We start from the raw sequence: 72,089 nt of genomic DNA, 5'->3' as shown, positions 1-72,089 counted from the left end.
GGGAGGGGGGTGTAAAATTCTTGAACATTATGTTAAAGCGGAGCGAAAGTAGTATGTTTAGCTGCCAATAATCAAATATGAACATTGAAGGACAGGAATGGGCGTGAAGCGGCGCACAAATTTGTCATTTTAAAGTGGCATTTTGCTCCCAGATTAAGTTTCTCTTAACAACTTCCACGCTTGAAGTTAAAAAATGCCAATTTTAAGCTAAAATGATCTACTGAGCGTAAGTATGAACCGTTGAATGGACAAATGGATGTGAAGCGCAAATTTACAATTCAATTGTCGACTTTTGCCCCCAGATTGGACTAATGGACAAGAAAAGAGACCTTGCTTGGCCTTTGTTGGTCCATAAAGCAATATCTGATATGCCTTATTATAGAAGGTATCTTTGCTTTACCTTTAACCCCCCCCCCTTTGGCTAATTTTCTATTGTTTCGATTGTTTTTACAAGTAATAGGAACTCAAGATAAAAAAAACACCCAAAAACACATGACACATTGATTGGTAAAGCGGTGATTTGCTCAACTCCAAAGGACATTGTTAGAGGGCGCAAACATGTTTCAACATCGACAGATTCGAATAGAGAACCTTTTTCATAATTGAATAGAGATCACGGTGACTCATTTCGAATACTGAACCGTTTTTAGTTTTGGAATGGAGAACCTTTTTTCATATTCGAATAGAGAACCTTTTCTTATATTCGGAGTAGAGAACACGGTGACTTGTTTCGGATTAAAGAACCTTTATTCGCTTTTGAATAGAGAACCCATATTTGAATATTCGAATAGAGAACCTTCTTTTATATTCGAATAGAGAACCTTTCTATTTTCGGAATAGAGAACCTGTTTGTGTTTTGGGGATTTTCGAATAGCGAACCTTCGTAGTAGAGAACCCTTATTTCGAATAGCGAACCTTTCATTACATTGAATAGCGAATGGTAAAATTACACGTTCGAAAAGCGGACCTTGAATAGCGAACCTTCGAATGGCGGACCTTGAGTAGCGAGAGGACCCCATATATTTTCCATGTGTCATGTTTATTTATATTACCATGTGCAATACTTGTGCGGTATTTATTTAAAATGTTTTAAATTTGTGTGTTATTCTAAGTATTTAATTATAATTGTAATATTTCTCTGTAATTTGGCCCATGGCCACGATTGTGAAATAAATATATATGAAATGAAATGAAATCAATACTATCACCTGGACATTTCATTTTGAGGGAACCAATTTCTTTTGAATCAAATATTTCAGCCACTTCAATATAAAGTTCAGCCCTACTGTTGGTTGACAAATGTATGTATAATAATAAGTACATTAAGTACATATCATTAGATTTATGAAGTTTAATTCGAGGATGGTTAAATATCAAAAAATAAATTTTTTTTAAATAATTTGCCATAAAATGTGTGTTATATCCCGAATTTCAAAAAAATATAAGAAAAAATTGATAGCAGAAGGACATTCCTCGTATTCAGAATGCAATTCGATATGTCTGATGTGTTCTAAGGTCCCTCAAAAGAAATACTGTGCAAACGGTGCTACCCGAGTCCTTAACCCAAAGAGAAACGTGTGAAAAACATTCTTTTGGGAGACTGATTGATTGATTTTGAACTCCTACTCAGCAACACTTGGTGTTTCCTTGTATTTCTTTTACAATAAACTACATATTATTGTTAATGTGTATTACCCCATTAAATTGGAATGGTCCAAAAATGTGTCTATTTGTACAAACTTAGTTATCTCAGTGACGCGTGAACGGATTTGGATCATTTTTACACCATTCTTTAGCAGACACTTCATGGTTTTTGAATATTGAAGAAAAGTTTTATTTTACTGCCGATATTTTAAGTTATGCACCACTTTCCATAGGGCCTATTTTTATTGAGACACCCTGTACATTTGCAGACTTGCTCACAGCATGGGATATGTTTGATCAGGGAATATATCCATTGTCCATAGGGGAAGTCTTATAGATAATATTATATCCTGAATTTAAATGCTTATGGCTTATGAATGATATAATTAAGATCTTAGACATCAATATTGTCTTTTCAACAGAAACAAGAACTACATTTAAAAAAGACAACACCATGGATGAAGATCATGTTACATAATTTTGTAATGACAAGTTCTTTGAATGCAATTTTGTGTGTGGCACAACTACCGGTGGGAAATATCGGTATTATTGGTTAATACCACCAATACTAGAAACAAGAATTTGTCTTTAAAAAAGACAAGTTCACGGATCAGGTGTATAGTACATGTACTTTGAGCTACTTTGATCTAACATTTAATATTAATATCTAACCTACCCTGCACTTATTTGACAATAAATAAGTGATATGAGGCTTAATAATGATACCTGCGTCTTGACTCTGGAAAACAATATTTTTTAAAAACCTCATTTTGCATTTAGTTTTTTAAGCCACCTCGGAAGCCACCTACAGGATCTCATTTTGCATTTAGGTTTTTATTGCGTTGCAAAGTAGCAAAACTTTCTTTATATATGGCCCAATTCGTGCCTGGAAAAGGCTATCCCCTCTTACAACCAATCGACAGGTCATAAATCTATAATGAGGTGTCACCGGGTTTGCAAGAGATAGCAAATCTAAACACCATGAAATTCACCACATCACAACCAAACTCACATTGGGCGCCCCATTCCTTTTGTAAAGGAATTTTTATTGTGTTAAAACTGTTTCAATAAGCCTACTCCTATTAACATATATGCTACACTCAAGTGGCAGGTCCATGCAGGGTTACACCTCACCAATGCCCTCCCCCATCTTTTTGTGTTAAAATTGTTTCAATAAAGACAAATTGTTTTATTAAAGGCATTTGCTGGGTGAACGATTGAGGACCCTACTCCTTAAATAATGTAAAAAAACATATGATTACCCCCAAATATGACAGAGTGTTCCTTTTAATTCTATATGTGCTGGAGTCTACAATGGAATTTCATTATTGTTACAGCAGCCTTGCTTATTCAATCTCTGCCAGAGTCTACCATGGCCAGAAAAAGTACATGTAAATAAATTGCAAAATATTATTGAATAAAATAAATAAAACAAAGATACAGAAAGTGAAATTGCAAAAATCACAACATTTTAAAGTTATTCAGCCAGGATTTCAGGAAAAAACAGGTGCGTCATAGATTTCAAAAGTGAAATAAATAGAGCTAGAGCCCACCTCTCAAACTAAAAAACAATCCCGCTCGATACTCAATTTCTGCTAGCTACAACCCTGAAATACAGCATATAAAATTGTTTTTGATTTTTCTACAATTTAAAGTATTCAGTCATAATTTCAGTAAAAAACCCGGGGGGGAGGAGGGGCACTTCCATGACGGATATGTATCATGTGCCTCGGGATAGACCCCCTTTTCAAACCGGCTTGTACCCAATGACCCCCAGTTTTTGTGTTATTGCCCTACCTATTACCCAATGACCCCCTTTAAAAAAAAATCAGGCACTCAATGACCCCGTTTTTTTTTTTTCCTGCTACCCAATGACTAGCCTTTTTAATTCCCAAAGTTAGGTGGTATTTGTGTTCCCCTCGAGAAATAATGGGATTTTTCTTCAAATCCCAGCTGAATTCAATCATCCAGTTGCTTCCAAATTGTTAATTGATTCAAATCACAGTTTGACACTTATTTATGTTTAGGCTACTCAATGACACTCATTTGGTAATCCTGTACCCAGTGACCCCCATTTTACAGTTTATTACCCCAATGGTCCCTTGTTTTCATACCGAATGACTCCATTTTTATTCAGGTTGTGTACTGAATGACCCCATATTTTTGTAACTGTACATTTGACCTGAATGTCCCCTACTTTTAACATGGCCGAGGCACATCCCTGCCATTTCAAATAGGGAGGGGGGGGGACACACAGTAAGTTAGATCTAAAGTTTTGAAAGCAAAATTTGATTGTTTTCAATTGTTAAAAACCAATATGACTTATTGCTTCCTTCATAATCCCACAATATAACACTAAATATTCAATTTCTATTTTGACAATACTGTTTATTGCTGCATTATTATTTCCATTGATCCATTTAACCATTTCTGACAAGTTTTGCCATTTTCGTGTGGAGCCAGGCCATGTGTGTCCTTCCGTAGATCAATATTCTATTTTTTATCAGAAATCGGAACATATTTGTAAAAAGTTATATATACAATGTATACAACGTATATTATACGAGGGGGTATCCAAAAGTTTTGACATCACCCAGAAGGAAAAGAGCTATATTGATGAAATTTTGTCAGTGTTATCACTGGTCCTTATGTACATTATGGTCCAAAAATGGTCTCCTAAGTATGTTTACTTTCTTTACAGGTGGCGCTAGATGGGCAGTAGGTGCATAACCTGCAAGATGGTGAAAATTGAGGCACGCAGATTGATTAAGTTCCTGCATTTGGAGGGTTAGGCCTACAATGCTCAGAAAATCTATGATGAAATGAAAGCTATCTGCGGTGATGATTGCCCATCATATGGCACTGTTGCTTTTTGAAAAAGAAATTTCCAAACTGGCCGCATGTCCCTCACAGATGAGCCAAGAAGTGGACGCCAATCATTTACGGATGATGCGCCACAGTGAAGAAACTCAAAAAAGTGGAGGATCTTATCATGAAAAGGTTATGCGCCTATTGCCCATCATAGCGCCACCTGTAAAAAATTAAACATACTTATGAGACCATTTTTGGACCATAATGTACATAAGGACCAGTGATTACACTGACAAAATTTCATTAATATAGCTCTTTTCCTTCTGGGTGATGTCAAAAACTTTTGGATACCCCCTCGTACATTTTGTAGGAAATTTTCGGAGAATTTCAATGATGACATTAAAATCTTGATAGGTCTGTTAGCTTTGAAGTTTTTCAAGTTGGCCAACATATAGAGAACTTGCACTTTTTCTCATTTTACCGATAACTGAAGGACTTTAACACCTACTAGATTTTTAATGTTATTTTTGACATTTTCAGAAAGTTTCTGAAAAGAAATATGTGTCACTTTGTGCAAACAGATTTGGATTTTAGAGAAAAACAGGAGAAATTGAGCAACAAACTGACAAAGGTATTGTCTCCATTGGGTAAGCATTGTGTGTGTTCAATCACCAGAATATAACCATTGTCAGATTGGAAATTCTATGAAGAAATGATTTCAATCTATCATCATCAACCATATCATAACAGAATTTTATGGGGTTTTCATCAAAATTTCACTAGTAATGAATGTGAAGAGCAAAGTTTAAAATTCAATTTCACAATTCTCAACAAGAAACGCACATTTTTTGTTACCAGTATTAACATGTCGCATTTGAGGTGTATTTTTTATTGTTCTTGTATGAATGAAAATGTATCAAGTTTGGTATCCAAATAATTGCACAAATTTATTCTTTCTTCATATGTATTTTGATTTCCCCTTGGCAAATTCTATTGAAAAATATGATGGTTTAATGGTAACAAGACCTTTGGGACACCCTGTATAACAACAACAAATAAATCGATCTCCCTTCACATAATATGAGCCTAAGTTGCATAATTTTACCTAAAAATTTGCTGGAAAATGTGTATGTGTAATAAAGAAGCTTCAAAATGACATCAAAATGATTGAGATACATTGATTCTAGAGATATTGGCAAAAGAACTTTTAAAAATACCAAATGGTGTGACAGAATTTTTCATAGTCCCAGCTTTATATGGAGCATGACTATTTTTAGGGCTTTAATTTTGGCTTAGATTCACCCTACAAGACAAGTTTTGTTTTTCATTTAAAACATCTAAATTGTTAATTTTTTATTCCTCCCTTTATATAACGGAATAAACCCGGTACAATTTATTAACTGACATCATAGCATACAAGTACATAGTATTAAGACACAAATATATTGTCCAGAGGCCACAGAGTCAATCATGTGCTTTGGTAGATCTACAATATGAAAAGTATCTGTACACTTTAAATAAAACAAAAGCAATATCTTGAAGACACTAAACCTAAATTATCAAATAAAGTAATCAATAGATGGGTCATTTTGATTTGCATATTTTGACACCTCATTCTGTACGATGCCACTTTATTCCCTCAAGTTATTCCAATTTGAATGGAAAAAGAAAGAGAGAGCATTTCAAAAGTGACACATTTGGGATATTTCTTCCTTGAGGGCGATTCCCACGGCTTTTGTAATGGGCTCATTACAATGTCACAGATCAACACCCACTAGCTGTGCTCAATTAGCATGCTTTGAGAGAAAAGCTTCAAGTATGTAAACCTTTTGTCACTTTTGAAATGCTCTTGTTTTTCATTAAAATTGGTGTAAGTTGGCAACATAAAGTCGCATCATGTTGAATGAGGTATCAAAATATTCAGAACAAATTTCTCCATCTTACTACTATCAGCTAACTATCCTTCTGCCTTTTGAAGCCCAGGAAAGTGCTGTCATGCAGTGGTGTTGCCACCCAACAGGGCACGGTGGCGCAGCGGTACGGGCTCTATCTCGTAATCAGAGGGTTGTGAGTTCGAGCCCCAGCAGTGCCATCGTGTTGTGCACAAGGCCCTTTACCTCACTTGCCTCTCTCCACCCAGGGGTGAAATGCGGAGCTGTTAGGAATATTGTCCATTGAGCGCCGCCCAAAGGTATGAGCATGCCCTGGGTATTGTATGGCAGCTGACATATTCTAACGACACCAAAATAAATGTATAGCGCTTTGATACATGTGAAAGGCGCTGTATAAATGCTGACATTTGTTTATTATCCATCATTAGCATTATGGCCAATCCATTTCTGTCTCCTTGTTTTTACTTCTTCACTTATCCTGTTCATTTTGGTTTTCTTTAGTAGGTCATTGTATGATATGACATATGGCCATATGATCTTCAAGCATTTCCTGTTAAATTTGAATTGGATAGTGACCAACTTCCAGTTATCACCATCATTGATTGTCCAAGTTCCACAGCTGTATAGCAATACTGACATTCAGTGCGGCAATGATGCATTTCGGGTGTATACCCCAAATTAGAGTACACCCGCTTTGGGATGTACAGTGCTTTTTGCACATGCACGATGTGTGTTAACTTCAAAAGTTATGGTAAAATTACACCTTAAATCCAACTTCATTGCTCCATAACTTTTTTCTTTTTTTTTAAATCCCTTTTTTGCAATGGATGTCCTAAAATTTTGTAAGGCATCCAATGAACAAGGTTTCAATTTTCCGCATAAGTAATATTTTTCCAGTAGCAGTTCTGTCATACCCTATCCTAGACCCCAAATGGAACTTTCAATTGAAAAAGGTAAGCTGCCAAAGAGCATTAGAAACATTAAAAGCTGATTCAGTGATCCCAGCGAAAGTGTAAAAAGATAACAATTGTGTAAAAATGGTTTAAAAGTGAAGGATAAGTAATTAAAATTGTCTCTGGGTATTTTTTTTTGAAAAATACATCTAGGAAAACAGCAGTATTGACAAAGTTGTATAGCCCCATTCAAATACAGGTATAGCTACAATTTCTCTGCTGCAGAGAAATTACAGATTCATGTAAAATGTCTATTTTGTCTAATGACACCACTTTGGTGTAGATTTCTTTTGACAGTTTTTGCCATATTGAAGCTATAAATAGTGAGATATGTTAGAACAAATTGGAGCGAAGCGCGCAAACATTGGCACTTGTTAGGCTAAACTGCCCAATTATGAAGTTAATTTGGTCAGAAACCCACTTACAGCTAGGCGTCAACATGGGGGGAGGGTGATTATGAAAATATATATGGGGGTGTGTGATTTATCCCTATGATCCTATCAGGATTAGCAAATCTACGCCATATAGGCCTAAAAGTTACACAAAATTTCTAGACTTGCATATAGGCAAAACATTGATTTCGCCTGAAAATTGTACAAAATGTAATTTTCACCTTACTTTTGGCTAAATTGGAAAGAAAAGTAGGCCGAAGCATGGTAAGCAGGGGTGTAGCTACGTTGCGGTAAGGGAGAGATATGCCTCATCATTTCCCTCCACCCTCCCCCTTCCAAGAGAAATAAAAGGAAACTAGAGCAACTGTGCCCTTTGCAAGGGCACGAGGTAAGTTAGGCGGATGATTGTGATGATCTGATCAAGCAATACTGTGCTGGGTGCTGGATAGTTTTACTTTTAATAAAACTGTTTCATAAATTGCCGCTTTAATATACCTTGATCGTGGAAAGCTGACATTTTGAAAACTTGACCTTTGACCTCTGTATAACCCCTAATGACCTGAAATGAATTTTGAAATATTTAAAACATGTAAAGAATGTCATAAGGATCATTGCATTTAAATTTCAGCTCAATTGAAGCATTTTGAAAATTTGACCTTTGACCCCTTTGTTGCCCTTAATGACCTTAAATGAATTTTTAAATATTTTAACATGTTTAGAAAGTCACAAGGATAATTGCATTTAAATTTCAGCTCAATTGAAGCATTTTGAAAACTTGACCTTTGACCTCTTTAACGCCCCTTAATGACCTCAAAATAATGAATTTTAAAATATTTTAAACATGTAAAGAATGTCATAAGGATCATTGCATTTAAATTTCAGCTCAATTGAAGGATTTTGAAAATTTGACCTTTGACCCCTTTATTGCCCCTTAATGACCTCAAATTAATTTTAAAATATTTTAAACATGTTTAGGATGTCATCAGGATCATTGCATTTAAATTTCAGCTCAATTGGAGCATTTTGAAAAAAAAACTTGACCTTTGACCCCTTTATGACCCCTTAATGACCTTAAATAAATTTTAAAATAGTTTAAACATGTTTAGAATGTCCTAAGGATCATTGCATTTAAATTTCAGCTCAATCGAGCATTTTCGGTTAACATGACCTTTTTTTACCCCTGTGACCCCTTGGATGACCTCTGACGTTAAACAACCCATGATTTTTGTAGCCAGCCACCTAGTACTGCTTGTGACTGAGTTTGGTCGAAATCCGATCAAGGATGTGGAAGTAGTAGCAAATTGTGAGAAGAAGAAAGAAAGAAAGAAAGAAAGAAGAAAGAAATGGCAAGAAAGAAATAAGTTAGGCTGCCCGCCTAACTTAAAGAAAGGGAGAGAAAAGAGGGGGAAAGGAGAGAATAGAGAAAAGAAAAGGGAACAAAAAGCGAAGAGATGAAGAGAAAAAGTTAAATTGAAAGATATTTGAGCAGACCCATAGAGCTTTATAGGCCAATAATTCTTTACGACTGATGGGTGGTATGGATTTTTTTTAAAGTGGTCATTTTGGCTTCTGTTTTGGACACCCATACACTTTTTGTTTAAAGCAATAATAATAGTGTCAAAATGGTGTACCAAATGGCTTCAATTGGGCTTTGACAAATTTACAAACATTTCAAAGGGGAAACCTTCATCATCAGCCACCCCCTCAGACAATATCCTGTCCCTAAAAGTGTAATCCTAATCATGACCTAACACATTCATAAATATTACCCTTACACTCAGGGCCTGACTCTAATTCTAACTCTGTCCCTAAACCTATAACCTAGCCCTAACACTATAATGCTGACCATAACCTTAAACTTTACCACTAATCCTAACCTAAAATGTCCTAAACCCTAACTTTATCCCTTTTTGGACTAATGACCCTTCATGTTCGGACAAACAGGCTGTTCATTCTGAGACATTTATAACCTCAAAACATTATACGAGTCATGAACTCATGCATGCATACTCAAAGAACTCAATGACTCATTCAGATCGTCTAGTTTGTCAGCACTTCAGTAGGCCTATAATAATACCCTACAGGGTGTATTAAAATGATTATGATGTTTATTGAAAAGCCTGCCTCTTCCAAATACAACAGTGGATACTCTTCAAAGGTCCAGAATGTATTATAGTTTATGACTTGTTTGATAATTAATCTACAAATTATTTGGATCTTATGTTGAATTTTGATGAGTCAGTCAGGCTCATCCATTATCAATAAAAACTGACGGGTACCAATCATTTTGATACAGCTTGTATATAGGAGAAAAAGGGGGAAAATGAATTTACCAGGGGACAAATAGCAAATGCGCACAAAGCGCTGGGAAATTGGCAATTTTAATGGTAAAATTGGCCAAAATAATTGTGTCCCAACAACGGGCCAAAAAATGATGCACATTACAACATACAGTCAATTTTGTCCCGGTACTTCGAGTTGGGAGGACTTGCCCTATGCACCTACAGATCACCTGCCCTGGTCAAGTACGCCTCTGAGCAAAAAACCTGGAGTCGAGTCGGATAATATTGAGAGATTCACAAAATTAAGATAGATATTAAGGGCTGTGCAATGAATTATTATTGATACCACTGTACCTGGACCAATGTGGCATAAAAATCGTTAACCCCCTCAAGCATGCCAAGTTGAAGTGCTCCCCCTACACATCATGCCAAATTTTAAACCTTAAATTGTTTAAGGGATCTAAAATGAGCGTTTATTGCGTTTCGACAGTATTTTTTGTGGGACATGAGAGCACCTCAGACCTATTGAATTGCATTCTGAATACTGAAGCATGTCTTTCTGATATCAAATAATTTTCATTTTTGAAAATCACAATATAATACAAATTTTATGACAAATTATAAAAATTTGATATTTTTCAAATTTTTGATATATAACTGTCCTCGAAGTAAATTATATAAATCTAATGATATATTCTTAAAGTGTATGTAGCAGGGAGGAAAAGCCGACGGTCAATTGAAAATTTTGACCTTTCATATTGAAGATATTGATTTTTTCCCAAAAAGACCTAATTTTTGTTGGTGTTTTGGGAAAAAAAATCCATATCTTCAATACGAAAGGTCAAAATTTTCAATTGATCGTCGGCTTTTCATCCCACCTACATACACTTTAAGTATAAATCATCAGATTTATAAAGTTTGCTTCAAGTACTGTTAAATATCAAAAATATCAATTTTTAATGATTTGCCATAAAATGTGTAATTTGCGAATTTCAAAAATCAAAATTATTTGATATCAGAATGACATTCTTCATATTCAGAATGCAATTCGATATGTCTGATGTGCTCTAATGTCCCAAAATAAATACTGTCCAAACGTTCATACCCCAGCCCTTAATCATGTGATGCGAGCAGGAAATTTAATTAATTGCCTATATGTGTACATATCAAAAGGATGCACTTGTCGGCTGCTACATGTGTCTCATTTCACATAATAACTGGGAATAAATACCAGACTCATTTCAAGTGGGGGTCACTAATCACTATATATCATCCCCAAGTCACATGGCTTATTATTAATACAGAGAACATTCCATAACCATGTCACTTGGGGATGATTTGAAGTGACCTCCACTTGAAATGAGTCTGGTATTTACTCCTAGCTATTATGTGAAATGAGGCACATGTAGCAGCCGACAAGTGCATCGTTTTGATATGGATGTACACATATTTGAACGTTTTCATGTTTTTCCAAACACCTTTTTATAAGACGTATCAAAAAGATGCTTCATGCCAAATATCGCTTACTCATCACCCTTTCAACCTGCCAAAATAATAAAGTTGAAACCCCTACTTTGAATCTTGAGGGAGACATTGAGAGCAGAGAGAGGTAGAAAAGAAATTTTGAATATTCATTGTAAATTTTATCCACAATCTGACAATTATTTACGCATGATCCGGGGAGGTCTCAAGGACCCATGCTAGATTCCTGGGGCAACTCATGTATATATAAAGTTGTGGCGTCCTTTGCTCGGTGCTAGATCCAGGGTTTCTGGAGGTAACCCCTACCAAGACTATAGTTTTAAGTACTAGATTTCTATACAAATATAATCGGGACCAGATTTCAATATAAACATACCCCAAATGGGACTAGTTTTTGCCGGGAGTTTCACTAAAAGTCCTCCCTAAATAAGACCAAGTGCACAAAAGTCAAAAAGCCACATTTTGTTTCCGCATTTTTTATCAAAAATTCCAAAAAGTAAGATACGTAGGCATGGAATCTGAAAATTTGATACCCCCTTTGGATACTAGAGGAGGTGAATTTGATATCCCTAGCGGCGGGACTAGAGGAATTTGATACCCCTTATAGTTTCTATTTTTTCGGATTGAGCGGTCAGAATTCAAGTCCCCCCCCCCCTCCCCGGCATGTGATATGGGGCCTGGTCAAAATCTGTTCAAGCATTTGGCCCATGAAGCTTAGTTTCACAAATAATCTGGGGTAGGGGTTTTTGATTTAGGATTGGGTAGGGATGTGTGGCCATTATAAGACCCAAAAATATACTATACTTTGATCAGCTCGTAATTGGCGGACCTTTTAACATCGCGGATTAATTTCAAAATATTTTATTTTGAGAATTGAATATATGAATACAAAAGCCACCTAAGTCCATACTTTGGCCAAACTGAGTTAAGCATGGGAAATTGTTGCTATACATAGGCCTGTCATATGTATGAAAGAACAACTCAAATTCATTCTCTGTGTCTATTAAGCATGTGAAAAATAGCATGTATGAAAGAATCACCCAATTCCATGAGTTGAGTCTTGTAACACATTGATTGAAATCCATTATGTATAAAAGTCCACTTGTAACACATTCATTGCTAGAGAGTGAGTTTTGAACAAAAAATGGGTTTAATAAAGGAAAGTGTGTGGTTTATATTACATGGCAGAATGCTTATCAACATTATACATACCTGTGTGCTATATTTTGTATTATCTTACTAGTGGTAATCTCATTCTAACATTGTTGTCTTTGTATATGATTCAAAAACCACCTAAGTCCAAAATTTAAAATGAACCCCACGAAGTCCCTGAAATGCTAATCGTCATACCTAATACAGGTTAATCCACTCATTTGCACATAAAACTTACCATATTGACCAGGTAAATCTAACTGAAGGAATTAAAATGATACACAGGTTTTTCTCTCAAAATCACTTCCTATGGACTTAGGTGGCTTTTGTATTCATGTATTCAATTGTCTTGTGGCATCTCACCAGAAGCATCACAAATTATTAATTCAAGTCCTATACTTTGTCTACTTTCTTTAACACACAAAATAAAGACCAGACAAGGGTGAGACAGGTCAACTAATAGCACTCTTAACGTGGGTCTACTTTTCGGCGTAGTGATAAAAGCCTAACATTTCCTGCCTATTAGGAGCTGATCAAACTATAATCTTCTGGAGTTTTGAAATAATTTCTGTTCATAAGGCAACTTTACTCAATTCTGGGAACTTTTGACAATTTTGCTAAAAACAATGAAATATTAGCACTTTTTAAAGGTTTTTGAAGACAATTTTGTAAATTTCCCCTTCAAATGTAACCCTACTCTAAAACTGATTTTTGAATTTGCCACTCAAGCCAAAAATTGCACCATAAATCTGCGGCACATCCCATACTCAACTATTTCAACCAAGAACCCGTGAGCTCGAAAATTATAGCTGCACTGTGTCCCGGGAGTCGTGTTCCCCCGACCCGCCTGAAAGGCTTTTCAAAATAGTTTATGCCCGTATCAAGCATAGTGCATATTCACCCCTTTCGGGTGTACACCCCGCTTTTGGCATACATACCCTTGGAGATTTGCTGCACTGACATTATCAGAGATTGAAACAGTTTCAGTTTGGTTCCTATAAAGTGAGCTTGCTTACATTCCAGATTTATTTGAGCTTCATGAATGATCCCATTGCTTCGCAAATTCTGTTCTACATGTCTTCACCCCCTCCTCCTTGGTTGCTGACATTGGCACCAAGGTATGTTTATTTTATCCTGCATGCATTGACTGTTTCTCCATCTATTGATTACTTTATTTGGTAATTTAGGTTACTTTTGTTTTAGTGTACAGAAACTTTTTGTATGCAGTTTAATTAAATATATCCCCAGAATCACCATGTTATATTGTCATTTATGATATGAATGGGCATTTTTTTATCAAGCTTTGTATGAGAATTTACTAAATTTAATACACATGTAGCAAGTTCAGGTTTGAAAGAATCTACAGTGTTATCAAAATTCTAAATATGTATGAAGCGTGCACACAAATATATTTCATTACACAGTCTACATGTAATTTCTCAGAATATGAACTTTGTACAGTTAAACCATGGAAATTTCCATGGTTAAACTCTACTTTCAATTTCTATTCACAAATCCTGGTATTTTCAGGTGACATTAAATTCAAAAATTCTTTGACCTAGGTGCAAACAAAACATCAGGAATTCTGTGGGTGGGTGTCCTTGGTATAAAGTAGACAACACACATTACATTGAAAAAAAAAGTTCAATCAAACATTTTATCTTTTAAATATTTTATCAAATGTAGCAGTTTTTGAGCAGTTGAAATTTGCCTGATGGAGCACTATAAAGACTATAGCAATAAAGAGACAAGCAATATGCAGACATTAAAACTCAAAACTTATCAATATTTTGATAGAATAGGCCTATAAGTTATGATTTAAAATAAAGCTGACCCTAGTACTGAATTCATCTCAAAACTGTTTTCTTCATTGTATTTCTAATTCAAATAGAGCACCCTGAAATAAATGGCACATATATAGCCGTTCATTTTGCCATGTCTAGTAGGCCTGCAAGTATCATACAATGGTTGTGTTTTGGGGATTTTTTCCCCCTTTTTTTCTCCTCAGTTGGATAAGTCATTCAAATCGTCATTTAGTATTTTTTAAATGAAAAATTTGGCCAAAAAAATGAAGAAAAACAGCACTATTAACAAAGTTGAAGCCCCGCTCAAATACATGTAGCTAATTTATATACTGTCAGTATATAAATTACAGATTCATGTAAATGCCTTATTCTGTCTTAAATACACAGCTTTTGGCTGAACCACTAGCAGGCTAGCACATGTTAGCACATCTATGACAATGACCAAGGTACCAAAATCTGAATTTTTATGACTTTTACGATCGTCCAGATGAGCAAATTGCTGCTAAATAGGAAAAACATTACAAAAATAGATGACTGTTCCGCGTATTACAGATTGCGTGCATGTTACGTGTCTCGGTTTACGCTGAATTGCCTTTATACTGCGTACCTCGCCAGACACGCCAGATCGGGCTTATGTAAATACAATCTCACTGACTAGATATAAAGCGTAAAATACGCACTCACTGACTAGATACTGAAAATATATCAGGTTAGCGGTGTTCTTTGATGTTTCTCTTAGTGGTATGATAAAACAACGTACATGAACTTCTCTCTCATTGACAAAGAATTATGAAATTAACACAACAATTGCATTATTTATTTTTGAATGATTTTTTCACCAATACCCTAAAAAAAGATGTTCCTCAAGAATATACAACACAAATTTGAAACGCTCTTTCCATGATATGTGATGCAAATTGTTGTATAGAGAATTTACTATGGAGTTTTGCAGCTGTTCGTCAACTCCGTCCTTTCAACATATTCAACACACTACTGTAGGGACTTTTCCTTCTGTACACATTTAGGTTTGTGCAGGACTCACACATTATGGAAGCAAATTTGAAATTCACGCTGCAATTCCAAAAATCTCCCGGTTCTTAAGGGATCTAAAATGAGCGTTTATTATTTCGACAGTATTTTTTGTGGGACATGAGAGCACCTCAGACCTATCGAATTGCATTCTGAATCTGAAGCATGTCTTTCTGATATCAAATAATTTTCATTTTTGAAAATCACAATATAATACAAATTTTATGACAAATTATAAAAATCTGATATTTTTCAAATTTTTGATATATAACAGTCCTCGAAGTAAATTATATAAATTTAATGATATATTCTTAAAGTGTGTGTAGCAGGAAGGAAAAGTTTACGGTCAATTGAAAATTTTGACCTTTTATATTGAAGATATGGATTTTTTTCCCAAAAGACCTAATTTTTTTGGTGTTTTGGGAACAAAAATCCATATCTTCAATACTGAAAGGTCAAAATTTTCAATTGATCGTCGGCTTTTCATCCCACCTACATACACTTTAAGTATAAATCATCAGATTTATAAAGTTTACTTCAAGTACTGTTAAATATCAAAAATATCAATTTTAATGATTTGCCATAGAATGTGTATTAAATTGTGAATTTCAAAAATCAAAATTATTTGATATCAGAATGACATTCTTCGTATTCAGAGTGCAATTCGATATGTCTGATGTGCTCTGATGTCCCAAAATAAATACTGTCCAAACGCTCATACCCCAGCCCTTAATCTTAACTATACCTTTGCAAAAACGTCCTCCTTGTGCTATAAATTGCCTCATCTTCAAACCTTGCAAATCTGTTTAGAAATCCAGAAATAAGCCATGTAGTCACAAAATGCACCTAGCCCTATTTCAAATTCACAAATCCAATTAAAAAAACCCCAATGTAATTGTGTATTTGTTATGTTAATTTCATAATTCTTATGTTAATTTTGTGTACATTATTATATCTAGCATGACTAGCAAGGATTGAAATTTTGGATTTTAATTCAATCATGCACGTAAAGGATCTATCTCTTCTGAATGACAAGCCAAGGGTGGTTACTTACCAATTATGCCTAACGCAATACTGTAATAATCATACACATCCGTTAGATAAAAAGATCTTGGACCCTCTGACTTAAAATTACCACCATTTTGTTAATTTAGCATTTTTTTCTTTCATTTTTTCACCAGATATTTTAAGAAAGATATATATACATTGCGAATATGTATACCAATATTGTGAATAGCCATTCTAAACCCCATTAAAATTAATTTTTCAAATAACATTTTTTTTTGGACCACCCTGTATTTTAAATTTCAAAATTCAGGGCATGCATTTTCTGATTTGAAATTATTTCTCTGGCCCGAATGTAAAGTAGCCCCATCCCAATCTTACCCAACCAGACCAAATGTTCCCCGGACCAGACCGTACCGGTAAATATGTCCGGGGCCGGGAAAATTCTGCGTTTCGGGTGCCCCACAGGGCACTAATATGTATCCCCATATCCTTTTAGTAGAAGTGCCCCAAATATCAATTTTTCTTTTAATATGGTGAGTACATGTAAGTAAGCCACAAACAGAGCACACAACCAACACATCTACATATTCCTGCTATCAAACATGGATGTTGAAAAAAACACCCTTACACCTACATGAAGGATGTAACTTTCACTATTAAACTGTCAAACTGCTGCAAACCATGGCCCTTTCATATAGCAGTCTGAGGGTACATAGCGTCAATTGCATTTTACACTATTAGTAATCCATTGCAGGTATAAACATTTGTGAGGACAGTATCGGTACTCCATTTGCTGGAGTGCCCTCATAGGCCTTGTTTGATAGTTTAACAAAGACACACAACTGATTGTAGATACCATGGCATATTATTGGATGGCCTATAGCATGTCCATAATTTGCAAAACTATCCATGCCTTCAAGATGAAATAAACCTACGCCTACTGTCTGCAGTTTTCCTGGGAAACAATGATTTTCAATGTGAGGGTTTAAAAGAATCAGGTGTGTGAAAAAAATATCAGATCCAATAATTTTCACAAAACTTTGTTAACAAAAATAAACATATTGTTGGAACTTTAATTTGGTCTTTGATATTAACTTGCTCCAAGTCCTCAGGCTTTCTGTAGATGGTACATAAAAGGCAGAAGTCTTGCATCAAGTCTAACCATATAATAAAGTCAAAATAAGGCCATTTTACAATTTCAGCCAACCACCCTCACAAAATCTATGAATAGGTTATTCCATTTGATATCCAAACTCCCCCTGTGGAATGGGTTTCAAATACATGTAATAGACAATTGGATAACTCAAATACTCACTCCAGTTGTGGAAGATATAGGTAGCCATATACAGGGGGAGTATGGCTTTTAAAATGATTTGCATGACTGCAATACTAGCAAAGGTCTCAATGCAATAGTATTTAAGTCAAACTGAATTAGTTCCTAGCAGGGCTCAAATTTAGCACTAGACTGTTGGCAAAATCCAACCTGTTAATGCCTCGGTCAAGCTGTAAATGCTGACGGGCAAGTTGTAATTACAGCCAACTTAGTCACCACTGGTCCGAGCTGAAACAGTGGACCAGTTGTATAGCACAAGCCATGACTCCTATGCGCTAGCGACTTTGCATATGTTCTAATTGAACAGTCTTCAGTGGATTACTCCTTTTACAGTCTGCTAGATTAATTAGTTAAACTAGTAGTGGTTAAAGCCATAATGTACGATCTTATAATATGAGATTGGTTAATTTTTTTCAAACCTGATTTTTTTGCATATTTGTAATGTTTACACATGTCCCAACTTGCACCTAAATGGAATCAGCCAAATTTGTTGTGTTTGTAGGTCAACAGAGCAAAGTTCGACATAATGTCATAATTCAAGAATTATGACATTATGTCCTCCTGTAGAACTGTTTTGGTAAATGTCCAACATAACCAGCAGGGTTTCTTTCACTTTATTTTGTTATTTCAGCTCAAAATTGACAGAAACCCTTCCCAATAATTATCACTAGCATTTTTTTTTTTTTTGAGTATATAATAACAAATTAAAAATTTGAAGGAAATCGTACATTAAGGCTTTAAGTTGCATGTCCTTTTGTTGACACTTGATGTCCTTTTTAGATCTATTGATGGGTTCAAGGCAATACAAATGAAAGCATGCAGTTCCAGCTTTTGATCACAGTTAAGTGCTGGAATGTGTTTTCAGATTTCAATGGCCCTCCCACATCTGAGGGGTAAAACTCTTCCAGTTGTCTGCCAGTAAATCTCAATATATTTGTGTTGAATGATTGTTTAAACTTAGTTTACCTTCTTATACTCTAGACACACTAAGTTATGTGAATTTCATTTTTTATTTTTTTCCACATAAACTCTCTCAAGATTCTCTTTTCTGTAAAAGAATTAACAAGCCAGGACTAAAATCTTTTAAGATTTTAAAACAATCCAGGTCTTAAATCTTAAGTTATTTATTTCCATGGTTAAATGTTAAGCATACTCTCACTCACACCTGTTGGGATTAGCATTGAAATTTTGACATTCCATCTACATGTAAACTAGTCTATGATGGAACTATGTATAATACATGTAGGTAAGATCTGTAATTGGCAAAAAATATGTATTACCAGACTAGTATAGCCAGGATTTTGCACTGGGAAGGGAATGTCCAAAATGGTTTGTTTTTCCAAATTAAATTTGCTTACATGCAAAAAATGCATACGCTTGATGTTAAACATCAAGCGTGTGGATCGGATTCCAAATGAAACCATCTGCAATCTGACCAACACCACTCCACTGGTTGCCAGAGTCAAGATTCATCAACTCAAATTTTTCGCCATATACTGCGCCTTGAAGACGCATTTAGCCTGTGAAAGAATATGCCCTTTATATTCCACCACATGGGAAGAGGAAACCGGGACAGCCACAAGCACACTGTACTTACAGTATGTCCAGCACCTCCTGGGAGATACTGAAGGGATGTTGCAGCCAAACAAAATTGTTTCGCTTGCCCAAGATCGCAATAGTTGGAGAAAGCCGACTGATGATGATGATGATGCAAAAATAAGACTTACCCCCTCCTGAAAAATTGATTTTGGGATATTTTGAACAGTTGGTTTCTTTGTTTTAAATTTAATTTTTAATTTCTTGGGTACATTTTAACATTTCCCCTGAAAATTGGAACTTTTGTCAACTTTTATTGCACCCCTGCACAGGCTAAAGTGTTACAAAGATGAAAACATAATACTGCTACAAATTAGATTAGAGTCTGTCAGTCTGTGCTATATAATGTACTCATATTCACGACAACATTTGAAACTTCACAAAATTCAGCTTTCAAGCTCTCATGGAATGATATTGCCTGCAGTGGATGCACTCATATTGTCTATGTGTACCTACCATACAATTTACATATACATGTTGGTAGAGTTGAGTGCCCATTATCAATATTGTCATCATGGCATGAAACTTATTTTTGCTACCAAAAAATTCAGCAAATTTATCAAATTCTTTAATAAATGAATACGCCTATTTTGTATGCATCCACAATAACGTGCTCAAACTTACGTAATTAAGGAGACATTTAGTTTTGCTGCAAAATGTTTAGTACATTCTTTTCTTGTTAAAAACAAAATAACCAGATGTTACTGTGAACAATTTTGGAATTTATTGTTTAAACAAGGAAAAAATTGGTCAACAACCTGGCTAAGCCAAACAAAAAATCTTACTGATAATGCAAAAATGGCTGAGTTTAATTACAAAATTGTGCCCCAAATTCTACCTTCTGGGAAGCTACTAAAAAGATGGCATTTGGTTGACTCAGAATGCTGTATACTATGTCAATCAGTAAACGACTATGAACATATATGTTTATTTCATGCATGCATGTTAAAAACCTGTGGCCAAAAATAAGCAACCTTGTTGAAAAGATTTTCAACCTGACTTTTGACATCAACTTTGAAGCCATAATAATTGGAAATCAATCAATTACTAAGAATGGCAAATTACTCACGCTTATAAACATGGTTATGACCATAGCGAAATATACAATATTCAAATCATGGTGTAAACATAGATTAGATAAAAATCTTTTCAAAAACGTTAACATGTTTATGTACTTTCAGATCTAAAACGTGCAGCAAATGCTGCAGATCTAAAACGTCATCTTGAAGTGGAGAAACTGCATATAATACAAAATTCTGTTTCAAAATTTGTTGAGCTATTTTCACATAGAAAATAAATATGAAATGAAAACTGTTAATTATTCACAAAAACTATTATAGTAAAATTATAAGCATATGTATGAAGGAGTCCGGGTCATTTGGAATGTTTTTCTCCTCCCACTGGACTCAAGTACAGGGAATTAAGTTGTGAAAAAATACCCCTTCCCTACATTTTGATGCACCAAAACTCTTTGCCCATCCCTTACACATGCCAGATTTGTGGTGCATGCATTTTGTACCCTGCTACTAGTGGATATTACATTATGTAAATGCTCCTATCTACTGACGATAGCTTATAATTGTAAACACTGTGTGAATCCTGCTATCTACTGAAGACAACATTATGTTACATTGTGTGGTTGCTATCTACTGAAAATAGCATTACATTGTATGAATGCTGCTATCTACTGAAGACAGTATGTGTGACACGATCTGGTCCGTGGAGGCCAAAGGCAGCAAATTTGAAATTGAGATCAAGACAAAATATGGAGTAAAAAACAATAAAATACATCAGATAATAGACATCACAAAACTTCATAAACGATTATGCTCGACCTTTGGTTTTTCAGTATATGATAGCCTTATGATATTTCACATTGTGTGAATGATGTTATCTACTGAAGATAGTATAAGTTACATTGTGTGAATGATATCTACTGAAGATAGCATATTTTGCATGCTGCTATCTACTGGAGATAGCATATTTTATATTGTGTGAATCCCAGTTTTTTTTTGTTTTTAGTTTATAATTTTAATGTTTTTTATTACTTTTTCTGTGTCTAAAATTCATTTCAAAGCTAAATTTGGCCAAGAATATTTTTCTTAAGAAGAAAATCATTACTGTAAACTCATTATAACATTTATAACTGTCCATTCCTGCATCTAATTGAATCCATTTCTATGGTGTATCTTGTGTATTGAAGGTCTGAAGTGAAGTATTGATGTATCTTTCCACATGACCAATGTTCATTGCCTACAGGCCTATAGAGTAGTGAGTCATTAAAAATATATATATATTTCCGACCGACCGACCAACCCCAAAAATCCCACTGAACATGCTGAAGGGCAAGAAAACAATTTTTTTGGGCCTAATGTTATTTAAGTGTTTACAAAATATTTGGCAAAAAATGTTTGCAAAAAATATTTTACAATAACATTTTGAAAACATATCAAAAATATTGTTGTAGTCTGTTTTCATACAAAACGTTTTAAAACAATTTCTTAACCTTTATATAACCCGACAGTTAATGTTATTAAAACATTTTTATCTAAACCAAATACCAACATATAACCTGCTTAAAACGTTTTAAAAACATTCATGTGTTTGCTGGGATTCTATCTTCTGAAGATAGCATATTTTACATTGTGAAATGCTGCTAGTTACTGAAGATAGCATATTTTACATTGTGTAAATGCTGCTATCTACTGAAGATAGCATATATTACATTATGTAAATGCTACTATCTACAGAAGATAGCATATTTTACATTGTGTAAATGCTGCTATCTACTGAAGATAGCATATATTACATTGTGTAAATGCTGCTACTACTGAAGATAGCATATTTTACATTGTGTAAATGCTGCTATCTACTGAAGATAGCATATATTACATTGTGTAAATGCTACTATCTACAGAAGATAGCATATTTTACATTGTGTAAATGCTGCTATCTACTGAAGATAGCATATATTACATTGTGTAAATGCTGCTATCTACTGAAGATAGCATATTTTACATTGTGTAAATGCTGCTATCTACTGAAGATAGCATATTTTACATTGTGTAAATGCTGCTATCTACTGAAGATAGCATATTTTACATTGTGTAAATGCTGCTATCTACTGAAGATAGCAAATTTTACATTATATAATGAAGAAGGAGGCGGCCTATATGCTTCACCCTGGCAGGGCGTAAGACAATGCGAAACACAAATTAATATATGCGAGGATCGGAAAATAAACGATGCAAGCCCGAGAAATTAAATTTAAATGACGTGATTGGGGCTCGAGCAAACTGGCATATGAAAATATTGAGAGAGAAAAATCAGGACTCAGCGGGATTGAACCCTGGTCGCTGGATTACCGGTCCAGAGCTTTACCACTGTACTACCTGAGTTCACAGTCGGTACTGGGCAATCTCAACTAAAGTCCCCATGATAACTCTCTCATTGTGTCTCAGCGCCAATTATATATTAAATAATGAAGAAGGAGGCGGCCTATATGCTTCACCCTGGCAGGGCGTAAGACAATGCGAAACACAAATTAATATATGCGAGGATCGGAAAATAAACGATGCAAGCCCGAGAAATTAAATTTAAATGACGTGATTGGGGCTCGAGCAAACTGGCATATGAAAATATTGAGAGAGAAAAAATCAGGACCACGCCCTTCCTATCTGTTCGGTCGCTGGATTACCGGTCCAGAGCTTTACCACTGTACTACCTGAGTTCACAGTCGGTACTCGGGCAATCTCAACTAAAGTCCCCATGATAACTCTCTCATTGTGTCTCAGCGGCCAATTATATATTAAATAATGAAGAAGGAGGCGGCCTATATGCTTCACCCTGGCAGGGCGTAAGACAATGCGAAACACAAATTAATATATGCGAGGATCGGAAAATATTACATTGTGTAAATGCTGCTATCTACTGAAGATAGCATATTTTACATTGTGAAATGCTGCTATCTACTGAAGATAGCATATTTTACCATGTGTAAATGCTGCTATCTACTGAAGATAGCATATTTTTACATTATGTAAATGCTGCTATCTACTGAAGATAGCATATTTTACATTATGTAAATGCTGCTATCTACTGAAGATAGCATATATTACATTGTGTAAATGCTACTATCTACTGAAGATAGCATATTTTACATTGTGTAAATGCTGCTATCTACTGAAGATAGCATATATTACATTGTGTAAATGCTGCTATCTACTGAAGATAGCATATTTTACATTATGTAAATGCTGCTATCTACTGAAGATAGCATATTTTACATTGTGTAAATGCTGGTATCTACTGAAGATAGCAAATTTTACATTGTGTAAATGCTGCTATCTACTGAAGATAGCATATTTTACATTGTGTAATGCTGCTATCTACTGAATATAGCATATTTTACATTGTGTAAATGCTGCTATCTACTGAAGATAGCATATTTTACATTGTGTAAATGCTGCTATCCACTGAAGATAGCATATATTACATTGTGTAAATGCTGCTATCTACTGAAGATAGCATATTTTACATTGTGTAAATGCTGCTATCTACTGAAGATAGCATATATTACATTGTGTAAATGCTGCTATCTACTGAAGATAGCATATTTTAAATTGTGTCAATGTTGCTATCTACTGAAGATAGCATATTTTACATTGTGTAAATGCTGGTATCTACTGAAGATAGCAAATTTTACATTGTGTAAATGCTGCTATCTACTGAAGATAGCATATTTTACATTGTGAAATGCTGCTATCTACTGAATATAGCATATTTTACCATGTGTAAATGCTGCTATCTACTGAAGATAGCATATTTTACATTGTGTAAATGCTGCTATCTACTGAAGATAGCATATTTTACATTGTGTAAATGCTGCTATCTACTGAAGATAGCATATATTACATTGTGTAAATGCTGCTATCTACTGAAGATAGCATATATTACATTGTGTAAATGCTGCTATCTACTGAAGATAGCATATTTTACATTGTGTAAATGCTGCTATCTACTGAAGATAGCATATTTTACATTGTGTAAATGCTGCAATCTATTAAAGATAGCATATTTTGCATTGCATGAATGCTGCTATCTACTGAAGACAGCATATTTTGTTTGCATTGTGTAAATGCTGCTGTCTACTGAAGATAACATACTTTACATTGTGTAAATGCTGCTGTCTACTGAATATAGCATATTTTACATTGCATGAATGCTGCTATCTACTGAAGATACCATATTTTACATTGTGTAAATGCTGCTATCTACTGAAGATAGCATATTTTACATCGTGTAAATGCTGCTGTCTACTGAAGATAGCATATTTTACATTGTGTGAATGCTGCTATCTACTGAAGATAGCATATTTTACATTGTGTAAATGCTGCAATCTATTAAAGATAGCATATTTTGCATTGCATGAATGCTGCTATCTACTGAAGATACCATATTTTACATTGTGTAAATGCTGCTATCTATTGAAGACAGCATATTTTGTTTGCATTGTGTAAATGCTGCTGTCTACTGAAGATAGCACACTTTACATTGTGTAAATGCTGCTATCTACTGAAGATACCATATTTTACATTGTGTAAATGCTGCTATCTGCTGAAGATAGCATATATTACATTTTGTAAATGCTGCTATCTACTGAAGATACCATATTTTACATTGTGTAAATGCTGCTATCTATTGAAGACAGCATATTTTGTTTGCATTGTGTGCATGCTGCTATCTACTGAAGATAGCATATATTACATTTTGTAAATGCTGCTATCTACTGAAGATACCATATTTTACATTGTGTAAATGCTGCTATCTACTGAAGATACCATATTTTACATCATGTAAATGCTGCTGTCTACTGAAGATAGCATATTTTACATTGTGTGAATGCTGCTATCTACTGAAGATAGCATATTTTACATTGTGTAAATGCTGCAATCTATTGAAGATAGCATATTTTACATTGCATGAATGCTGCTATCTACTGAAGACAGCATATTTTGTTTGCATTGTGTAAATGCTGCTGTCTACTGAAGATAACATACTTTACATTGTGTAAATGCTGCTGTCTACTGAATATAGCATATTTTACATTGCATGAAAGCTGCTATCTACTGAAGATACCATATTTTACATTGTGTAAATGCTGCTATCTATTGAAGACAGCATATTTTGTTTGCATTGTGTAAATGCTGCTGTCTACTGAAGATAGCATATTTTACATTGTGTAAATGCTGCTGTCTACTGAAGATAGCATATTTTACATTGCATGAATGCTGCTATCTACTGAAGATAGCATATATTACATTTTGTAAATGCTGCTATCTACTGAAGATACCATATTTTACATTGTGTAAATGCTGCTATCTATTGACGACAGCATATTTTGTTTGCATTGTGTGAATGCTGCTATCTACAGAAGATAGCATATATTACATTGTGTAAATGCTGCTATCTACTGAAGATAGCATAAATACCATACTGCAGTTACTGTCCGTTTTCCTATACACAATACACAATGCTCTCACCATTGACACATGACCTCTACAAATGATGTATGTTGGAAGAATGGGCACTTGCCTAGTTAACATCACTGTGTGAAAAATAGCCAGCCAATATTTAACTTATTCTCCAAACTTCTAGCAAATATATTTCTCTAACATGACCTAAAATTACAGCTAGGTTAGATGTTCAGAAATAGTCGCACTTTTGTAAAATATGAGTGAGGGCAAGGCATAGCTAGCCAACTCCCGTGTTAATTGAATGGAGATTTGACCGAAATTATTGGTATCGGACCGCTCACTTCTGAAGGATGCCACAAAAAAACGGTACAAGCTACATTTAAACTATTCTCTGGCAATCATCATGATGAGTTTCTTATATAGTATGCAGAAATTGGGTACTGTAGGTGATTGACAAAGGGTCGCACTTTTGTGTTTTACGAAGGATATGTAAACGACAGATAACACCAAAAATATGAAGAAATTATTTCCAAACCGTGTTAAGTCAACAATCATTATGTTGCTCATTTTCAAGATGCTGGTTAACAAAAAGCAGGCCATTGTCTCATTTCGTGAACAAAGGTCTACATACCATTGTTTCCTTGCGTTTCCTTTATAATCGGTGACCCAACTGAAGCTGTATTATAGCAGCTCATTGCGATACCGCACATATAAAACAGACACATGTGCACAGCCAGAGAAGATCCGGTTTAATCAGTTGAGCTGTTTCAATGAGTGTTATCTTGGTTTAATAGCTTTTAATGGGGTTTAAGTCCTGCAAAGGTCGAGGTGAATTCTACTGTAGACATGACTGCATCATGCACTTCCCAGCCCTCACCTTGAATTAAAGGGCTATCCATCAGCATCATTCTTCAAACTACCTAAGCCATATTATAGCTTATTGCATGTTGCAGGACAAAATATCAAGGTGTGCATCTTTCCTTGCATCACAAACCCAGTGAGGGGTTTTTTTATTTAGTTTTGGGTGGGGATATGTGACTAGGTCTCAGGAAATGTACCCATAATTTTCAGGAATTTCATGTTGAAAATTAAGGTAAGACACTGTAGAGTGCCATGAAAGTGTTGTAATAATAATAATGTAGTTTTATTAAATTATCATTATATTATGTACACTTGCCAGTCAACATTAATGGGTAAATTTTCGCAGGTAAATTTTCTGGACATGTGACCAATGTGTATCAATGTGAGTGTAACCTTAAGCCTGATCGCTGACCCCCGGCGGTGACCTCGCTATTCAAGTCCTAGTCATTTTGAATGAGAATAGTATTCTTGGCTGCAATTTTGATAGAAATTTGTGCATTGCAATTAATTTCTCCACAATATCATCGAAACATAATTTCAAAAATATCTACCTATGGTAAAAAATATTATCTACAGAAATTCTTACCATAACATTATTAACTTGCGTCAAGTAACTTATTTTGCATCAAAGCAGGAATTCTTTCTAGAATTCAAATACATTGGTAGACCACTACAGCTGTGCTCAGGATCACATTCCATAAGGCTAATATGTGTGCGCCCATGGGTGTCATATGTCCAGAAAATTTTCAAGAGGAAATTTACCCATTAATGTCGACTGCTTGACTTTTTACCCTCCCACTCTTGCACATGCTTTGTGCATAACTTAAAATGGTGAAAATTATGGATGGCCCCTTAGGGTGCATTTTCAAAAATGTGTGCATATTTGGACACTAAATGGGAAAATATCTAGTATATGAGATATAGTATATTGGCCAAAAGTCACTTAACAAAACTGATTCAGATGGAAAACCTTAATAAACTAGTTCTATGGTGTCCAGTTGAGGTTGTAGTGGCAAAATGACTACATTTAGTGATGAAGAAAAGGTGAAAAAAAGATGAATTAGCAGGAGCCAAAACAGAGGCATGCATCAACATAACATGGCAGGCAAAAAAAATATGAGTTGTGATTTTTGACCACCTTTTGCCAAATATCCCATAAAACCCCTTGTGCACTTGTCATTCAATTTCAATTGGCACATGTGTGTGTGTATATCTACACCTATTCAATGGACACTCAATCAGGATTTCTTGCTGCCAAATTGTATGGTATGAAATGTAAGATAGATAGCTTGCAAATAGAACTGGCTCAGTTCCCTGGCAGAGTGATTTTAACAATTACTATTCTGTTGGTCGGCATGATGCAACAGATTGGAATTCTGGCTCCTGATTGGCCAGATATGACTGTTCCAAGTTACTCCCTGGAGTGAAAGATTACCTTTCGAGCGAATGACCAAGTCAACAAAATTTCTCTTTACAGTCAAATTACTTATTGTTTTGAGTTGTTTCTCATATATATTGTCAACAATAATATGCTACAATGTACTTGAAGAAAATTTAACACTATCAAGTCCAAAACATTTTAAAATTGGAAAATTCAGGACCACTCCATAGATACCCCATGAAAAGATTCACTCCAGTCATGGGGAGTGAGCATGTCAAATTCAACAACCCCGACTGACAGAATAGCATTAAGCACAAGTGGGCGGTAATTTCCCAGGTACATCACAGTCCAGTGAGCAGCAAGCATGTTAAGGCTACACGATCTATTGTTGGTCGAAGCAGCCAAAAAATTGATTTTAATTATCAAAATCAATATGTTATTGAAATATAACACTATCATGTTTTGCAAAAGTGCATTCATCAAATCATACACTTTGAAAAATTGCTTGATTTATTGTTGCGAATAAGTTATGTACGTTTTACAGCCCTCTTTACAACATAACTCAAGAACCACAGGACCTGCAAGAGTATATCTGTGATATTTGAATACTTCTACATGTACACACTCGCTATGAAATGATCAATGCAATTTTTGCCAAAGCTCACTACCATTCGCAAGATGATGTGAACTACCAAATCACAACAGTTCAAAATAGTTGCTAACCTTAAGTAAACACAAGACACAAAAGGCACCCTAGCTAATTGTGGATAGGGTCATGATTGCACTACTTGCAGCAATGGATCAGTATCCAGGGTCCAAACGTCTGAAACCGCATTCAATCAACAAACCATGGATGTTTTTGCCATTTTGTGTGTGTATGTGTATGAGATGCAATTTTACCTAGCAACTGCAGACGGCATATTTAATGCACAATAGAGGGCATATCTCGCAAGTCGCAAGTGCATTATACATGCAATTGTGGTCGTTTGCAGATCTCTAAAACCGAGGATGGCCCCCCTTTGCAGAGTGGTCCACAGTTTAATGTGAAATGTCATGTGTGTGTCCTCGCTTGTCGGTACATACATACACACTCTCTTCACCCTCTTGTACCATGTGTCAATTAGGGACATTTACCTAAAACCACCAAAAGAGGACACACAATATTAGCCTAAAACCGACCAGTTGGGGACATTTGTGTGTCAATTGGAGACATTTGTGTGTGTCAATTGGGGACACTTGTCTAAAACCTACAATCGCGTACATGTCCTATACCCCTTCATAGCCGGGGACATCTTAAATGCAATTTTTGGCACTTTTAGCCATAGTAGGGTGCAGGGGAAGTCTCTACAACCAGGAACGTCCCTGTTTGTCAGATGTCCCTGTTTGGTGGGTTTTAGATAAGGCCTATTCATAGGTGTTTACAACCCCACACTATCATGTGAATGTTTTTCACAACACCCCAAAAAGAAGTTTCATCCAACCAGCATAAATACCCACTACAAGAAACTTTCACAGCCAATTTTACCAAAAGTATTGTTAGCCAATGTAGGGCCTACACATATAATTTATGGATTTAAATTTGACAAATTCATCAGTACCCTCAAGTTACAGAAAAATAACTATATTTGTTTCCTGAAAATCAACATTTTAAACCCCTAAATATGTCATGCGAGTTACTTGCTAGCTTACCAAACACTGATTTTTACCAAAAATAAAATAAATATAGAGATTTAATAACATGTGGTGTATCTCCACAATTTGGATCTCACTTGTCACTGTTAGGGCAATTTTAAGCAGATATAGAATAAAATTTGTTTTATACAATTTTACAGTATATAAATAAGTTTCAATAAAATACTAACAATTGTCATGGTATCAATGCTTCTTTGTAGATTGAATTCCCATTCAATTTCAAGGTCATTTCCTGGTTCAAATTAAGGTAGGACTGAACATTGGATAATAGGCCCATAATGCAGGAAAATAGCCACTATATCAAATCAAAGAATTATGTATCCATATCAACTAATTGATTTAAAGTAGTCTTTACCCCACTTATTTTTATGAAAATTGAAACATCTAGCTAATGTTTTTCTTCATTTGTTGAAAATTCCCTATTTTTTTTTTCTACAAATAACTATTGCTAGCCTAGAGGGAATGTGATATGGTTTCCATAGTTTGAGGGGTGGTTAATAACTAAATTCTCTTGTCCTAATATTAATTATGAATTTGGGTGGTTCAATGATTCTAGAACAGATCAAGAAAATTTGAGCAAGTACTAACTTTACCTTCAATTTGAAGTTCAAATAACCCCTTTATTACTGGCCAATATATAGAAAAAATGACAATTATTTGGTAACATTTTTGCAATAAAAAGATCCAAAAAGCACTTCTATAAAGGGATATAAAGAAGAAAAAATAAAAATATTTAAACAAAGTATCCAATTTCAAACATTTACCAATTTTATTTTAATGAATGAGGCTTAGTGTCAAAACCACTCTCTACACAAAGTCAATGGTGTTACTTTAAAGGAGTATTTTGTGATCCTAGCATCCTCTTTTTATGACATATTTTTTCAGATTGAGGATCAGTCGGAAAAGGCATAAATCTTTTATAAGGCCTAACTTGAACTTTAATTGGGCTAATCCAGTTGAAATCTATATGTACCCCTATGGAAGACATGTCCTAATCTCCCACACAGGGTGTGTAGATTTTAAATGGGACCACACATTCACACTCCCTGTGTGGAAGATTAGTTAAGTTAATGTCTTCCATAGGGGGTGTAATGATTTCAATTGGAATAGCCCACTGGTGACACCAGAGTCTTTTATCCATGGGGTAATGAGGTGGCAAAATTTCTTCAGAAAATTTGACTGAAATGATCCAATTTTTGCCCAAAATAAGGAATTCTCAGTGATTTTAAATTCTGACAGGAGGGATATTACTATAGTTTTAAATTGAAATCTTACAATATTAATTGCTTTAAGCATTACCTGCAAAATACTCATTCTAAGGTAGAATAATTGAATGATAGTGTATGTATAAAATGCTCTTGAAGTAAAAATACAGCATCTATACACATGTTACAAAACACTTACTGCCTTCTTACTGTGTTTTTTTTAATCAGTCTGCTCATAAAATCTAAAATTACAATGTGAATAACATTATACCCCGCATTATACATAGCAGATACTACACACATTGATATGGGAGGCAAATATTTGAATTGGTCTGCCCTAAAGTAAACAGCAGTATATCTGATAGCACTACACAGAGCAGATACTACACAGATATGGTTTAACCATGGTTTGAGCCATATTCCCTGGATTAAGTCAGGTTAACCCTGGTTTAATTAAGTCAGGTTAACCATGGTTTAAGCCAGGTTAACCCTGGTATAAACCAGGGCTAACCCTGCTATACACCAGGTTAACCCTGGTTTAGGCCAGGTTAACCCTGGTTTAAGTCAGGTTAACCCTGGTTTAAGCCAGGTTAAGCTGGTCAAGCAGATACTGCATTTTTACTTGGGAGAGCAAAAATATGTAGGTTACCTTTCATCATCATCATCATCATCAGTCGGCTGCGGCGCAGGGCGAAAACAAGCTTTCTCCAACTATTGTGATCTTGGGCAAGCAAAACAATTTTCTTTAGCTGCAGCATCCCTTCAGTATCTCCAAGAAGGTGCTGGACATACTGTAAGTACAGTGTGCATAGCTGTGGCCGTCCCGCTTTCCTCTTCCCATGTGGTGGAATATAAAGGGCATATTCTTTCACAGCCTCGATATCTTTAAGACGCAGTTTATGGCTGAGACATTTGAGTTGATGAATCTTGAGTCTGACAACCAGTGGAGTGGTGTTGGCCAGATTGTAGATGGTTTCATTTGGAATCCGATCTGCACGGTTGTTGTTTAATATGACTCTGTAGCAAGATGTTGCAAAGGCATTGATTTTGTTTTCCATGTCCTTGGTGATTACCCATGACTCGCTCCCGTACAAAAAGACAGTAACACAGGTTGTCTCAAACAGCTTGATTTTTGTTTCGATTGGCAGGGATGGGCTTCTCCAAAGGCACTCCAGTTTCCAGAAAGCTGCCCAGGCTAGTGTTGTTTTCTTTTTAGGTTACCTTTATAGCCATCATAATCTTCTCCATTCTGGCAAGTTGTTTCTTCTCAAAAGCTTTCCTTCCGTCTTTTTCCAGCATTTTCTGTATGACGAAACAGAGCGAAAGAGAAAAAAATCAGATTTTCAAATAATTTAAGTTCAACATGGATGATAATGATATGATGATCAAGATGATGACACACTGATCACATTGGTACAAGGGAAAGCAGGCTCTATCATGTAGCAGTGTGTTTGAACTGTTAGGTGGTCGCAAGTTGCTCCTGGTTCAAACAAAATCTACCTCAATTGAGCCAGGCTAACCCTACTATATTTACCATTGCATTGTGAAAACCTTAATATATGATTTCAGTCAAATTTAATTAATTTGGTTAATCTTTTCCAAATGTTATAAAATATTATTAGTAACAACTGTCAGGAAAGTTTTCTGGTCATTTTATAAGCCAAACTAATGTGGTAAATTGGAAGAAAACTCACTTACTATCTTAGCCACTGAACTTTGATTTTCTATGAGGGATTTAAAGTCATATGACTTTGATTCATATTTGCTCTGTTGTCATAAAAATACAATGAATTTGGCTGAATACAATCAGGTGTGAGTTGGAAAATGTGTTAACATTACAAATATGCCAAAAAATAAGATTTGAAAAAAAATTAATGAAGTTCATGTTAAAGGTGGGTAACCTGAATGACAGCCTCATCCCCCCCCTTTACCCCTATCAAAATGCAGATTTTGGTATAAGATCAAAGCTCATATTTTTTCTCATTAACATACTGAAATTACGCATTCCAAATCGGTGTATTTCTGAAGAAATCATTAAAAACCTGTCAAATTAGTCTCAATTGTGGTATACCACGTTCATGACGTTTGAGACTAATTTAACAGTTTTTTGATGATATCTTTGGAAATACACCGATTTGGACTCACAATTTCAACATGTTAATGAGAAAAATTGGATCTTTCATTTGATATCAGTTTATTACAGGATCATGATAGTTATCATTAATAAAAACACTGCAGACTAAATATCAGTAACTCCATAAGGAATTAGTCGCACTTATAAGGAACATTTATCTATGCCCGTGCAACGGGGCATAGATATTGTATTTGTTGTGTTTAGTCTTCGACTTCTTCGCCTTCGCCTTCTCCTTCTCCTTCTCCTTCATCTTCTTAAGACCACGCCTTTGCACTCCTCTAGCTCAAGAACTAAAGTAGCCTCGGGGTCCATACTTGGTATAGTGATGGCCCTTGACCCCAGGAAATTTCGTAGGGTAGTCTCGACCCCAGAGGTCAAAGGTCACAGGCTACAGGGGTCAATATGTGAAAAATTTCAAACAGCTCTAGCTCAAAAACTACAGCGCCTCAGGGTTTATACTTGGTACAATGATGGCCCATGACCCCTAGAAGTAACCTATGGTAGCCACGACCCCAGAGGTCAAAGGTCATAAGCTACAGGAAGCAATATGTGTAAACTTTTAAAACAGCTTTAGCTGAAGAACTATAGCGCCCTCAGGGTTCATACTTGATACAATGATGGACCATGACCCTTGGATATTTTTTGAGGTAACATCGACCCCAGAGGGCAAGGGTCATGGGCTACAAGGAGCAATATGTGTAAAATTTCAAACAGCCCTAGGCCTAGCTCAAGCACTACAGCGCCCTCAGTGTTCATACTTGGTACAATGATGACCCATGACCCTAGATGTATTCTGTGGTAGCCGCAACCCCAGAGGTCAAAGTTCAAAGGCTTTAAAAAGCAAAATAGGTACGACCTATTAACACGGTGTAGTGCAATAGGTAGTATTTTGTTACCTAGGCCCCCTACCTGTATTTGCAATGATAAAGATCTGAATGGTACGTCAAGGAAACTGATCACTTGACAAAACTCCCTTAAAAGGGAATGTGTAGGCATTTTGATTTTGGTTCCTTGGACCACCTCAAAAGGTTGTCATGATGGGACAAGGGGTGTGGTTGGTTAAGGGGTGGGGTATTAGAGAGAGTGTGGTCCAGTCTGGTGGTGTTTTAGAGAGAGTGAGGGTCTGATGGGGATAAGAGAGAGTGAAGGCTTGGTAGGGTATTAGAGAGAGTGCATGCCAGTCTGGTGGTGTTTTAGAGCGAGTGTCTGGTGGACTATAAGAGAGAGTGAGGGTCTTGTGGGGTATTAGAGTGTGGTCCAGTCCGGTGGTGTTTTAGAGAGAGTGTGTGTATAGTGGAGTATAAGAGAGAGTGAAGGCTTGGTGGGTATTAGAGAGAGTATTGGTCAGTCTGGTGATGTTTTAGAGCGAATGAGTGTCTGATGGAGTATAAGAGAGAGTGAAGGCTTGGTGGGGTATTAGAGAGAGTATGGGTCAGTCTGGTGATGTTTTAGAGCGAGTGAGTGTCTGATGGAGTATAAGAGAGAGTGAGGGTCTGGTGGGGTATTAGAGAGAGTGTGGTCCAATCTTGTGTTGTTTCAGAGAGAGTGATGGTCTGGTGGAGTATAAGAGAGAGTGAGGGTCTGATGGGGTATAAGAGAGAGTGTGGTCCAGTCTGGTGGTGTTTTAGAGAGAGTGATGGTCTGATGGGGTATAAAAGAGAGTGAAGGCTTGGTAGGGTATTAGAGAGATTGTGGGCCAGTCCAGTGTTATGAGCATTACATGTATATCAAATGAAAGCTTAAAACAAGTGCTTTCACATTATGCTCACCAAGTTTTCGTTTGTGAATAGGGGAAGGGGGTTAGGTGTGGTCACGGGCATAGATATTCGTGTTTGGTAAAACACATTACTGTGGCATCTAGTTTCATGTTCTTTTTGAATGAATGCTTGAAAGGGACGACATTTTATGTTACACATAAGTTTCAAAGAATTTGATTTTCCAAATATATCAGGTCACCTTCCTTTAAAAGATGATAAAATCAATGATGCTGAAATTGATGACAATATTAATGATGATGATGGCAACAATGATGACGATAAGAATGGAAGTTATGATGACAATGATAATGACAACAATGATTATTGATCATGAAGGTGGTGGTGGTCATGGTGATGATGATGATGCATGATTATTATATTATGATAGTGAAGATGATGTCAATGATGATGATTATGATTGATTGCAGAGGTGGTGGTGGTCAATGGTCATGGATATAATTATAATTAATTATAATGACAATAATAATGATGCAGATGGAAGATGATGATGATGATGATGATGATTACAATGATGATGATGATGGTATTATATGGATGGATAAGAACAATTATGATGACTGATGGTGGTGGTAGTGATTATAATAATGATGATGATGATGATGATGATGATGATGATGATGATGATGATGATGATGATGATGATGACGATGACGATGATTATGATGAAAATGATGATCATGATGATGATGGCATACCGGCCAACATTCAAAACCTAGAAAAAGGAGTCCAAATGTGCACACATAACATGCACTGCGAGCATGTTGGCGTAAACGTGCAACGTTAACACATACATACAGGGTGTCCCAGAATGATTTGTACCGTGTTTGCAAAAATAACTAAAAATAGAAGACGGGCAGTGTATCTATTTTTGATACCAGCATTATAATGTTGGATATGTCTCCTACCTATTCTGTTAATTTCAGCACGCTACCTTTATTTGTTTTGGCGTGGCATGCAATAATGTAAAATCTATGAAAAACGACTCGCATACCTTTGAAAAATGGCACGATACGATGAAATGAAGAACGTGGGATGTTTGGCACAGCATTTCGACGACAACTACTGTTGGGGTTGCGCCTTAAAGCTTGCCGGACAGCTGCAATGTTCGCTCTAGTTCTTACAGTCTTACGAGCACCTGAAGCTTCACTCTGCCGATTCCTGACAGTTCCGTGCTCGTCAAAGTTCTTTACGTTATACACTATCGCCTAATGAATCTTCTTTGCGTCTCAACATAGCTGCCGGTTTGCCAGTAAGTTTTTGAAAGAAATCCACGCTGCTGTACAGTAAATTGAGGAGCCGACTTTTCTGTACCACAACCAATTCGATCTCTGCAAGCATTTCAAATGACATGGACCTCACACCACAATAACTATATTTAAAACTACCGCCAAAGAGAGAATTGGATTAGGCCACAAATCCTTAATTCCATATAATGATTGCTTCAGTAACGTCATAAATAATAGATAGATATCGGCTATTTAGTGGAAATATGAACAGGGCACAACTAAAATACCTGCATAACTTTTTCCAAATATCTTTGTGCTGAACGGTTAGTAATGTTACAGATTTTCAAAATAGGATGCGTTGTCAAAACTTAGAATTCATCATTTTTACGCAATCTTCTATAACTTCTACTAGAAACGTCCAACTTTTAAAAACTAAAAAATCTGAGAAAGCTAACTATATGTAGAACTTAAAATGCAAAACAATATAACCATTCAACATGCCCTTCATACCTAAAAAATTCCATCTTTCCCGGTACAGATCATTCTGGGACACCCTGTATGAACTGCACCATGGGGTAAATCTCTTGAAATATAAAACTTTACTGACAATCGAACAGGGCTCTGCCCAGAGATGGTAACAAGTCATTTTATGCAAGTCAAGTCCAAGTCACAAGTCCTTTTTTCCAAGTTACAAGTAAGTCAAGTCAGTGTTTGGTTTTTGTTATTGTTGGTGTTTTGTATCACTTTCGGTATATTGCTTTAAAACCGGCAAATTTGGTACATTGAATATGCCTACCTTCTGGCATGTCAAATTCTGCAAATTTGAGAGCTTGTAAAGTTTGGAGGTCTGGTGATGCTGCAATGTCTTCTTCTGTTGGAGGTTTGGTCATAAAAATTGTGATCTTCTCTCTCTCTCTGGAAAATACATGTAAATATATCAAATGTGATGAGTAGATAGAGTTTATGGGGTATCCCATTTGAAATCCATACACCCCGGCCCTTATGGAAGACACAACCTAATCTCCCACACAGGGAGTGTGGATATCAAATGGATTCAATCATATCATCTCTGTCTCCTGGAAAATACATGTAAATATATCAAATGTGTAGAGTTTATCGGGCTATTCCATTTGTAATCGATACACCCTCTATGGAAGATATGACCTTAATCTCACACATAGGGAGTGTGGATATCAAATGGAGTCACCTGTTTATTTATGTATCCTTATTTGAAACATATATCTTCTCTATCTCCTGGAAAATACATTGTACATAGAAGTATCTCAGATCTACAATGTACATGTATGTGCTGAGTAGAGTGAATGGGCTATTACAGTTGTAATCCATTATACCTCCTATGGAGGACATGACCTTAATCTCCTGCACAGGAAGTGTAGACATCAAAAATGGAGTCACCCATTTATATAGGTACCGTATTCATTACAATAATCGCCCAGGGCGCTTAACAAAGTCATTTTGGGTGGGCGCTTATTTTTTACCTGGTTTACCTAATTTTTTGTGAGGGGCAATTATTAGAGATGGGCACCAAGTCGCTGGCCGGGCAAGCAACTCCCCCGTGGCATGAGGTCGGTGATCGTGTGCGTGGCACCCGAGGAGTTCCGGGGTCAATTCCCGAGGGTGCCAAGTGAAATCTTTCTTCATCTTCTCTCCTTTTTCATTCCTTCTCTGCCTTCCGATAGCAAAAAGCATGTTCCTTGTTAGGGTTAATCTCCAACACAGGGAGTGTACATGTAGATATCAAATGGAGTCACCTATTTAGGTACAGCCTCCCCATTGAAATTCATACTCCCTGTGTGGGAGATTCAACTGTGTGCATTAAGGCCAACAACATATGCTATTATAATGCTAGCTTTTAGATTTCATTGACACCCTACATTAAAAAAATCCAATAATATAACTATGTTTTTGAAACTATGAGCAAAAACAGAACATATTTTCTTGTTTATGTATATGTCTGATTTGATGAGTTATTATATTTGCCTATCTCAATGGGTGTATACATGTATTGTCTAACAGAGATGAAGTATACATGAGTAAAGAGTTTGTTCACTCAGGCATGTCAGGTGGTTAGACAAGAATCTAGGCATTGTCACTTTATGTCTTTCGCTCATAGCAGATACACCGGTATATTTTCCAGAAGGTAAATTTTTCCTGTCTGAAAAGTGATAAGTTTTCAGATTTTGAATAGTCTCAGTAATAAGGAGGCCTACCATAATGTCAGGCCTAGTATGTTTCATAAACTCCAGCCCTCAGCAGCTGTGGCAAGGCGACTCCCCAGTACAAGGATTTCAGTGTTTTGTGTATAATATGTGGCGCATGCATGTAAGAAAATGTTTTATTCGATTTATAGCAGGACATATTTAGCTTAATAACTGGTATTATATACCACTTTATGCATCTGAACCCATCTGAACTCTTCACTTGCAGTCTGCAATTCTGATGCTGCATTTCCTGGATAATACATTGTAGACTATTTGTTTACATTACGATTTCTACCCCCCCCCCTGCTGTGATAAAGTGTCATTTTTCAATGTATCAAAAATAGAGGGTGAACAAAATATGTAATAGGAATAAGCAGAAACCATTCTTCACTAGAATTACACGGTTCATAATTAAGGTGCCCCCCCTCACACACACAAAGGTGTGTAAATAACAAAGATTTGTATACAAATAATGTAAATACTGGTATGCAATAACATGACACAAAACTATAGACTAATCCAACGAGCCAAGTCATGGTCAGGATTTGGTCGCCCCATCTTTGGTTTCCGCTAGCACCAACCTGGTGTTTTGAGCGCCCGATTGTGCAAATAAAAGCCGCCTAACACCTAGAGAAGATGCAAAGACGAGGAGGGTTAATAGAATAATATATACAATAGAGGTAATCCTGTCGCATCTATTCATACATAGTCCTTTTGTTCATCAATTTGTACATCTATGAATAGATGCGATGGGATTTCCTGCAGAATTATCTCTATTGTATTATTCTATTAACACCTCCTCTAGGTGTAAGGCGGCTTTTATTTGCACAAAACTTACTGTTGGAACTGTATTGTGTTGTAAACATTCTCTTGTCTACCTGTGTTTTCGCGGAAGGTGTAAAACGGGTGGTGGAATGCAGTTTAAAATTTCCGCCAAGGCGAATCATTTCACATTTTGGATGCATTGTAGCCGACGGGGACCCAACTAAAGCCTGCTAGTCAGGTGTAGGAATGCGTGTATTTGGATTCGTCTATACAGCACAGCAGGCCATCATATACTAAGTATTATAAGTGTTATATGCTCACGGAATTGCTGTATAACCCGTGCAGCTACCGGTCCGTGATCGTGTGGTTGGCATGCGGGGGGTCAAAGGTTCGAATCCCGGGGGTGCCAAGTCAAAAAATTTTCTTCTTCTTGACTTTTTCGGATCTTCTTTGACTTCCGATATCAAAAAGCAGGGTCCAGTGTTAGGGTTAATATTCATAAATATGCAAATAACATGACACAAAACTATACAGCACATCAGGCCACCATATCCTATCACCATACTAAGTTTGATGGGGGATAAATCCCTCCCTCCCCCCCAATATTTGCTAGGGGGGATGGTCCATACAATAATCCCCCCATGTTGATGCCTGTATGTGGGTTTCTGACCAAATTAACCTCATATTTGGCCATTTTAGCTCCAAAAGTGCCAAATTTGCATGCTTCACACAAAATTATTCCTCTTTTGCACCATATTTCATCAGTTTAGCTTCAATATGGCAAAAATTTTTTTTATCAAGCACATTTTTACCATACACTTATTCTGTTGCCAAAAGGTGCTGGATTCACTACACTTCAAGAAATTTTCCCCGACCTCATCCCCCCATGTCAAAAAGAAATCTACGCCACTGGAGGGAATCATTGAGTCTTGTGATTATATGATCAAGAATATGTCCACACCTGACTCAATGCTAGTATTGAACCTTTTCACATCCCATTTCTGAGGACAATCAACATGAACATTGAAATCTCCTAAAAGGAGTGTCCAAAAATAGTTCTTAGTACAAAATCAGCCATATGTGCATCCTAGTAGCAAGCTTGTGAAAAACAGTGAAGATGACTAACACAGTACTGTACTATGGCAGTGTAGTTAGTTTCAGACCGTAAACTAGGGGCACGCTGGCAGAGTGGTACGGGCACTGCCTTGTAATCGGTGGATTATGAGTTCGAGCCCCAGCGGTGCCATCACCAAGGCCCTTTACCTTACTTGCCTCTCTCTACCCAGGGGTGAAATGGGGAGTTGTAATGAATATTGTCCATTGAGCACCACTCAAAGATATGAGCATGCCTTGTGCATTGTATGGCAGCTGACATTATTCTAACGACAGCGGAACAAATGTAAAGCGCTTTGGTACATGTGCACATGTGAAAGGTGCTGCATAAATACCAACATTTATTTAATTTTTTTATTTAAAAATGCAGTAAAAATGATTTTCATAAACTATGAAAAATCAGCCAAATCTCAGGACAGTAGACAGTGTTGATCCCTGAGTGATTATCCTCCAGTAGCATATAAAATAGATGCAAAATTGGCAGGTAGGAGGTATGTTCTTCTGATATCAAATAATTTGGATTTGTTGAAAATCGCGATATAATACAAATTTTTTGGCAAATTATTAAAAATTAATATTTTTGATATTTAACAGTCATCAAAGTAAACTTCATAAATCTAATGATATGTACTTAAAGTGTATGTAGCTGGGAGGAAAATCTGACAATCATTAAAAAAAATTGACCTTTTGTATTGAAGTTTCACATTTTTTCCCAAAAGTACCAAAATTTTTAGGTCTTTTTGGGTAAAAAATGTGTACCTTCAACACAGTTATTATGAGTTTTTCATTCCAAGATGAACAATCCTTGGTATTTACTGATGAACTGAGTGCACATGTTATCCCACAGACTTTACATGGACTGTATCCCAATTTCTGTATCCCTATTTATCCTGGAGCTCTTCATCTTCTTTAAATTACTTGCAACTTTTTTCCTCAAAATCTGAGCACATTAGGCTTTCTAGTCTGAAACATGAATGCAATTTGATATCATAGAAAAAGATAAAAGTTGTTTACTTATTACATATAAATAATTTTTACTTCAAGATGAAACACCACCCTACCACCTATTGCATACCCCAGTTCACAGCGGTGTAACGTGAGTCATCCTATGGAGACATATGTGCAAATTTAAAATCTTCACCCAGAAAATCCCTGACGTATTTAATAAAATGTTCTAGGGGTGTAGTGTGGAAGGTATGACCCCTAAAATTGGACTTTATTACACAACAACATATCTTTCATGTTGACCCCCCTAAATTTTACATAATTGTTGCTGTGCAAAAATGAAATGGAGTTTAGGCTCCAATTGTCAGGTTTTCATTTCTCATTGATTTCTATCAATACACAAACTAAAAGAAAAATCAATGAGGTATGGTGTCTCTCTCTTGGTATTAGGTTGGCACCAATGGCCCACAGACAATTACTAAATTTGGCATAAATCCAAGTTCAAGTTTGCAAGGATCACATACATCAACATTTAAAATGTAAGTGCACCAAAAAATTATATACCTTACACTAACTGCTTGTTTGACCCCTTTCAGGGGCGTTAGGCAGTACCCAACCAGAACCTATCTCAGAATATGAACTTTATACCAGGTTAAATTCAATGCCATATTATGCTTTCACATTCTATTCTATTCTATTCTACGGGGTAGCCCACAATGATGGGGGTAGCCAGTGGCGGCACCAGGAATTTTTTTCGGGGGGACATCGGGACTGGGGGGGGATGGGTCAAAATCATCAATCATAATTTCGAGGTACAGGGGGGCAAGAGTACTGATGGGGTCTTTTGCCTCCTCTTGGTGCTGCCACTAGGGTTAGCCCAGAGTCTACATATAATTAAAAATGGAAATAATAATAAGCACAGTGATTTATAGTGCGCCACGCACAGGCACAACGCCTAGACGTTGATCCACAAGCCTCAGCACACTTTACAGGTTGTCGCTGACCACTACGGCCCCACATCATTCCACAAACCATTAAACAACAATTCAGGGACTTTGCTGCTTCAAGAGCGCACACCCTAGACATTCCACAAATAACCATCGCAACCAGGATCAGCTCCCCGAGTTTCATACGGGTTACAATGAGACAAATTAGCAGTGAGTTCCTTGTCCAGGGGAATTTCAAGCTAACTTAACTTAAAGGGTAGCCATGCAGAGTCTACAATGAATTAAAATGAAAGGGTAGCTAAAAGTCTACAGTGAATTAAAATGATGGAGTAGCCCAGAGTATACAGTGAATTAAAATGAATTGGTGTAAGATATAGTATATAATTTTTTTTTGCACCAAATTAAAATGAAGAGGTAGCCCAGAGTCTACAGCAAAATAAGGATGGGGATATGCCAAAATCTACAGTGAATTAAAATGATGGGACCGGGAGTAGCCCAGAGTCCACAGTAGTCCAGAGTCCACATTATAATTTAAATTGATATTTCCTATTTAATAAAAAACAGGAATATTTTGTGACAACAATTTTACAAAAGTTGACCCTGCGACATGTACTGAATTTGATTAAAAACTGTTTTCTTCATAACATTCTTTTTGAAAAATAAAACAGCTAGAGTGCCCTCAAATCAATGGCACAAGAGCTGATCATTCCACTGTGCATTTGGTAGGCCTACATCAGGAATGGCATCATAAATGGGCAATCAGCGTGTTTGTACTGAGCGTACGGCTTTTTGACCCGCTATTTTTCTACTGAGACCAGAAAGCTGTGTCTCGCCACGATGCACAGCATTTTTTTCCTGTAAACCGAATTACGGAAAACAGATTTGACGGTTAATTATATCCTAAATTTAAATGTCTACGAATGGCAGCTCATGGCATATGACCTACAATCACAATTTAGTATTTTCGTAAAATCCAAATTGCATTAATTTACCAGTGGATCTAGTAATTGGCTATTATGATAATTAATTTACAGCTCATATATAACCAACTCATTAATTATAAAGATATAACCAACTCATTAACTATAAAGAAGTAGGCCTAGACTAAGTATAAAGTCATATCCATTTTACTTCATCAAGTTCATGAGGAACCTAATACATCATAGGCCTAAGCTAGACTATACAAGTAGAATAATTGCGTTATTTTTGCAACACGCATGACCTCGACCCGGCAACCGATGACACGGCTCGTTTCTACTGCGCAGAGTACACGCTTTGACCCGGCACGATCCACCTCAAGAGGGGGATTACGAAAGGCGAGCACACGACCCGGCATGACACGGCAACCGATTACCCCAAGTCGCTTCTACTGGGCTCAAGTTATTCGCACGGCACGGCACGGTAACGGCATGGCCCGAATTTTACCTCAGTAGAAACATGCAGAATGTTGCACTTTATTAGCTTACTCATAAAATTGTATCCAAGTTATAAACAAGTTCAAAATCTAGGAAAAGACATCAATTGTTTCTTTCTTTTTAGAAGCATACATCACCATATCAAAACGTATTCAATTAATGTGCAATATGCATAACGCTGGCCATTAAAGAAATCACATCAGTCACGTAAACCAATAAAGGGACATTCACAGATTTGGAGTTTACACAAATGTTTACACAAATATTGTTTATACTGATCCTATACTCTGATCAGCTGGCACTAGGTGGGACGTCGACTCATAACATTGTGGATTGATGGCATACACACTGCTGGGTGCAGCACCTGCACAAACTGTGCCAGAGGATGATTTAAGCACTTCCCAACACCCTACTGGGTTATTCCATAGACTCTGAAGATAGAACTGTGTGGTTAAATTTGAATTTGGACAGTATGTCAACAATAAAAACACCAGTTTTATGCCAGTCCATTTCACATTTTATGTTATCTACAGAAGGTGTGAATTATCCTTTAAACACACATCACTTTCAATCTGAAATCGACCAAGTAATAATGACACACAAACAATATTACAACAACATCTTTTGCACAGAGTTCAATGGGATTTGAAAAGCAAAGAGGCAGTTGAAACTCTAGTGATAACACTTTTGCAATGCATGGTGGGGCTTCCTTAAATCATCCTCTGAAACTGTGCCATGCGTATTGCATCACTGTTTATTGGCTCGCGAGTAACAAAACCCAAATAATTCTAGCTGATTATAGTATGTATAGCTTACACTTTAAAAATCCAATTTGCTGAAAAATCATTTTGACATGTCATACAGACCATAATTGTCATTTAGTGCAATCAAAATTATACCAGTTTATTGGGGTTGTAGCTGTAGACTCTCGCAGCATGAGCTTGCAACAAAACAATATTCACACAAAATAGCACAAACTTTACCCCAAATTACCTTCAAGTTTGAGTATAATTATTATGAGCTGAAGAAAAACATATCAGATCTGATAATTTTCACAAACTTGCTGCCTATAAACATATTGTTGCAATTTTCATTTTAAACATATTGTTGCAATTTTATACTAAATTTTGAATGTACAATATCATGAAGTCAAAATAACAAAATTCAGCCGACCACTCTCACAAAATCTGTGAATTTGCCTTTAATGTGGAGTGTGCAGTTGATTTTATGGTTCACCAACTTCTTTGCACAATAGAATAATAATTCTAGAAAGCTGTAATTTTTTTTTTTACCCTAGATTCTTCCTAATTTTGTACTCCCACCCAAATATTAACCTGTTCACTACCTTTCTCTCTCCACACAAGGGCCTTCTTCTGGACAAAGAATTTAAATGAAAGTCCACTACAATTTTCCCCAAAATGACTTGCCATGTGTCAATCTTTCTATTAGTACTTCAAATGCTGCGAAGTATTTTTAAGCCATGTACAACTGTTTGATTCAACTTGTTTAAGTTAGCTCTGGAATTGTGCATATTGGGATACTATTGGTACATGGAAAAAGTCTATACAATGTGATATGCAGTTTTTGACTACATGTAGCTTTTGCTAGGTATCCCAGAACCCATTGCATGTGCCACTTTCAATTTTAATTAGCACATGGGCTACGTGTCTACTGCAGTATGTGATGAGTGATTTTCACAATGCATTATAACAGGTCGGCAAAGCACGGCCCAGCGAGCAGCGATATCACGCTGGCTATGAGACCAAACCTTAGCTCATGGATATGGTCATGGCTGCACTGTAGTACTTGCAATGGATCATGGGTAATTATCCAGGGTTTTTCCAGCAATTTCAATAAGGATCATTGATTATATGAAGTGTAGAAAATGGTAGACACCTGGGGCGTACAAGTTTGTTTCGAGCAAACTTCAGCTACATGTAAAATCTTTCATATTCACTTCACAAGGCCTAATGACTACAATTAGCTGGTGATAATAATTTTAACTGTCCACCATCCTGCAATACCAAACTATATTTAAAAAAAAAATATAAAAAAAACCAAGCCACCCAGCTCGATACATACATACAAAGGATGTGTGTGCACAAACACATACCTTTATACCCATGACAAACACACACCCCAAACCAAACACATACAGATACACCCCACCCCACAAATACAGCAATTGTTGCAAAATTCAATTTAGTATAATTTGTGTCTTCTCAATTGTACACAGTTTTACTCAATACAATGTCTAAAAATAAATTTGAATAGAATTCTTGGTTTATTCATATGAATGACTAATTTGTAGTTCAAGGTTATTTCCTCATAACTTATATTCTCTCCAGTTTCAAGTTCATTTTTAAACAGCCTTAATTATATTCAACTCATACTTTTGATGTTCCCAATAAAAACTCTTCACACACGCATACTCCCTACACCCCAGTGCATCAAATATGGACATCAAATTTGAACCTGGGTACAATGTGAACACTATTCACAAAATCAGTAGCCATACCAAGGACATAAACTTTACACCAAATCACACCAAACCCCCAAAGCACACACCCCACCCATCCACACATACACAGGGCCGGATTTACCATTGGGCCAGATGGGCCCGGCCCCGGCTTCATTTTTAGCCCCCAAACACCATGTTTTTGGCCAAAATAGGGTAAAATTGCAAAGTTCTCATGCTCCACACGCACTGGCCAGTTATAGCAAAATTCACCTTCATTTTGGGCTAAAATAGTCTGAGATGTGATGTTTTTTTCGCGCGCTACGCGCGCAAATGGCCTTGCAACATCGTTGTTCATCTCTCTCTTTTAAATTGTTATGCTCCCGTCAATCTATACCTAAACCAAAATTTGGCCACTCAAGTGCACATGCCTTCCTCACAGTGAGTTGGGGACCTCCAAATTTTGGCCTGGCCTAGGGCCCCAGAAAGGTAAATCCAGCCCTGCACATACACCCCCATGATTAGGGGCTGTGCTATAAATTATGAGCCCTGGGGGATGGTAAAATTGGGGGGGGGGCAAGACATTGTTTGGCAAGCCAAAAGGGGGGGCAAGACATTTTTGGCCAGCTGAGAGCAGTGGCGTGCGCAAAGGGTGGGGGCAGGGGGGCACATGCCCCCCCACTTTTGTTGGTCATTCGGGGGAAAACGGAGGAAATAAGTCATTCCGCTCATTTACACTCCTAATCAGACTCCATTCGGGAACTGAACAACCTGGCCCCCACTTTCAACAAAGGCGCACGCCACTGGCTGAGAGGGGGAAAGCAATTTTGGCACACATTTATGGGGCACCTTTTGAATAAAATGCTCTAAAGAGGCTTAGGAAAACAGTACAGAAACACTTTCATGCAAATTTTCCTGCTTGCTGTGCTCTCTCAACTTATATAGGATTGGGATCCCAAAAATTTGGCATGTGTAGAGGGAGGACAGATATTTTTTGATGGGCCGCAGGGGGGGCAAGTGATTTTTGGTGGGCCGTTCAGAAATTTTACCCGGGGGTCCAGTGTTCGATTTACCAGAAAGAAGTTACTTGCATTTTTGCAGGTAACATAAAAAATCTACCTCCACAAATTGAAAGTAACTTGCACACAATTTTAACAATATAAAATAAGAAGTTTGGGCCATGAAACTAATTATCTTTTTTACAGATGAAAAGTAAAAATTGGTGTCGTTTTAAGTAATATTTATATTACTTCTTTGATTTAGAGGCACATTGTATGTTTCTGATTCCAACTAAAATTCTACATGCACTTGTGCAGGTACATTTGAAAAGTTACCTGCACAGAATCAAAGTCACCTGCATTTACCCCCAGATGAAATAAGGCACATTTTACTCAAAAGTTTTGCTAGGCATATCTATCATATTTATTTGTAATCCAGAATTGGATATAACTTCAGCTTATCCAATAAAATACGGACCAAAATGGTACCGCTCCAATACATCAAACGTGGCCTAACTTCTCAAGAGAAAACTTCTCAAGAGAAATTTACATACATTTATTGAGTCAATCCTTTAATATAAATACCTTAGAAAAGTCACTGGTAAATAATGTTCTCAGACAGATCCAAATAAGTAAAATTAGGTACTCACTAGAAATATTTTGATTCCTGTCAGGAATCTTGTTCACTCTGGTTGTGGTGAGTGGTAGTGTTTCTAGATCTTATCGGCAAACTTTGTGACTGGTCTTGATGATGTCACATGGGTTGCTTGCCGATTGATGATCTGATCGTAGATCCGATCAAGTCTGTACGCCCCCTCATCCTTGTTCAAGAAGCCAACAAAACAACCCGCTGGCTCAAAGTGGCAATTTGGATACGAAGCAGAGGCAACACCACCATGACCCCTGAGTGATCTTGGATGACCCCGAAATGACTTTCCAAAAAAAATGACTCTAAATGTTGACTGTAGGCCCTACCCACCAAGTTTCATGCCCATATAACACTAACAGTTTTTAGTAATTTGACCTCAGATGACCCTGGGTGACCTTGGATGACCCAAAAATGACCTTCCAAAAATTTGGCTCTAAATGTTGACTGTACCCACCAAGTTTCATGCCCATATGACAGTTTTTAGTAATTTGACCTCAGATGACCCCTGGGTGACCCCAAATGCCCTTCCAAAATTTGACTCTTAATGTTGACTGTAACTACTAAGTGTCATGCCCATACGACAGTTTTTAGTAATTTGACCTCAGATGACCCCTGGGTGACCTCAGATGACCCCTAAATAAACTTCCGAACATTTGCCTCTAAATGTTGATTGTACCCACCAAGTTTCATGCCCATACGACAGTTTTAGTAATTTGACCTTAGATGACCCCTGGGTGACCTTGGATGACCCCGAAATAATCTTCTGAACATTTGACTCGATGTAGCACCCCAAAAGAGACCATTTTTGACATAAAAACCCGTTTTAGACATTTTTTTGAAAAAATGATTCCTTCACCCTAAAAAGCTGGTTTGAAATATTCAGTTTCCTATACTTTTGTACATGAGAGACATTCTTCAAAGACTTTTTTTGGCCTAATAACTTGGCCTACATGACCGAAATTGATATATGTAATGCGCAATATAAAAACAATATTTCATTAAATTTTTGACCCCCCCTCAACTTTGAGTGTGTGGAGGGGCCACATTGGGGGGGGTACTAGTGTGCATCCTCTGGTCATACTACCCCTACCACGTTATGTTGACCGTACCCACCAAGTTTCGTGCCCAGACGACAGTTTTTAGTCATTTGACCTCAGATGACCCCTGGATGACCTTGGGTGACCTTTACGCACTAACCAATACAAACTTGTTCTGTCTGGGGTGAAGATGCACCCACCCACCAAGTTTGAAGAACGTATGACCCCTAGTCTCCGAGAAAATAGGTTTTTGCATTTTATGCATAAATTATGCAAATTAGGTACTTAATTACCATATTTTGCGCTGAAAATCGAATCGGGTTGAGATCCTCTGGTCATACTACCCCTACCACGCTTTCATCATCATAGGGCTTAGGATCTTACTTAATCCCCAGATACAGCTCCACAAGGCGGATTTCTTCAGATTTCCAACCATATTTGTAGAATCGTTCCGCATAAATTATGCAAATTAACAACTAAATGCGCATACCTTTCGCCGAAAAACTAATCAGGTGATCAGCAGGTGTGTATCATTTCTGTCACCAGGTTTCGTTACCATGCGCCCGATGGATCTTGAGATAGTCTGTCCACAAACTCCGCTATCAATTTGCGCTGATTTTCGCATAAATTATGCAAATTAGCTATGTTAATTTGCATATTTTTCACCGAAAACATACGGTTACGGAGCAAACTCGGATACCCTTCCTCCCACCAAGTAGCGTCGCCGTAGGACTTACGGTTCCCCAGATACAGCTCCGGACGGACACACATACATCCATCCACACACACTGACATCCACACACCCGGACAGACAGAAATAGTGACACCTAAGTCTACTCCTGAACAAAGTTCAGGCGAGACAAAAAGGAAGCTTGTCAGCACTTTAAACAGACTTCTGCGTGAAGAAAAAATTTCCCAAAAGGACAAGGATTTCCTTTTCCCAACAGCAGAGATTGTCCCGCGCATATATGGCAGTCCCAAGATCCACAAGAAAGACACTCTGTTGCGTCCAATCATCGACTACACTGGCTCAATTGGTTACAATGTGTCGAGATCACTGGCAGATATAATCAGTCCCATGGTCGGAAACACAGACCATCACGTCCTCAATTCCACACAATTAGCAGAGGACTTGGACGGGATCACCATTGGTGATGATGAATACATGATCTCGCATTTACGTCGTGTCTCTATTCACAAATACACCTGTGGATCTCACGCTAAAGATTATCCGCCAAAAGTTGGAAAAAGACCATGACTTAAAAAACGGACTCTCCTTAGCGTCGATTTACTTGGAATTAATCAAATTCATTCTCACCACCACCTATTTCACATCAAAAGGCAAAATCTTCCAACAAAAGAAAGGTATGGCAACGGGCAGTCCCCTAAGTCCCATATAGCGGTCAACCTTAAATGGAATGGTTCGAGAAGGAAGCCATAACCACATCTCCGGCCAGCTGCAAACCCAGAATCTGGAAGAGATATGTCGATGACGTTCTAGAAGTAATCAAGAAAGGAGAAGCGGAGAACCTGACAGCTCATCTAAACCAAGTCGACCCGACAAACAGCATTAAGTTTACGTACAAGGAAGAATCGGACAATAGTATCCCTTTTCTGGACACCTTAATCACCAAGAAAGATGATGGGTCCCTCAAATTGTGCATATACAGAAAACCAACGCACACGGACCAGTATTTGCAATTCCAATCGCACCATCCGTTACACCACAAGTTAGGTGTTGTGACTTGTGAGGACCCTCATCGACAGAAAGGATTCTTTAGTTTCTGAAGAAGCGGACCGCATGAGAGAAAAGAGCCACATAGAACAAGCTCTTGGTCAATGCGGCTATCCCCAGTGGTCAATTAAGAAAGTCGTAGAGGAAAAAGATCTCCCTAAGCAAAAGAAAATCAAAGCTAGTGACAGCCAAGACAAAAGCAAAGGCCTGGTAGTTCTTCCGTATGTGGAAGGCTTATCTGAGCGAGTGTCAAGGATTTTTAAAAAGCATGGTTTTTCAACATCCCTGAAACCACATGCCACCATTCGCAAAGCACTCGTGCACCCCAAGGATAAACGAGACCCCCTTCAGACGGCCGAAGCAGTCTACGAAATACCATGCAAGAGCTGTCCGGAAACCTATATAGGGGAGACAGGTCGTTCATTGTCAACCAGGTTAAAAGAACATAAGACTGAATCTGAAAAAGCCGGTGAAAAAACATTCACCATAGCACAGAGAAAAGCGTCCGCCACAGAAACATACAAATCAGCTATAGCAGAACATACAGCCACAAATAATCACGTAATTGGGTGGGAGGAGGCCAAAGTCATCGACCAAGAAGCCAACAAAACAACCCGCTGGTTCTAAGAGGCAATTTGGATACGAAGCAGAGGCAACACCACCATGAACAAGAACGAGGGGGGGCGTACAGACTTGATCGGATCTACGATCAGATCATCAATCGGCAAGCAACCCATGTGACGTCATCAAGACCAGTCACAAAGTTTGCCGATAAGATCTAGAAACACTACCACTCACCACAACCAGAGTGAACAAGATTCCTGACAGGAATCGAAATATTTCTAGTGAGTACCTAATTTTACTTATTTGGATCTGTCTGAGAACATTATTTACTAGTGACTTTTATCAACGATCCTGATGAATTTGTTCAGACCTTAGAAAAGTGCATAACATTAATCCTACTTTCCTGAAGCCGGGAACATTCAGGAAAGTAACTGGATATTTGACATAATTTCGTTCAACTTCTCATGCACTATTTCTCAAATATATTAGTAACGAATTATTACTATTTGTAAACACTTATGCAATTACCTATGGTGATCAAATTATTTTCATATAATTGGCTTTAAGATAAAATTTTTGTGGCCATGTCCTTTTTACCGCCACCTTTTTAACCATCTAAACACACTGTGCCTGCTCACCCGTAAGATACGTGGTCCTCTCGGGAATTTCCCGAGCCCATGCTTAAATTACTTACCCATAAGGTACGGGGCCTCTCAAGAACAAGGTGTGGCCCAACTTCTCACAGAGAAGTTAACCCAAATTAATTGCTTGTGAGATACGGGGCCCTTCAGGGAATTTCCCCGAGCCCTTAATTTGCACACACACAAGTGTGGCCTAATTTTCCCTGTCAAAGAGAAGTTAACCCAAATTAATTCCTTGTAAGGTACATAAATGAATGAAATGAAGAAATGAATGATTGCATGAATAATGAATGAAACATGAATGACCATGGTGCCCCTCCAGGAAATTTCCATAAACCCCTTTTGCCCACACACAGTGTGGCCCAACTTCTCAGAGAGAAGTTAACCCGAATTAAATCCTTGAAAGATACATAAATGAATGAAAGAAATGACTACATGAATGAATAAATGAATGAATGAATGAATATGGGGCACACCACGAATTTAAGCAAGCCCTTTTGCACACACACATGTGGCCCAAATTAATTCCTCGTAAGCTATGGGGCCTCCAGGAAATTTGCTAAACCCTTTTGCACACACACAAGTGTGGCCCAACTTCTCTTTTGCAGAGAAGTTAACCCAAATTAATTCCTCGTAAGATACGGGGCCCTCCAGGGACTTTCCCCGGCCCTATTGCACACACGCAAGTGTGGTCCGACCTCTTTCCTCACAGAGAAGTTAGCCCAAATTAATTTATTGTAACTAACAGGACCTCCAGGAAATTTCAAACATGCTCAAGTTGTGGCCCAACTTAAAAAAAGAAGTTAACAGAAATGTATTAACCGGCAAGCTACAAAGCCCTTTTTCAGGGATTTCCTGAACCCCTAGATCTGTGTACCCAAATGAGGACTCCCTCTCCAAAAGAAGTTCATGACTTGTGAACTTATTGAATCCACTCCCTTGGTCAATTAAGGGCTCATATTGAAATACCCTACCACGTTTTCACACAGAAAGAAGGCAGGATTCCCCTCGCTAAGCGCGCTCAGGAAAGCTCGGTCATAAACGGATGGATTATATGCATCAGTGATACACCCTGCCCAGGATTTTAACAAAGAAGGCTAGCACAGGAAAGCTGCAAGATGGCGCACACCTTCCTGTGTAAGGGAATTTCAATATGAGCCCTAACGCCCTCTCTTCCTGGCAGTTTGCCATTACCTAGAGGCTACCATTAAAAACGATATTTCAATACACTTTTCAGTATGTGATCCTCAATATCCCGTACAATATGGGGTCTTCCCAGCCGACTACTGCTCCCCGATAAAATTGAATACTGGAATAAGAAAAGAAAAAAAAAAAAGTTTGGTGGGTGGGAAAATTTTTCCATTACCAAATTTCAGAAACATCTTACTCCTTTGAAGACAGATATCCTTATGGCCTATCCTGGAGAAACTGGGCGGCACCAGATTGTCATTGACCACTTCCCATTGGTCACCGCAAACAATAGACCCTAAACATCACTGGCCCTTGGATAAAGCCATTACTAGGCAACCAATCAATAAATCAATCAATTGGATTTATCCAAGCACTGATAAGCACTTTGGACTAGTCTATTTCACTGGAGGTAAATCTGTTTATTGTATACAATAAACTTTAATATGTGCAGGCGTGCAGCTGGTAAATCAAACACTGGGGGCATAATTATTGCACAGTCCCTTACCAAACACACTGGACTTTCTGCATACAACCTCCTAGACACATTCCCAGGTCAAGACTGTGGCAAATCCTCAGGAACAGGTTTATACACTAATCCTCCTAGCCCCCATGTCACAAGGGAAAACGCGGTAAATCGCACATTATTTGCAGAATCTCTCTTTTCCACTCTTTTGCAGATTTTAAGCTTACTTAGCATCTACTGTGGTGATCTTTGGCGATTTTAGCTTTTTTGGGCGGATTTGCTCATTTTACCGCGTTTTCCCTTGTGACATGGGGGCTATATCACCCGCCTTACACCAAATTTTTTGAAGGGCAAAAAAAATGCATTGTGGGTGGGTGGGGGGTGTGTGTTGGGGGGTCCAAAAAATAAAATGTTTGAAATTGCCCATACTTTCAACCCCTGCAATTTGAAGGCAGTCAATATATAGGATATTGCCCAATTTGAGTTCCAAATGTGGCTTTACCACAGGGTTCAATGGGAGAATTCAAACTTTAAATGATTTTTTCCGAATTTCAAGTGCTTTTTTTCCTCTGTCGTCAAAAAAATAGAATTGATCGCACATTAAAGTTTCTATTCGAGAACGCACATATTACTTGCAGACATTGACTTCAAAAAAAAAAAAAAAAAAAGGGAAATTTAAATCAAATTTGCTCCACAGTTCCAAAGTACACAATGTGCCTACACAATGATACAGCACCTTACCTGCATATGTCCGATGTGTGAAATGCAGCCAGTGCGCTGTTCCAGTTAAAATCCTTACACCCTCTAGATGGAGTTCATGACGTCAATCTTGCACGGAGGAGTGTGGATATCAAATTCAGGCAACTCCATTTGATATTCACACTCCCTGTGTGGAAGATGTCTTTGCCGGGTGGGGAGTATGGAATTCAAATGGAATAGCCCAACATTTCTTCTTTTGTAGCTTTTGTGACCTCAATCGCGCACACAGGGGTGTGGATATCAAATGGAATCGCCTATTCAGGTAACTTCATTTGAAATTCACACTCCCTGTGTGGCAGATTAAGGGCATGTCTTCCATAGGGGGTGTATGGATTTCAACTGGAATAGCCCAATGGTTTAATCACCTGTGTGAGTTTCTTCGTGTAAAATCATCGGCAAGTAAGAGCCCCCATGTCACAAGGGAAAACGCGGTAAATCGCACATTATTTGCACATTATTTGCAGAATCTCTCCTTTTTCCACTCTTTTGCAGATTTTAAGCTTACTTAGCATCTACTGTGGTGATCTTTGGCGATTTTAGCTTTTTTGGGCGGATTTGCTCATTTTACCGCGTTTTCCCTTGTGACATGGGGGCTCAACACACAAACCCCAACATGCTTGACAAACACACTGGACTTCCTGCATACAACCTCCTGGACACATGCTCAAGCTATGGCAAATCATCAAGGACAGGTTATAAATACACTAATCACCCCCAACACACACACCCCACCTGCTTGACAAACACACTGAACTTTCTGCATACAACCTCCTAGACACACACTCAATCTGTGGCAAATCCTCAGGAACAGGTTTATATAAATACACTAATCAACCCCCCCCCCAACACGTGCACACAACCACATGCTTGACAAACACACTGAACTTTCTGCATACAACCTCCTAGACACACACTCAATCTGTGGCTAATCCTCAGGAACAGGTTATAAATACATTAATCACCCCTCCCCCAACACACCCCCACATGCTTGACAAACATACTGAACTCTCTGCATACAACCTCTAGAGACACACACTCAAGCTGTGGCAAATCCTCAGGGACAGGTTATAAATACACTAAACACCTCCCCCCCACACACACACCCCCCCCCATTTGCTTGCCAAACACACTGGACTTTCTGCATAAAACCTCCTATCCTAGACACACGCCAAGCTGTGGCAAATCCTCAGGAACAGGTTATAAATCGTTAATCACCCTCCCCCACACACACACAAACGCCCCCACCCATCCACTGTGCGTAAATACCTGCAAACGAGGTCCTCATTCTGCATTTGTTTTAATCCTATCTAACCGAGGACACACACACCCAATTCAGAAGGCGATTTCGGGGTTTCTAGCACGCACAGAATTATGGGATTGACCAGTGACAACACACATCATGGACCTACCCCACACACACCCGACAACTTCCTATCCAGCCGTGACCCACCCAAACCCCCTAAGGGAGTGTTCATAAATACTTTGCTGGGCCGGGGTCGGTTGGAAAAGCTGGAACCTGGGATATCAAATTGTTTTGATCCCGCTAAAAACGGGTAGATTTTTGTACCCCCTTTTATGGTCTAAAATTTTGTTGATCCCCTACATGTCCTGAAAAAGATTGACAAACATAATACGTTTAACTTTAGCTAAAATTAATACTTTATGAAGTCATTGCAGTGACAGGTCTCTAGATTAATATTCTTCAGTCATTGCAGCACAACAGGTCAGTATCACCAAACAATTGTAGATGTGTATTTTGCACAATGTATACAGGGTGTAACAATAAAATTTATACAATTGCATTTTGACTTCTCAGGAAAAAACTAAAAGAGTTATGGCACAAATGTTATATGCAATATAATCAGTAATATCATGGCTAAAAGGAGACGTTTAGTTGGTTTCTTTACTAGCTTGGGTTCAAAGGTTCTCTCCGATTAATTAAATCGTCCAGAAAACGTGTTGGGCCACTTTTGCCATGTTTACATACCATGTTTGAACCGCGTGAGATATGCTTATCATGCTTTAATCGTGCATTAAACATCAAAGAATTGACATAAAAGAATTATAAGTGGTGTTTCTTCATCTAATTAACATGAACTTAATTATAATCTATAAATGAAGCCTTGAAATTTGTTTCAAATTAAATTATAAATACATTTTTGCATCCAAAAGTACAAAACAATAAGATTTTGAAATTAAGTTCAGCTGGGCTTCGAGCTGTTCTGGGGTGACCACTATTTGATTGCCAGCATTTCTGTTAACAAATTCTACATACTTCTCATACTAGTTATATGTAATTGTATGCCTTAATGGAAGAGTGAGTTTGGAAAATGAGCTATAAACAATCATATGGTTTCTGCTTGACTCCATGTGCTACCGAATGTCACAACCATAAAAATACACTCTTCCAACGTGAATTGGGGTTGAAGTTGTTGAGTTGCAGCCACGATTTCAAGTAAATGAGGTTGTTATGTCAGCGCTTAGTTGTGACTTTCAAAACTCAAGGAGATATTCTATTATGTAATCATTTCTACCACTTCGAATACCCAATTGTTTAAAACTACCTATCATAAGAGCATCATCGTCCAACTGGTCCATGGTTCAACTCTATTCTGTCACTTTTGTAACACTTACACAAAAAGTGCCCCAAGCGGTTTTAAGACTAGTTTACATAATTGGCCATATCTTCACTTGTATATCGTCGATTTTATTGGAACAAAGTTTAGCTAGTGGCTAAAGAAATTATCTTGATAGACATATAAATATCAAACCAAAACATAAGCGGCATACTTGTGTCATTCTATTTTCAAAATTGTACAAATTTTATTGTTACACCCTGTAGGTAGGCCTGCAGGGGCAGATCACAGAGGAATTAAGTTTTGCAAATTGTGACTATATATTGATTGTGTATGCATTTGCCATGCCTCATGGTGTGGTGTCTGGGGCTTCAAGTTAAGAACCCCAGAAAATGTTTGAACTGTAAGTGCTCTGATACCATGTTTTTGGTCAAAATTGAGGGTAAATATCTGAGATTTGTCCATTTTGCTTACGAAAATTCCTGTTGATATTATGCATGGGCGGATTCGAAACAACAGGACTGTGGGGGCGGATGCAAAACAACAGGACTGTGGCGGCACAAGCATTAACATTTAGGGGGGACGGAGGGGTGAGCATTTTTAGTTTTGATGTTACTGGGACATTTTGTGCAGACCATTTTAGACCCAAGTGACGATGAATTTTGCTAATTGATTTTGCAATTTTACTCTATTTTTGGCCTAAAACATACAATTTTTAGGGGGTGGACATCCACCATGGAAAAATTTATAGGGAACATATCCCCCGTTTCTACCACCTATATAGCAAAAGGGGCACAATTAACATGACACCTCCGGGGCCTGCTTAAATGGGCCCCCGTAACATTTTGAGGTATACTTAAATGTACATCGTTAAATAAAATCTTGCCCGCAATTGGCTAAATAATACATCAAATTAAAATGTGCGAAGCGCCACAAAATGTTTTGAAAAATGTGGGTATTTGTAAAGATTTCTTGTCAGATCAAGAAATCTTTATTCAGATTTGCTATGTACAATTGGTCAGCAGGCACTTATCAGGAGTCTCTAGTGGGTGAAAGGGGCTTATGTGTGACTAATTCCTCTTCAATACCAGACTGTTTGGAGTTATTACTCATTGGAGTCATAATGCTACACCCAAATTGCAATGTGCACATACTTTGTTGATTTGAAGCTTGAACATTCATGCACTAAAAATTGACTCGAACATGTGTATGCCTTGTCATACATTTGACCCCAGACTTTTTAGGGGTTGAATTAAGGGTTGAATAAGTTTTTGATTCCCCCCCTTTTTAGGACCCAAATTTTTAACCGCTATATTTTCCAAGTACCTCATCAAACTGCAGCAAATCATCTGGAACAGATTGACGGTGCTTACAGAAGTCTACTCACACACTTATACGTAAATAATGGAAATCAGACATTTTTGAATTTTTTTTCCTTACAGATCAAAATTATCTCCATGGTTGTACCTGAAACCAGCTTCACAGGACACAGGGCATACTAAATAGGACCACACACCTTAAAAAACCAAAAACTCAAGTTGTCTTTTAACGGAGTGTCTCTAAGTTTGATTTGAATGCTTGCATTAAGGGTGTCTACGTTTACACGCTTTCACGCTTAACCGACCGTAAAATGCACTATCCGTTTAGGAAAATCACTAACCGTTTAAACGTAAAAAAAAAAAAAAAAAAATTATAACACTGGACCTACCATATTATCTGTAATAAACGTGCCGGAGGCGTTACATTTTCCTTTATTGTAAATGAATTGAAAAAAGTGAAAAAAAACCCTTCAAAATCGAGTTAAATTTCCCGATGGTGCTCCTGTAGAAAGGAGGGATTTACAAGTACCTAATAATGGGATTATGGCAGCGCCCATAGAGCAGTGTGGTAATTGATATTTTCGTGGTAAATACAACAAATTTACACCTGTAAATGCATCATCAAGCAACAATTAGGCAATGAAATGGATGGAAGTTTGAGTCGTAGTAGGTTTTGTCCATGCAATTGAATTTAGCGATCGTCAATGACATGACTGAGTGATGCAAGTTTTAAGCTTACTCAAAGTCAAACGATATGGCATGGTCGGATTTTGGAAATGTTCATTGAAAAAAAATTGGAGGGTCGTTTATGAGAGGGGGGAGTGTTTATTACAGACAATACGGTAAGTCCAGTTGGTTCTCCAAAGTCGCTAAAAACTTTGAAAAAAAATTAATTTTTTTTTTTTTAAAGATTTTTTTACATACGTTTACACGGTTAACCGACCGGATTGTGGTCCGTTTAAACGGTTAGACAAATAACCGTTAATTTACACCCCTAGCTTGCATATTGCTCTCAATTTACAGCAATTGTTTTAACATGAATTGACGTCCAGAAGGATTTCTTTAATTAAAAAACTAACACATATTTGCTGTTCTTGAACAAGTTTTGAAAACATGGATCCATTTCTAAAGATTTTCTGTGAAAATCCTTCTCCCATGTCTCTATTATACAGGGTGTCCCAGAAAAAATTACCGGGCGAATAAATTTGGACGTAAGTCAAGAAATAGACATCAAAATCAAAAAATCTAAAATTCAGCGTGTATCCCATCTTATTCTGCATCTTATGCTCATTTTACTGGAATCGGTTGACTGATTGCGAATAAATAGCGATTACATAACGCATGCGTCAATTCACTTCATTCCAAGTTTGAAAGAAATATTATTCAACACAGTGCGCACTAGTGGTTAACTGTCAATGGGCTTCATATTTTGTTCGGTGAAATCCTTCTGTTCTATTTAAACAATCTGTTTCTTGCAAAACATTTAATTGGGTTATGTTTTGTTCAAATTTGAAAACCTGCACGATGTTAAAAATGAAAGCTTGCATGTAAGATGATACTCGGTACTTAAAATATAAATGTTGCATAAAGAATAATTGCATAAAATGTTCCAGCTGGCTTTAAAATTTTCTCACACACATTATCGTTTTGGAATATTTCCAAGAAATTGTAATGCAAAGTTTAAATCTTTTAAATCCTCAACATTAATGTTGCATGCATGGTATCAAAAATTTCACGTTGAAAGCACTTGATCATTGTCATTCTTAGATCAAATGTTCTTTGGAAAGTTAAAATATAACATATATGCACAACCTAACAAATTAAAGTTGGAAAGCCTCCAATTGCAGAAATCAAAGTTTTCTCGACAAACTGTTATTCATCTTCAGTGAAAGCATGAATAACATAACACCGTCGGATTATAAAATAGATAATGTGGACTAAATTTAATGAGATACACACATTTTAGGAAGCGGTGGGCGAGTATGAACCCGGTGGGTTCAGTCTTCACTGACGATGTGTACGCATGATGGTTCCAATTAGGGGTACTTTTCAAGAAATGTCCGCGGAATTTTCGAGGACAAAATTGTTCGTGATTGTCCAAATTAGGGGTGTTTTGGAGCAAAATTGTCCTTGAAATGAAAAATAGGGTGTATTTCTAGGACTTTCCTCCGCATTTTACCGCTACAGTTTTCGTTTTTTTTGTATTTTTCTGTCCGTTTTTTTAGTAGTTCCACACAAAAATTGATAATAAATAAAATTGTCCTCATATCCCTGTGAAATAGGGGAAAAATTCAAAAGCGTCCTTGAAATGGTAAAACTGGGGGTATTTATTTGGGAAAAATGTCCTCGATTCCTCGTGATATGGGGGTGAAATAAAAATGCGTCCTCAAAATGATAAAAAAAGGGGAGGTATTTGGGGGCAAATTTTCCTTGATTTTGCGCAAAATAGGGGGTAAAATTGCTGCAAATGTCCTCGATTCCCCGTGAAATAGGGGGTCATTTTCAAATCCTGGAACAGTCATACGTCCTACCTTTAAATACAAACTGAACCCACCGGGAGTATGAATTGGTCAAACTTGGAATGAACTGCATTGATGCAGGCATTATGTAATCGTTAATTTCTTCGCAACTAGTCAACCGAATCAAATAAAATTTTCGTATGTGATGCACAATAAAATAGGCTATGCGCTACATTTTTAATTTTTTGATCCTGATCTCTATTTCTCGACTTGCGTTCAATTTTATTCACTCGGTACACCCTGTAGAAGAGACTTGTTACAGACCCACGTGGGTGGCATATCCCTGTATAGAGGCCCTGCATGAAATTATTGATTGGCTCCAAACAAAGGTTTTCAACCGTGTCCTTCACCGTAGTTATGGCGGAGTGCAGTCCATTCAATCAAATGTTGTCATCAACCTATTTGATCGTAGTGCAGGATTATGTGTGTGAGACGAACTGTCACGGTAGATTGCAATCATGCTTTTGTTGAATGCATTTGAGTAGTCCGCCATATTTACGGGATGATACGTCGCATGCAAGGCCTCTATACTTCAACATAGAGAAACATTGTTTGAACAAAAGCAAAACTTTCACTCACTATTGATGGTTTCACTCATCTATAGGAATCAAAATGATGATTGGTGATCCTAACAAGCTGAACATATTCCAAATGTTTGTGGATTTTTCTTACCTGTAATTTTTTTCACAGTTTTCCTACTCTTCTGATCTCATCAGGTCATTATCAGGAATCATGTCATTCAATCTGTTTTTTCTTCAGAGTAACACATTATCAAATGTTTGAGCATGCTCTAATGTTATAATGGTATAGTTTCCTGAAAATAAAACACATAGAATTTTATCACTAAAATGCTCTCCCATTTGAGCTTCACTCTTCATCTATTTCTATACCTTCATTACTTGTTTGAGACTTTGGGGTCATTGAACTTTGAGCACAAAAAATTCAAACAAAAATGATGAACACATAAGGAGAATTTGGTTAAATCTGCAGTTTTGGTTGTTTGTTGTTTTGGAAAATAATAATAAAATAAATATAAAATCATTATGGCCATGTGCTCACCACGAAAAAGATGGTGATGTTTGGTGTTGCTTGATGAGGGCAGGAAAAGAAAAAATGGACATACAGGTAGGACATAGGATTAGTAAATTACACCGTAAATTAAGATATTTTTTGTTTCAGACGGTCGGATTTTACCTTTTTTGGGGACCTGGGACAGGCCAAAATTTTGAGGCCCAAGCTCACCATGAGGCAGGGGCGTAGTAAGCTTTCTTGGTCGGAGGGGCGGGGGGGGGGGGGGGATTTTATTTAAAAGAGAGAATTTACAAGTAAAGTCTTTGAGCTTCCAAAAAAGGCTTTATTTTGTATTTTACACTATTTTGGCCCATGATCTGTGTGAAAAGGGCCTACATGTAATTGGGACAATGTGCGTGCGTAGCGCAAAAATGTTTTGTATTTTACACTTTTGGCCCTTGATCGAGATGAATTTTGGAGGACACGGTGGCTCAGTGGTTACGGCCTTGGACTCATAATCTGTGTGGGTTCATGTCCCTGTTCCACCACCGTGTTGCGCCCTTGGGCATGGCGCTTTGCCTCGCTTGCCTCATCCCACCCAGGTGCAATGGGAAGCTGTTAGGCCAATGGAACTCGATTATTAGTTTCCAATTGGATGTTTGAAAAAAAGGACGAGGTCGCTATTTCATTATTCATTATTTGGTCTCTTTTCATTATACATTATGTCAACAAAATCAATGATTTTATGTACAGCTTCCTCTAAATTTAGGTACCCCACCAGTACCAAAGTATATATTGTTGATGAAAGACCATTTCAAAACAGGTATTAATGCTTAGATCATCATTACAGACATTTTGCAACAAATTGAGAAAAGATTTGAATTTGTTTTTATTAAAATGAAAAGAAATTTGCAATTTTTGTAATCACTAGAAACATGATGAGGTTATCCGTAAATTTCCATTATTTACTACATCCTCTACCCCTACAACTAAGAAAACTGCTGATTATGATCAGCAGGGGATGTCAGATATTTTGAGAGTTTCAATTTTGATTATTTCCATCTCAATTTTCAGATAATTGACTTTTTTATAAAAATAATGAAAGTTTTGGTCAAATCGAAAATGTGATCCGGGCGGTCAATAGGAAACTAACAATCGAGTTCCATTAGCCTTAAGGTAGTCACAGTCGTTGTACTGATGAACCCTGTGCCATTTGTAGGCAGCAAACGTTGTTCCGACATATTCTAACGACAGGGGAATAAATGTAAAACACTTTGAGGCTGTTTACGACATAAAGCGCTATATAAATACTGTGTAAGCAGTCTATTCATGACTTCATACAACCTCCATTTCCATCATTTCTATTCACCATATTCATTTAAGTGATCGAGGTTTGGATGGTAGAGATTTGCACCTCATGAATGCACTCTCAATCTATTATGTTAACTTTGTCCCACTTTTTCCGACAAGATTGGCTTGTGTCTGTGGTGTTAATTCCTGTCCAAATTTTTATAAAACATGTGTTACTTGAAGAAACATCTAAGACTACTAGATTTGGTGAACATGAACATAAGATATTTGGGTGAAGACATACATATGCTGGCCCTAATGAAACATCTTGAAATCATGGTTGAGTCATAATTTTCTAGCCCTGCATAAGTTCCAATAATTGAAACTCCCAGCTCCGACCAGGAGTTCCAAGAAGTGCTGTGCATGCGATGCCGTGGTTTAGTGTGCATTCACACTGTACTATAGCCGTCGGAACGAAGAAATCTTTGCTCTACAAATGATTGCAAATTACATATTTTGTAATCATTTTTCACCACAAAATAAGATAATGAAAATACAGGTAAGCTATGTATTCATATCCCAGTGGGGCACTCAAAGTTTGTTTTGGTACCTTGTGCTACTGCCCGACCGACCCTAAAATCAGGCCCGACCCTAGAGTTTTTTTTTTTTTGCAAAAAATAATTAATTAATTAATTAATCAACTAATTCAATTTTTTTTAAGAAGAAAATAAAGTTCCAAGGCCTTTATCAAACACAATTTACAGCTTTAAAAGTAAAAAAAAAAAAAAAAATCACGACCTACCTACCCTAATCTTTTCTTTTTATGTTACGCCAATCAAACAATTTTCTTTTTAAGGTCTTATGAATAGCAAACTGCATCACGTGCACACTAGAGTTGAACCCTGATCATAATTACCCTGGGTCCCTGTACTTTACTCACCTACTGAATAATTATAGCAGCAGCACTACAAAGCATACTCAAAAGAGTTAGACAGAGGGTTAGACATCGACCCTGTCTGGAATACCCTCCTGACCCCCGGAACCAAGGGGGTGCCACAACATCTTCCAGTTTGACGTCATCTTCATCTGTGACGTCATCGGAGGTGTCTCAACAACATCACTAGCAACAACAAATTTTCAGAGCAATATCATCCGCTGAAGACGCCGGTTGTCCGGTTGACCCGGTGAAAGCGCTCCGTTGAGTGAAATTTGAGTACCGGTAGCGTAGAAGTATAAATTTGCTTTCCATCTAAAATGGTTTTCCTGTTCAACATTGCTGTAAGAGTAAAGAAAAACATTTACCCACTTAGTTTTATGTGTAATGAATGGTATGCAGAAGTAAGCAGAATTGGCAGTCTTTCCCCACCATTGGTGGATCATAAATCACCTCTAATTCACTATTACAGTCCCTGGCCCAAGGAAATGCACATATTTTAGGTACAAAGTCATTTGCTACCAGTTTTATATTCCCAATTCCAAATGGTCATCCAAAAAGTTTGAAGCCCGACTTTCACTCAAATGTTCACATTTCAAATGCATTTAGTTGTTGCCAGCAATGGTTTTCAAGAGGTTTTCAGTGAGAGAAATTTGATGACAAAGAAAAGTATCTTCTGAAGTTTAGGCCTGGCAATTAGGCCATATAAAATTAATATTTTGGTTCTCGTCCAGAGGATTTTCATGAATTGATGAGGGAGGGAGGGAGGTGTTTTTTTTTTTGTTTTTGTTTTTTTTAATGTAAAATCAGCATTGTCAGTAGTTTTCGGTTTTTCCAACAGTGCTTGAGGAAACGATGAGGCACTTTTTTTTTTTTTCAAATGTGAGATTCTGAGGATAAACCCCTAGAGTACCACAAAAAGACTGGGAAGTGATCCTTGTTCTCTAATAAACTTATTTATATAATGTATGAAAAATTCATAAATCATTCCAAAGTCTAAAATAATTGAAAAATCTATAAAAAAAAATCTGACAAATCCCAGAAATTGAGGAGGGAGGGGACGAGAACCAAAACATTAATTTTATACGGCCTTACCAGGCATGAGACCGGGGCATGAGAGCAATGGTGGATGAATTAATATGAGAGTCTGAGGAGCGGCAATGCGAGACAATGAGAGCGGTGATCAATGATTTTTGGGGTCTAGAGAATGAGTGTTGGCGCTGAAAAAGGGGGTTGTCGCCACGGCACATACCCGTATCATGGCGTATTATCCGCGTATAGCTGGGACATGTGAGTGCCCCCCCTAGACTCACTTGCCAGTCTAGTGTACGACCGTTTGTACACAGAGAGTGGCTTATGCCATTTTGTGTGCCAATGGGATTTACACACTTAACGTTTTACGCAGCTCAAACATTTCAACAATTTTTTTTGCAATTCAGTTGGTACTCACATATCTGATCTCCAAATCCTAGTTATCTTATTCCATGTATCCAAGTAAATTAAACTTGAAATTTCTGATACTTAAAAGATAATTTCAAGCCATCGACCCCCTACGTCCGACAAGCGTGTTCGGTGATGAAACAATGCAAGTCACGAGATGACCCACCTCATTTACAGCCGGTTTCTGTCCTCAAGTCATGTTCGCGATACAGCCATGTTGCACTCTGGGGTCGAGACTAATCAGTTACTTCTGGGTCACGTCGATAACAACGGGTAAATAAAATGGCTGGGAAAACGCACACTGAGAAAATTGTGTCCTTAAAAAGTGTTTCATCATTGTTCATAGTGACGATCAGAAACCTCAACAAACTTTTTTTGACCGCGCTGGATATGTAAAAGATATACAGGTACATTGAAGGATATAAATTGGATGGTAAATAAGCCAAATATTGCAAGAAATCTACTCGCTAGAATCGTATCGAGCCCGCAAAAAATTACCGTCCATGCAAATGTAATATTGAAAACGTAAAATCCCTACTACCCCCCCCCCCCATGGACAGGTCAAACAGGTTGTCAATTATTGTCAATATTAATATTTTGCGACAGTAACTAGTGAAAACTGGAGACACCAGATGGCACTTCCTACAACTTGAGAACAAGTCCATGCAATCATGGTTGCAAAATTCGGCAGGGTTGTGAACTTAAAATTTAAGCTTTTTTAAAATATCGTTCACTCACATGTAAACCTGATCAGCAATTCATACATGTATTCCATACTTACCAACTAATTTAGAGATTTCTTCCTTTGAATCATCTCTCGTTTGCTCTATCTATGGTGCGCTTTCTTAAATTCTTCAACAATAATATACACAGAGCAGAACCTCGTCAAAATTTCATGAACATTTTTATTATCATACGAGCTGCACATACACGTTATTTATTACAGATAGCCCGTAGCTAAATTAACGATTTTGATTGGCTCACAGGCTGAAAACTTTTTTTTTTCAAGAAGACTGTATAGTATCAAAGCAAAGTTAAAGTCATAATGTACGATCTTTTTTCAGAATTTACCTTTATTTTTTTCAAAACCGATTTTTTGGCATATTTGTAATACTTACACATGTTATAACTTAAATCTATGAGCAAACTGTCAAATTCGTCCTATTTGTAGTAAAACGGGACGATTCTGTTGGTCCGACATAAAGTCATAATTTTTTAGATTATGACTTTATGTCGGCCACGATCGCAAACCGTAGTCTCGTACAAAACTAGCTTGGTTACGCTCCCTCCACATGTGGAGGGAGCGTAACCAAACTGGCCGCGTAGGAGACTAACTCTGAGGCCGCACTCGCTGTCCTGATCCAAATAGTGCGATATCAGTTCGGGGGCACTGCTAATTCAAAGACGTCTCTGATATCAAAGACTCTTCAGTGCCGAGTCACCTGACAGTATCATAATTCAAAGACGTCTCATAAATCACATACTCCCTAGTCTCAAAACCCAGCCGCAAACGATATTGTGAACGTGAACTGGCGCAACGGGAATAATTTTGCGAGTAGGCCTAATCAGCATGATCAGGGTTGTAGCTAGCCCAAGTGCCTGCTAGCTCCTGCTAATTTTACTATCCAATTTATGAATTAAATCGCGGGCTCGGGATACACTCTTTCAAGTGAACGTGAGAAATCGGAGAATGCTAAAAAATGTTGCTCTTTTTTTTTAATTGAGCTTAAATGTTGCAGAATAACTTTGCTCCCTCGACGACATTTTGCAGACTTTCAATTCTCCGGACACATCAAAACTGTTTATTGGTTATTTTCGGAGCATATATTTTTTACAGATTTCCAACTGAGCCGCGAATTTTAGTTTTAGGCTTAGGGAAACTGGGGTAATTGTGGCCCCTTTTGCATTTTTACCATGTAATTCTTTAAGTATGAACTGGAGAAGTAAAATTTCTGCATGAGTGGATAGAGGCAATGGGTACCTATAAGATGTGATAAATATAATCATAAATATATTGCAATTTGCATAATAATTAACATAATGTTTTAGGTGCCACAATTACCCCAAGCGGGGTAATTGTGGCCCCTGAACAAAATAAAGAATTTAAAGAGTATTGTGAATCCAGTTCTTCCTGATAACTATTAATAACATGTTTTATAGTCATTGCGATAATTCTAGGCCATTTGGACTGGTTTATTTACCAGAAAAAGGCATTTTAAGGCATTTTGTAAAATACTTGTTATTATGCTAATTTTTGCATGCCGAAACTGCGGCCGGATCTGACTGTTCATTATACTTCCTTGTTTTGCTTGAAAACATACTAAATATGTCTTTTTTTTTTTTTTTTGACCCCCAAATGGCTAATTTGATTAACATATAACAGATTAATGACCAAAATAGCTTTTTAGGGGGTCAGATGCAAGTAATTTGCTTAAGACATGAACAGGGGCCACATTTACCCCAAGCCGGGTATTACATAATATGCAAATTTAGCTCATTAAATAAACAATTTTTTTATCAAATTGTTATATCAATGGGAACTGTTATGATTACCTTTCATGTCAAACACATACAAAATAGTCAGTGATACAACCAATAAGTACCACCCCTATGAATAAAAAGTGGACTTGCCACTTTTTTAGAGCCATTTGCGATGTCGCTCCGCTCATTAGACCCCCCTCATAAAAATGTTAATGCTATTTGAATATTTTTTCACCAAACAGTAACATAAAGACCACTCTTTCATACAATACAAAGTTAAGTCACCTAGACCAATGCTTAGTATAAAGACACCCTGATAAAGACAAAGGTGCCACAACTACCCCGGGCCCACAATTACCCCAGTCTCCGCCTATATTTAACACTCGTGCTCAATAATTCCTTCAATTTTAGGCTTTTCTGTTTTGCTTGAGGGGGATGTGCTATAATAGACCTATAGTCATTATATCTATGAAAGATAGGCCTAAGTAATTCCTAACATATTTCCTGCGGACCTGACTTCTGCATGGGTATGAACCTGCTCAATTAGGCCTATATGGATAAATGCAAGTTAGCCTTTTCTTTTTGACGGAGAAGGGTGCCTGAGGGGGATGTGCTCCCTCAGAAGTTGGAGAATTATTTTCAAAAAGTTATGAAAGGCACAATAAAGTCATTTAGTGTAAAAGTTTACACTTATATTCGTATTATTTTGGGCATAACAGATTTCAACGGACCCGACTTGTGAGGGGAATATTATCCTCAAACTAAAAGCCAATTGATGCATCATTTTGCATTAGGCCCCTATTATTAACTTATTTTTCCGACCATCATGATTAAGCATAGCCTATAGGCCATATAACCATGTCATGATAATGCATAATATGTATTTTAGAATGGATTTCCAGTGGATGCGACTTCCCGTCACAAATTTCAAGCATGAACATAATTATGATGCGCAATGACTCAGAACGTAGGTCTACTCTTCCTCGTTTCTTCTTGTTTTCTTCCTTGTTTTACTTTCCACTTCCCCTTTCGTTTGCCTAAAATCCCCGGATATTGAAATGAGCCTGGGTGGCTGTGGCAAAACAAAATTTTCAACCCAGTTTTGCTAATATTTTGTCCTGATTTTTGTAACATTTTCGTTCCGGTATTGGCAGTTATTTTATATATGTTTTCAGTTGTCGGGTTATTTCTTTCAATTTTTGGGAAATCAGACCGCGAAAGTAGACCTTTTTCTGTTCCCTCCCTTTTCCGCCCTTCAATTTTTGTAGGGGGCACTATACTGCCCCACTGGCTATGCCCAGGCCCGTACGCAGAGTGGGCCGTGCGGTGGGGCAAAAGTCCTCAAAAAAATCCTAATTTACGACCGTAGTGAGCAAAAAAAATATGTTTTTTATGCTTTTTTAGTCAAAAAAAGGTCCAAAGTTTGTGAAGAAGGTCCACTTTTTACAAAATCGCCCCCTGGAAAAAAAAGAAACACTTTTTCAAAATCAGCACCCCGCAAAAAAAACGGGCCTGGCTATGCCACTGCTCTATCACTCCCCTTCCTCTCCCTTCTCTCTTTCTCTCTCTTTCTCCCTCATTTTTTTTAAGACCCGGGGCTGCAGGCCCCAAAGCCCCACTCCCTGGGGCACGCGCCTGGTTTACCGTAATTTGTTGATCTATTTTGAGCCACCTAATCATAACATAACCCTACCCCTATCAATAAAATACAAGTGTCCATATTTCTCCGAATTCATCCCATACACGTGTGCAAGAGTCAGGCCACGAGGTTAGGCCTGAACGTTTCCGTAGGGGCCTACCATTTTTCAAGTCATTTTTGAATATATTTTTGAAAAGTTGCCGCCACAATGCGTGCCAAAATCGCTCCCCTCCCCCCTCGTTGACTGGCCAAAAATTCATTGTTCCCTCCTTTTTTTGCCTTGCCAAAATATTCACTCCCCCATGACTTGGGATTTGTTGTTACTTCAAAACGTTGGATATGGCTCGATTTTGCCAATCTAAGTGTTTTCTGGGACCATTTGTCAGAATTTGCACAGATAGATATGATGTTTGCACAGGCAGATATTTGCTAAACATAGGAAAGCATATTCCGATACAGTCACCTTCTTTCCGATATGCTGCATCTAGCCCCAAACTGTAAAAAAAGCACGACGTATGTGATATCACAGACCCCCGTATGTGAAATCACTGACCCGTCTTTGATATCAGAGACGTCTTTGAATTAGCAGTGCCCCCGAACTGATATGTTTCGAGTGATAGAGGTGAAGTTTATGATGTTGTTTCTTTGCAAATTCCCAATGTTTTTCGCGTCCAAATGTATTGGGAACTTTCATAATGATTGCATATTATCATTTTAGAAGAAAAAAAGAAAAATCTAAAAATTTAAAAAGATCATTGGGATGAATACAAGGAATTCAAGAAAGTGGTTAGAACGACATTAAACAAATCCAGAAGAGACTATATTAATGGCACCTTAGCTGAAACGGTGAAAGAAAACCCCCGGGAGAAAACCCCAAAGCATTCTGGTCTTTTATCAGCAAGATCAGGAAAGAAGAAGCTGGAGTCGCTGACCTTAAAGTCAACAATAAGATCGTCAGATGGTGATAAAGCTGAAGTCCTCAGCAGTCAATTTGCCAGTGTTTTCACAAGGGAAGAGACATCACATATTCCGTCATTGGGGAGGAGTAACGTACCTGACATACCACACTTGGTTATCTATGAAGATGGTGTCCTCAAGCAACTCAAGAACCTAAAGGACAATAAAGCTCCAGGCCCTGATGGAATCCCGCCGTGGATATTGAAGATGACAGCTGAAGAAATAGCTCCGGTGTTGACGGATCTGTTCCAGTGCTCTATTGACGAGGGTTATCTACCGTGGCAGTGGAGAGAAGCCAACATCTGTCCCATATTCAAGAAAGGCGATAAATCGGACCCCGCAAATTACAGAGGAGTGTCACTGACTAGTGTTGTGAGTAAGGTGTTGGAGCATATCGTGCATTCGCATGTGATGGACCATCTGGAGGCTAATAGTATACTGGTTGATGCCCAGCATGGCTTCAGGGCGAAACATTCTACAGTCACCCAGCTCATCCTTACAGCTCATGACCTCACTAGCAGTATAGAAAGAGGTGAAACAGTGCACATGGCAATCCTTGATTTTGCCAAGGCCTTTGATAAGGTCCCTCATGAAAGGCTATTGGGGAAACTGGAGTATCATGGAATAAGAGGTCCCATCTTGAACTGGATGAGGCACTTTCTTACTGCCAGGACACAGAAGGTGGTCTGTAATGGAGCAACATCTGAACCAAAGAAAGTCATATCAAGTGTTCCTCAGGGTACCGTGACAGGCCCCCTAGACTTCCTGATATACATAAACGACCTTCCTGAGAATCTACGCTGTACTGCAAGACTTTTCGCAGACGATTGCGTACTTTATGCATCGGGGAAATCAACAGCGGAATTTGAAGTATTGCAGGAAGATCTAAACAAGCTAGAAGAATGGCAAAACACCTGGTCCATGTCCTTCAACCCCAGCAAATGCTCTGTTATGAAGATCTCTAACAGCAAATCACCACCTGACAAGGCCTACACTTTCTGTGGGGAAACACTGAAGGAAGTTGACTCCCATCCTTACCTAGGTGTGGAACTCGACAGCAAGTTGAGATGGAATGTTCATTACAACAAGACAACAGCCAAGGCAAACCGTGTCCTTGGCTTCCTTAAGAGGAATTTGTGGCACTGTTCAAGGGAGATCAAAGAGAATGCCTACAAAACTCTTGTGAGACCAACACTGGAGTATGCAAGTAGTGTCTGGGATCCATACAGGAAGGGAGATGTACAGTCATTAGAAGCAATCCAGAGGAAAGCTGCCAGGTTTTGCCTCAACAACTACAAACAAAGGGATAGTGTCACTCAGATGATAGAGGAGCTGAAGTGGGAGACATTAGAACACAGGAGGAAAGAAACAAGAATCCAGATGATGAACAAAATCATCAACAACGAGGTGGGGATCAAGGCTGATATAGCATCATTCAACTCACAAAGACCACCAGGGCTAACAGAAGGGGATCACAGAAGATCTACCGGCCGCACGTAAAGAAAGACGTTCACAGATACAGCTTCATTCCCAGAACAATTACAGACTGGAACCAGTTGGGGTCAAAAGTAGGACCTCAAGCAGCTACATGTATAAGTAATTAATTTATTCTTCCGCGAGTTACGAGAGACACACACGGCACATTGACCACCCAAATCTTCAAAGAATGTTGGAGAAGATGCAGCTTGACTGTGATTCCGACTGAACCTGAACCAGAACCAGAACCAGAACGAAAGCACAAAAGACACAATGCCCATAGGCGTACATGTAGATCCGGGGGGGGGGGATAAATCCCCCACTATTTTGCCAGGGGGATGGTCCATCATCCCCCGCAATGCTGATTCCTGAATATGGGTTTCTGACCAAATTAACCTCATATTTGCCCATTT

At 37.5% G+C, this 72,089-nt stretch overlaps 1 protein-coding gene across 1 annotated transcript; it reads left to right on the top strand.

The window, feature by feature from the left end:
- The first annotated feature begins 50,094 nt into the window (after positions 1-50,094).
- On the top strand, positions 50,095-50,469 carry LOC140139654 (uncharacterized). The gene has a single exon (XM_072161357.1). The coding sequence runs from the start codon at positions 50,095-50,097 to the stop codon at positions 50,467-50,469; it is 375 nt and encodes a 124-aa protein (XP_072017458.1).
- The last annotated feature ends 21,620 nt before the right edge of the window (positions 50,470-72,089 follow it).

The sequence above is a fragment of the Amphiura filiformis genome, chromosome 18, assembly GCF_039555335.1.
Source record: "Amphiura filiformis chromosome 18, Afil_fr2py, whole genome shotgun sequence".
Classification (NCBI taxonomy): Eukaryota; Metazoa; Echinodermata; class Ophiuroidea; order Amphilepidida; family Amphiuridae; genus Amphiura; species Amphiura filiformis.
This window is presented reverse-complemented; position numbering and strand designations above follow the sequence as displayed.

Bases quoted from the DNA above. Each gene is read 5' to 3' on its own strand.
- LOC140139654 (XM_072161357.1), top strand. From the start codon at position 50,095: ATGGAATGGTTCGAGAAGGAAGCCATAACCACATCTCCGGCCAGCTGC.